The sequence below is a fragment of the Pleurodeles waltl genome, chromosome 10 (genome assembly GCF_031143425.1).
Source record: "Pleurodeles waltl isolate 20211129_DDA chromosome 10, aPleWal1.hap1.20221129, whole genome shotgun sequence".
NCBI lineage: Eukaryota > Metazoa > Chordata > Amphibia > Caudata > Salamandridae > Pleurodeles > Pleurodeles waltl.
The window spans coordinates 1,052,745,039-1,052,817,127 of record NC_090449.1 but is presented as its reverse complement, the minus strand read 5'-3'; positions in this window follow the sequence as shown (position 1 = coordinate 1,052,817,127).

The window sequence follows — 72,089 nt, the reverse complement described above, 5'->3', positions numbered from 1 at the left end:
TCGACAGGTCCACCAGCGGTCTGTACACGGGAAGATTCCTCCATCACCTCGCAAGTCCCAGCGGACGGTGCCTAGGAAGGACAACATGGAGCACAGAGTCAATCAACCCACAGGTACGTTCCCACAGCTTGCACAGTACACGATTCTCAATGCATTTAATGGCTTGTATGAGTGTTGATGCAAGGCCTAGGTATGTGTGACGCAGTAGAATTTAAGCCATGTGGGCCCTTGAAATGGCGGCTGCCTGACCTGTGAAGTGCGACAGTGGGATGTGAGGTCAATGCACTGACGTGGCAAACCGTGGCGGTCGAAGACCGCGGCGCAAAGCCGCATGGGTTAACATTGCACCCTATGGTTCTCAGGAGCCAATGACGATGTGCGTCGGCGGTCGCGGTACGCACCGCCGCGGTACGCACCGCCGCGGGCGTGACCGCCATTTTCTATCTGCTTAATCACTCGAGACCTGATCATCCACAGGAGAGGACCTATACTGCAAGTGCTGCTGTGACCTCGGTCTGGAAGAGACAATGGCTGCTGCGAGTGGGGAAAGGGCCCCTGCCTTCACTTCTGAAGAATTGGAGAAACTCGTGGATGGGGTCCTCCCCCAGTATGCGCTACTCTACGGTCCTCCAGACCAACAGGTAAGTACACTGGGACCATGCTTTGTGGCCAATGCCTGGGTTGAGTGGGGTGAATGAACGATGGTGGGGAGGGGAGCGAATGAGGCATGCATCAAACGACAGATGAGAGCATGTGCCACATGGCAAGGGTGGGGATGGGGGGCCACTCACATCGAGCATGCAGAAAATGATGATATTTTATTTTCTCCCCCTGTACATGTCACATAGGTCAGCGCCCATCAGAAAATCGACATTTGGCGTGCCATCGCCAAGGACGTCCGGACCCTGGGGGTCCACAACAGACGGGGCACCCACTGCCGCAAGAGGTGGGAGGACATCCGCCGCGGGAGCAGGAAGACCGCGGAGGCTCTGCTGGGGATGGCCTCCCAACGTAGGAGGGGTGGCACTCGTCAATTGACCCCCCTGATGTCCCGGATTTGGATGGGCGCGTGAGGACATCACAGCAGACACAAGGGGGTGAGTACAAGCACATTCTGCTGATTTTGCGCACATTGGAGGTGTCTGGGTGGGGGAGGAGGGCTGTGGGTATCCCTAGGCCAGGGCGATTTCCGTAGGCTAGGCCCCTCCGTTAGGCATGGCCCTGTGCCCCCGCCCCCCACCTCTGTAGGTTGCCTAGTACAGCTAATCATGGCCCTGTGTCACCTATGTGTGGATTTGTCGTCCATAGGCTTGTAGGCCATGTCCCACGGATTGAGTAGTGTACCCCAAGTGCGCGGCGTAGTGCAGGGGGCTTCTGTGTCTGTCCTCTCCGCCAACTGTGTCGCCAATGCATGCACTCAACATGTCTTTATTTCTCCCCCCCCCTCTTTTTTGGTGGTCTTTCTGTTCATGTGTGCATTAGCATCATCAGGTGGAGGAGAAGTGGCATCGGAGCACGAGGGAGCTGCATCTCACATGGCCATGGAGGGCCATGCAACCTACTCGGAGTACACCAGTGAGACGGAGGGCGAGGGGAGCTCCACAGCGGGGACACGTGGTGACACCAGCGACACAGACACGTCCTCGGAAGGGAGCTCCCTTGTGATGGCGGCAACATCCGTGCCCACCGCAACAACAGGTACAGCCGCCACCCAGCGCACCAGCTCCGCCCTCCCAGCCTTCGCCCCGTGCCCGCTCACCCAGGAAGGTGGGCATCTCCTTCGCCCCAGGCACCTCAGGTCCTGCCCCAGTTACCCCTGCTGCCCTCAGTGAGGAGGTCATTGACCTCCTGAGGACGCTCATTGTTGGGCAGTCTACCCTTTTGAATGCCATCCAGGTTGTAGAGAGGGAGGTGCACCGGAGTAATGCATACCTGGAGGGCATTCATTCGGGTCAGGCTGCCCATCAGCAATCGTTCAACGCTCTGGCCTCAGCACTGACGGCAGCCATTGTCCCTATCTCCTGCCTCCCACCTCCAACTTCCTCAACCCAGTCCCACTCCCCTGTACCTCTGCTTATGCCAGACACACCTACAGACCAGCCTGCACACACCTCAACACCCAAGGCAAGCTCATCCAGACATAAGCACCACACATCACACAAGCATTCACCCAAGTAACATCCACATGCAGACATGCCAACAGCCACTGCCTCCTCTGTGTCCCCCTCCTCCTTGTCTCCCTCCTCCCTCCCTGTGACGTCTCCACTCACACTTGCATGCACAACATCATCAGCCACTACGTCCATCACCTGCACACCCACCAGAACACTCTGCACACGTGCAGTCACCACCCCCACTACCATTTACACGTCCCCTGTGTCCTCTCCCAGTGTGTCTGTCACCCCCTCTTCCAAACTACACAAACGCAGGCAGCCACCCACCCAACAGCCATCCACCTCACGACAGCCTCCAGCACAAGCACCTGCACCCAAAGACACCAGACTTTCCTCTCCTACAACCACATCCTCTTCCTCCACTCCCATACCCACTACACCTACCCTTCCCACTGCTCCTAAAAAGCTTTTCCTGTCCAAACTTAACCTCTTTCCATCACCTGACCCACCCCCTCCATCTCATAAGTCGCCAATCAGCACCTCAGCCACCACAAACCCTGGACCTACAAGGACAATAGTCCAAGGATTTTGGAGTCCACCACCTTCAAGGCCATCTACTTCGGCTAGCAGTAAAGAGACAGCCAGCCCCCCCCTGGAAAAAAAGCCAAGAAACCAAGTGGCCGGCGCGAGAGGCCAGAGACAGCAGGCTCCAAAGGCACTACCCTGGCACCGTCAGGAAGTGGGGTGCCACCTGGCACACCGAAAAAGGGAGGAAAGGGCCACAGAGGAGCAGGGAAGGGTGGCAAGGGCAGCACGCCCGACAAGTCCGGCAGCAGGCGAGCTGCCCAGGAAGGCCCCACAAGCCCCATTCCAGGTGTGAAGGAGGACACCCACGTGGCCGGGACGGCAGCACAGGAGGGCCCCGCAAGCGAGAAGACAGATGTGCACGAAGGGCCCGGCAGCCACATGTCAGGTGGCGAGTGAGATACATTTCATGGCCGGATCTGGTGCCCTGGAGACACATGTCAAGCACCGCTGGACAGGGCACCGCCGTCTCAAGAACAGCTAAACAGGGTCCTTCAAGTCAAGCACCGCTGAACAGGGCACCGCCGTCTCAAGAACCGCTGAACAGGGCCCTTCAAGTCAAGCACCGCTGAACAGGGTACCGCCGTCTCAAGAACCGCTGAACAGGGCCCTTCAAGTCAAGCACCGCTGAACAGGGCACCGCCGTCTCACGAACCGCTGAACAGGGCCCTTCAAGTCAAGCACCGCTGAACAGGGCACCGCCGTCTCAAGAACCGCTGAACAGGGCCCTTCAAGTCAAGCACCGCTGAACAGGGCACCGCCGTCTCAAGAACCGCTGAACAGGGCCCTTCAAGCCAAGCACCGCTGAACAGGGCACCGCCGTCTCAAGAACCGCTGAACAGGGCCCTTCAAGTCAAGCACCGCTGAACAGGGCACCGCCGTCTCAAGAACCGCTGAACAGGGCCCTTCAAGTCAAGCACCGCTGCACAGGGCACCGCCGTCTCAAGAACTGCTGAACAGGGACCTTCAAGTCACGCACCGCTGAACAGGGCACCGCTGGACAGGGCACCGCCGTCTCAAGAACAGCTGAACAGGGTCCTTCAAGTCAAGCACCGCTGAACAGGGCACCGCCGTCTCAAGAACCGCTGAACAGGGCCCTTCAAGTCAAGCACCGCTGAACAGGGCACCGCCGTCTCACGAACCGCTGAACAGGGCCCTTCATGTCAAGCACCGCTCCGCTGGGCCCTTCATGTCAAGCACCGCTCCGCTGGGCACCGCCGTCTCTGCACCGCTCCGCTGGGCCCTTCATGTCAAGCACCGCTCCGCTGGGCCCTTCATGTCAAGCACCGCTCCGCTGGGCACCGCCGTCTCTGCACCGCTCCGCTGGGCCCTTCATGTCAAGCACTGCTCCGCTGGGCCCTTCATGTCAAGCACCACTCCACTGTGCACCGCCGTCTCTGCACCGCTCCGCTGGGCCCTTCATCTCAAGCACCGCTCCGCTGGGCCCTTCATGTCAAGCACCGCTCCGCTGGGCACCGCCATTCCCGGCACCGCTGGCCCATTGGCAGAAGGGGCAGGCCAGGATATGTGTCGGGTAGGGCTGCACGAAGCACTCTGGGCACCATGCCTCCTCCAGAACCAGTGGAGTCTGTAATCCACTTGATAGACTGTGGCTTTGCACTCCCCAGAATGGAACAGTGGGCAATCCACCCACTGTAGAGACTTGAGAGACTGTGGCTTTGCACTCCCCAGAATGGAACAGTGGGCAATCCACCCACTGTAGAGACTTGAGAGACTGTGGCTTTGCACTCCCCAGAATGGAACAGTGGGCAACTCACCCACTGTAGAGACTTGTGAGACTGTGGCTTTGCACTCCCCAGGATTGAACAGTGGCCATGGAGGCCCCTCGTGGATCTGGCGTCGTGGACTCATCTGGCTGAGGTGCCCCCCCTTCCCTTCCCCCTGAGGGGCCTGTAGTTTTGCTATCTGATGCCCCTGCAGTGTTCTCTCCAATGGATTCGGGTCTCCTGTGTGGGCTTTGCCCATGTGTTTAGGCCCATTAGCCCACGAACAATGGCTGATACCCAATTTGGACCGGACAATTTACATATGTATATAGAGTTATAGATGTTTGATATATTTTTTTACTTAGCCGTACAATATAATTCTAATTTCATGATCATTTTATTTTGTCTTTGCATTCTTCCGGGGGGTTTGGGGGGGGTAACTGTGATGTGTTGCTATGCATTGATGTTTGTGTTGTAGTGGGTGAGGGTGGGGGTGGGTGTGTCGCGAATGTGTGTCCCCGTAATTTTTTCCCTCTCCCCTCCCCTGTGTCGTAGGTGCAGTACTCACCGGTGTCTTCTGCGCCGGCGTTCGTGCTCCTGGTAGAGGAGCAGGAAGACAATAGCTGGTAGGATGTGTAGTTCGGGTTCCATGCTGTCCAGATTCCTCGTGGAGTGTGTAGAGGTGAGCGTTTTCCGTTCGTAATGTCTGTTTCTGCCGTGTTTTTATCGGCGGGGCTACCGCCCCGGAAAAGGTGGCGGATTGGTGGGTTGTGATAGGGTGGGCGGTACATTGTCTCCCGCCTGTCTGTTGGCGGTGACCGCTGCGCTATTTGTTTGTCCCGCCGTAGCGGTCGGAGTGTTAAAGTGGCGGTCTCTGTTGGCGGTTTCCGCCAGGGTCAGAATTCCATTTTTTTTACCGCCAGCCTGTTGGCGGGTTTGCCGCCGCTTTAACACCGACCGCCAGGGTTGGCATGACCCCCTATGTTGTTAAGATCTGTAAGAGAAGATATAGATGAGAGTGGAGTCTATTTCTTCTGGACCTGCTCCTCATGAACCACTGATGCAAATGTGGAGCAGAAATCGTGCTCAGTAGGCTAGGCTGGTATGGGGTCTCGGGGTTTGGCCATAAGTTTCTAGAATTTTAAAGAAAGTGCTCCTATAAATCCATATGAGTTATCTCTGTTATTTAACATTCATTAGACACAAAGCACAGTTCCAGTGCTCTGGAAGGCTTAGAACCAGAACATGTTCCTAATGCAGTGATGCTGAATACTGTGATACTGAAGATACAGCTAACACATAGGGCCTGATTCAGACCTTGGCGGACGGCGGAGGCCGTCCGCCAAGGTTCTGCCGCCGAATGACCGCACCGCGGTCAAAAGACCGCGGCGGCCATTCAGACATTTCCGCTGGGCCGGCGGGCGCTCTCCAAAAGAGCGCCCGCCGGCCCAGCAGAAATGCCCCTGCAACGAGGACGCCGACTCAGAATTGAGCCGGCGTAGTTGCAGGGGTGCGACGGGTGCAGTTGCACCCGTCGCGTATTTCAGTGTCTGCAAAGCAGACACTGAAATACTTTGCGGGGCCCTCTTACGGGGGCCCCTGCAGTGCCCATGCCATTGGCATGGGCACTGCAGGGGCCCCCAGGGGCCCCGCGGCACCCCCTACCGCCATCCTGTTCATGGCGGGTTTCCCGCCATGAACAGGATGGCGGTAGGGGGTGTCTGAATACCCATGGCGGCGGAGCGCGCTCCGCCGCCATGGAGGATTCATTGGGGCAGCGGTAAACCGGCGGGAGACCGCCGGTTTACCCTTTCTGACCGCGGCTGAACCGCCGCGGTCAGAATGCCCTCGGGAGCACCGCCAGCCTGTTGGCGGTGCTCCCGTGGTCGGTGACCCTGGCGGTCACCGGCCGCCAGGGTCAGAATGACCCCCATAGTGCCTTTTCTGTAAGCTAGCAGAAGACCTAAATATACAAATGGCCCTTTCACCCTTACAGATTTGGATGTAATGCAGAATCAAAAACTACTGCTATCTATTATGGTGTTAGCCTGTGTTCCTCAGAACGTGGGCTCTTAATACCGTATCACATGGAGTGGGTCTGTTGGATTCACTTAATATGTATGAAAAGGTATTTTTTAAAAAGAAGCCACTAGACACCACGTTTTGTTTTTGTTCTTATTAATAAGGGCAGCATTTATTAGGCCATTTCTGTCCCCCTGAGCGCAAATCAGCCTATATTAATTAGGCCGATCTGCCCCCGAGGGGGCAGAATCCACTAGACACCACGGATTTTTTTTTTTTGTTTATATTGATAAGGGGAGCGATCCCTTAGGCAAGGGTCGCTCTCCAGGGGCCAATTTGTTTAATAGGCCTTTTCTGCCCCCCAGGGACAGATCAGCCAATATTAATTAGGCTGAGCTTCCCCGGGGGGCAGAAAGCACTAGACACCAGGGATTTTTTTTTGTTTGTTTACATTGATAAGGGGAGCGACTCCTTAGGCAAGGGTCACTCCCCAGGGGGCAATTTTTTTATTAGGCCTTTTCTGCCCCCCCGGGAGCAAATCAGCCTATATTAATTAGGCTGATCTGCTGACAAGATGGGGCAGAATCCACCAGGCACCAGGAATTTTGTTTTTGTGTTTTACAGATGGGGAGCGACCCCCTAGGCAAGGAAAAGTGTTTTTTTGCGAAATTTTGAGATTTGCAAATGAATCTGGGTAGCAGAACCTGGTGAGAGCCCTACAAGTCACCCCTTTCTAAATTTGCCTAGGTGTGTAGTTTTAAAAAATGCATAGGTTTGGTAGGTTTCCCTAGGTGCTGGCTGAGCTAGAGGCCAAAATCCACAGCTAGGCACTTTTAAAAAAACACGTCAGATTTCAATGTAAAAATGTGATGTGTCCATGTTGCGTGTCCTGTTGCCGGCATTAGGCTTACCCACGCAAGTGAGGTACCATTTTTATCGGGAACACAGAATAGAAGAACAGGTGTTATTGCCCCTTGTATTTCTCTACATTTTTTTTTTTCAAAATGTACGACAGTGTTTAAAAAAGACGTCTATTTGAGAAGTGCCCTGTAATTCACATGCTAGTAAGGGGAGCCCGGAATTCAGAGATGTGCAAATAACCACTGCTTCTCAACACCTTATTTTGTGGCCATTTTGGAAATACAAAGGTTTGCTTGATACCTATTTTTCATTCTTTATATTTCAGAAAATTAATTGCTGTGTTCCCAGCATGCAATGAAAACCCATTGCAAGGTGCAGCTCCTTTAATGGCTCTGAGCACGTAGGGGTCTTGATGAAACCACGAGCCCAGTATATCCCCCCAACCAGAAGAGTCCAGCAGATGGAATGGTATATTGCTTTTGAAAATCTGACATCGCAGGAAAAAGTTACAGAGTAAAACGTGGAGAGAAATTGCTGTTTTTGTCACCTCAATTTCAATATTTTTTTTATTTCACCTGTTAATTTCTGTAGGAAAACCTTGTAGGATCTACACAAATGACCCGTTGCTGAATTCAGAATTGAGTCTAATTTTCAGAAATGTTTAGCTGTCTGGGATCTAGCATTGGTGTTACACCTATTTCTGTCACTAACTGAAGGGAGGCTAAAAGAACAAAAAATAGTGAAAAGGGGGTATGTCCCAGTAAAATGCCAAAATTGTGTTGAAAAATTTAGTTTTTTGATTCAAGTCTGCCTGTTCCGGAAAGCTGGGCAGATGGTGATTTTAGCACTGCAAACCCTTTGTTGTTGCCATTTTCAGGAAGACAAAAACACAAACCTTCTTCTGTAGCCCTTTTAGCCCATTTTCTTTTTAAAAACAAAATGTTCCCTGTATTTTGGTTAATTTCTTGGTCTCCTCCAGGGGAACCCACAAACTCTGGGTACCTTTGGAAACCCTAGGATGTTGGGAAAAAAGGACGCATATTTGGCTTGAATAGTTTATGTGAACAAAAATTTATGAGGGCCTAAGCGCAAACTGCCCCGAATAGCCAAAAAAAGGCCTGGCACTTGGGGAGGGGTAAAAGGCCTGGCAGCGAAGGGGTTAAAAGATCAGGTGACGCTGGCACTGTCAGACCAGATTTAAACATCCATGTAGGTAAATGACTGCTCTCCATCTATGCTGCTACCAGAGAAAAACACCACAAGTTATCTAGTTACATAAAACACTTTAATAGCATTACAATGTCATAGATCTACCCCTGAAAGTTCAAACTCAGGCAGCTGGATAAATAAAATTATCACAGCTGCGTGGAGGACAAGCACTCTTTTGTAGAAGCACACAGCTTCTGACCAACCAAAACATGTACTCCTGCTCCCAAAATGTGGGCGGAGATAAATCCCCTCTCTAGGTATACTCACATAATTGTCCGGCAACCGCTGCACGCCCGAGCCAGACCCTAAAACTGTAGGTGAACCCTTCACCTTCCCACAGAGGAAACAGACCTAATACTCCTATTTGCTGGGGGGCATTTTGTTTATTAGAAAACGACCTGCAGCAAGTTGTTAGCGGGTCACGAACAATGAAATCTGAGGTTTCCACAAACTCTTGCAGTCTCACCTTCCCAGAAATGTATCTCTTCCACCCCAGGTGGCAGTGTACAATACCACGTGGTAAATCCAGCCAGGGGAGGGATGCAGAATATGCATAAGGGTCAGGAAAACTATGCCTGCAAACCTTTTTTCTGCATGTGTTAGTTTCATTTATGTGTGCAAAGCTACTGTGAATCGGGTCTTGCATTGTCTGGACAGCATGTGCATAGCGCTTCTTGCCATCAGTTTGGCATCGCTGCGCTTTCCTAATCTAGGTGCCCTCTTCATTTCTGTGATGGTCTCCGCTGTGTTTCGGACATCTGCTCATTCTTGCCCTGCACTCTGATGCCCCCAGTGGCCTGTTGTGCACAAAACAAAACTACATCAAAAAATCAAACCAAAGTATATCAGCAAATATGGTCCCTTCCTCCAACCAGGCACGTTATAGAGGAAAGATACTGCTATGGAAGTGCTTGCTCAGCTTTCCTTCAATTGCTCCGAGGCATAAAAGGAGAAACACAACACAATATGTCCCACTTTGTTTAGAGTCTGCAGAAATGAAATATAAATGAGGTCTTTGAATTTAAATTGATATCAATTTGAAGCAATATAGGGGAGCCATCAGAAGTGAATTTGCCCCAGGAAAATGTTTCATTATTCTGATTGCCATTAAGCTTGGCAAATAAACTCCTTGGGTGCAATTTTAGGAATGTGGTTTACATTGGAATTACAGTTTAAGTGGTAAAAGGGGCCCAAGGTTGTGCATCCTGTTCAGGTTTAAAACAGCACCCTAAGGTTAGAAGGGATGACAGAGTCTTCTAGAAAGCTGTTGTCAGTGGTGTAAAGATGTCTAAATGGAGGCACTCCTTATACATTCCATGCACATACATATATATATATATCACTGTTCTTTAACGTTTATCTCTTTTATGCTCCTGCTGTCATTTCCTCTTGGTTTTACCCTTGTCTCTCCAGTTCCAGTACTTCACTTATCAGTGCTGATGGTCTGGAGTATGACGTCAAATGTTGGAATATTTTGTGTAGATGCACACTGCGTTCTTGTCTTGTTTGTGTTTTAGTTAATCCCTTTCACCCCTCTCTTTACCTGCTATTATTTTAAAAAAATTGTATAGCGCGCAGTTACCTCAAAAAGATTCCCGGCGCAACTGCATAACAGGAGTAGAAGGAGTTTGCAGCTGAAAAAGTCTTCAGGCCTTTACGGAAATCAGGCAGTGACCTGCAGGCTCTCAGGTCGAGAAATCCATAGTCACGGACCCAGATGTGAGAAAGAGCGCCCTTCACGCGCGAGCGGAGGAAACTGGGTACCACGAACAGGGATTGAGAACAGGAACACAAGGGCCAAGAGGGGTGCTAAGAAGTCACCTGTTTTTGAAAGTAGTGGGGGCCAAGGCCAGCTTTAGCTTTAAACATGAAGCACAGGGCTTTAAAGGAGATGCGTTTAGAGACTGGAAGCAAGTGGGAAACAGAAGGGGACTTTGGCAAACAAAAAGGTAGTTTGGTGGCCACGTTCTGTACCAATTGCAAAGGGCGCATAGATGTCTTATCAATGCCCAGGTTCAGAATGTTGCCTAGTCCAAACAGGACAGTACCAGTGCTGAAATCACTGTTCTTAGGGCAGAAAAAAGGAAGCATCCAGCTTATTTTCCTGAGCCATTTAGGCACCAAAAAGAAGGTAGAAGTTACTTTGACTACTTGGGTCCACATGGATAATGCATCATCCAATAAGAATCCTAGATTTTAAATTTGCGAGAAAGGAGTAGAAAGAGGCCAGAGATGAGTCGGCCAATGTTGTGGGCCCCAAAACGAAAGGTGCTCGCCCAGGAGCACCACCTCGTCTTATTCCCATTAAGCTTAAGCATATTCATATTCATCCAGTGAGCAGTATCACTTAGGTCTAGGCAAAGCTCAGAGGGGACCTGTGGCTGTGTTGAGGGCAGTGAGAAATGATCTGAGTGTCATTGGCATAACTGAGCAGCATCAGTCCGCAGCTCTCTCACATCTTCCACTAAAGGACAGACGTAGAAATTAAACAGACATGGGCTTAAAATTGAGCCTTACGGGACACCCGATGTTAGCGCTTCAAGGCCGGATTTGGCATCTGCAGAAACAAAACTGGAATGAGCATCCTTGTCAAAAGGAGTCAAACTATGCAGAGTCTTTAAGCCCTAGGGACGTCAATCTGTCCAGCAGAATAGTGTGAGAGACGGTGTCAAATGCCCCGCTCAGATCAAGCAGCACCAGAGCAGCGGACTCACCATCATCCAAATGCTGCTCAGATCTTCTGTCACTCCCAAGAGGGTGGACCCTGTGCTGTAACCAGTATGAAAACCAAACTGAGAGGCATGCAGCATGTTCTGGGCTTCTATGAAAGCAGCAAGCTGCGCATGAATGTGTTTCTTCAAGATTTTGGAGAAAGTGGAAAGCAGGGAAATAGGGCGATAGAACAAACAGAGGGATCCAAATGGACGTATTTTTAGCAGTGGATGTACCTTAGCATGCTTCCACTTAGATGGTAAATATCCCTCACGCAGGGAGGCATTTAGGACATCCAAAATAATATTTAACAAACTAGGCTCCAGTAATCCCAACTTGCCAGGAGGAAGGAGTCTCCCGGGGAACCTGATTTGATGGTTTTCAGAAAGGACATAAAAGTGTCCATATCTAATGGAGCCCAAGCTTCAATAGAAGACACTGGAGAAGAACAAGAGGAAGTAGCACTAATGTCCCCAGGAGGAGGGTTGGAATCACCAACCACCACTACTGGAGTGGCCATGTGCTCTCCACACACCCCCTTATTTTCCAGTTGAGCATAGTTATTGTTAACTTTGGAGCTAAAAAAGCAAGGCAATTCCTCACATTGAGCTTGAGACAAAGCATGCAGATGAGAAAGCTTGTTAGGGTCCGATAGATCCTGTACCACCTTGGAAAGTGTTTTGGGGCAATTTCAAGCATTATAAATTTTGCTGGAGTAAAATGCAGAGTGTGCTACTTCGCACAGTCCATGATATTTCTTAAGCTCAGCTTTATAAGTGGCTTTGTCCACATCTACATATTGCTTTCTCCAACCTCGCTCTACCACCTTGCACTGTTTTTTCAATACTCTCAAAGGTTCATTAAACCAAGGTGCAGGTGTATGACGAGTGACACGTTTTTCAGCAAGCAGAAGGACATCATCCACTGCCTTTGTAAGCCAGACATGAACACCCTTCCAGGCTTCTAAGTTTGAGGGATTTGGCATAGAGCGAATGTTCTTTAATCTTTCTTTAGGGGAGGAAACATCCAGTTTAGACCAATTTTTTAACGGCAGAAGAGAAGATTTAGGGCAAACAGGAGGAAGCCCTAAGGCAAGTCTAACCCTAAATGGAACTGCAAAGTGATCAGTCATAGGAAGAGGGATGTGGGGTTCAGGAAACAAATCCATCATACTTGAAAAGATTGGATCCAAAAGATGGCCATCTGAATGAGAAGCGCCGAAACTACGCAGAGCTAGGCCTAGAACATTCAGGTCCTGAATTAGACGTGCACCCTGATTACAGTTCTCATCTTCAAGATGGAGACTGATATCCCTGATCACAGCCACATTTGAGGATTTAAGAATGAGGGGCGCAATAACGTCTCAGATAGAAGTCATCCAACTCCCTGCAGGGCCAGGAGGGAGGTAAATTAAAATCCCAGTGAAAGTAAATTTTTGTGTGAAAGCAAGAGAGAACATCAGACTCTCGCATTCTGGAATAGCTATATGATCAATCTTACAACACAATAGCAATCCCTCCCCCACTCCGGCCCTCTCCGTCTTTACCCATAATAGAATATCCGGGTAAGAAACACAGCATCAGGGTAATGGTCCCATAAAGACTGAAGAACTGCTGTTGATGTTTAGGGAGTGACCAACAAATTAGGCTTATAAGATGAAGCTCTTTGTACTTTTGTCTTCCCTGACACTGCTTAAATAAGAGTACCTTCTAACCAGTAGTGGTGAGTCATTAGCATCCTGAGCGGGTGCTGGAGGATGATCAGACAGAATTGCAAGCAAAATCACAAGTGTCACATTTAGGGGAACAACGTCCATTGACAGAGCCCGACAATCAAATGAGTGGAGAGGGCATAGTGCCTTCAACTGCTCAGACGAATAAGCCATTCTCTTTTGAAAATGAAGACCAGGGTTCCTGGCCTCTAGCCCCAGTCATACGATGATGGACACAGACGGGCTTGCCTTACACGCGCCTTCGGCGGGTCATCAGTGCACCCGCTGCGCAGATGCTCCATGGCCATTATTAAATAGTGAAAGGCTGGCTGCTGGAGCGGCAATCTTCAGGAGAGTGGCATTTTCAAAATGTCCACATAAAGGGGAGATTACACAAACAATACATGATCGCCTGGAGTGTCAGCAATAAAAATGATTCCTAGTCGCCACCACCAATTCCCTAAAGCACCTTTTTTTACAAACAGATTAAAAAAGATAAAAATCATCAGGGAAATTCCTAACAATTTAAAAGAACTGTACTGGCATCAAAAGATGTGCAGGAGCGCTAACAGACTCCTGCCTAGCCTACCTAACTATATTTTCTGATATTACGGCACGCCTTTCCTCTGCAACTTTTTTCCAGTTCTTGCAACACATTTGTGTGTGTGTATGTGATCCAAGAACATCTTCTCAGATGTGATACCTGGTGTTGGAGCGGGAACACACCAGGGAAGCATCTCATTGGATGAGAGATGTTTCAATACAGTGTCCCATTGGCCAGCCTAACATACAGAGTCACAGGGAAGATATTAAGGAAGGAACCTTGCTATGATCCAATGATACATCAGTATAAGGCAGTCAAGAAGGCTGTTGATTAGTCTTAGTTTCACATCAGTCTCTTGAAGCATTAGAACTGAGCCAAAATAGTCCTCTGAGAAATCACAAGCACTGGTGCACATTACAGGTGCAATGATAATAAGTTAGGAATTATATCCTTGTTGCAGTCTCATCATACCCTCAGTAGAGCAGTTCCACCACTAACTAAATTTAGTCTCCTTTAATTCGAGAGGTCCATCTAAGCAAATTATCAATTCCGTGTATTCAGCACATTTTATAAAGAAGTAAACAAAAGGTCAAATCAATCTAGTTGGTGTGACATAGATGTGGAAGAGCATAGGGCTGAGGGAAGAGCCTTGCTGGCCTCCTTACTTCACCCATTTAACATCAGAGATGGAAGAAGCTAATTTCCCCAGTGGGGTCTCCTGTTGTTTCAATAGGAAGGACCAGATTATCAAAGGTGTCACACAATGTAGTGCAGCAACTTGAGTTGTGTGACAAAAACAGGGCTGGTAAAAGCCATATCTAGAGATATTGCATTCTTTTCCTCTCCCCCTAGCACCGCTGCACAATCAGGCTGCTGAGCACCATGCAGACACCTTAGTGCAACCGTGTGTGTGTGTAGGAAGCTGGTTCTCTATATAGTGCACAAAAATGATGTGCACTGTGCAGAGAGTCAGCAATCCCACCTTGGTTTACTGAGGTAAAAACTAGACCACCTAATGCTCTAATTTTTGTGGTAGCTTAGTTAAGCAGTTAGGCCAATCTTGGAGAAGTGCTAAGCATTTGTTGTACTCACAGTATCAAAGAATGGGGACACACAAGCAAAAGAACAACTCAAGACCAATTTACAAAAATACTTCAGATTTTTATAAAATTTTAAGAGCAAGATCATCAAAATCAGCTAAGTACTTTTTAAGTTACGATTTTTCAAAATTTAGCAAAAATAGTCTTTCTGTATGTAATTATGCACCATAGGAATCAATGGGAGAAAATTTAAAAAACGCATATGAAATCAGGCACTGCGTTTACCAATGACTCCTTCTGTTTTTAAGTCGAGGTCATCGAGGGGTCCTGTGGGCCAGCCAGAGAAGTTTAGGCGGTTCCCGGTTCGAGAGGGAGCAGCTGCTGAAAGTCTTGGAGCTGATGCAGGGCAGGTGAGGGGGACCCCTTGGAAATGCACTACACAGGTGGACTTCAAGGTGAGTCTGGTGGGTCCCTTTTTAATGTAGAGGTCGCAAGAGGTGAGGGACCCTTAGACCACAGCTGGTTGTCTGATCCAGGGGCCAGGGAGGCCGGGTGCAGAGCAGATAGGTCAGCCAAGAGCTGTGCACAAAGGAGCCTTTGGAAACAGTGGGCAGGTCACTTGGAGGGTGGATTGCAGGTCAGCAGGGCCACCCTGGGGGGTGGTTCTTATGTGCCCTGAAGTCCCTTGACTGGTGCTTGCTTCTGGTCCTCAGAGAGTCTGGAGTGGACTTTTCTTCTGGGTGTCCGACAATGGGGTTCTAGTACTTCTGGCTATTCCACAGTTAAGCCACTGAAGGTTGCAGTACCACCAAACATGGCACACTTGCAGGGTTTGTCTTCTGGGTTTGTTGGGTGAAATATGGTCTGGCTGCTGTGTCCGGTTTCTTGGTCAGTGGCCGGTCAGTGAACTGGACTTCACTGTTTTCTGCTTCTTGGTTGCAGAGAGTGATGCCTTCACTCTGGAGGGAGGTGTGTGATGATTTTCAGAAGGTTGGAGGTCCTTTGGGATTTTGTAGAGTCTGTCTGATGTCCAGTCAGCCCCTCAGCAATGATTGTCGAGTCCTGGGTGCAGCAGGCAGGGTTTGGCACCTTTTCCTTGTGCAGTAGGACTTTGGTTCTCTGTTGCTGGCCTTCTTGTGTCCACTGAATCTGATCTGCAGTTCTAGGGATGGCCACTAAATACTGCATTTAGGGGGTGTTTAGGGGAGTACCTAGTAGTGGCCAATGGGCCATGTAACCTAGGGTGGCTACACCCACTATGTGATCACGTCCTGTGGGCAGAGGTCACATTCCTATCCCTGATTGGCTATTTTCATACCATGCAAGATGGAGAAAAATGAAATGGAGAGGTCACCTCGCATGCAACACCTTGGGGATGGCGAGGGCTCGGGTGGCCACACCTCCTGGTCTTTGTGCATTTTCCCACCACCCGCCAAAAGTGGGGGTTTGCAATGGGGGAGTTCATCTGCTGCTAGCAGCAGGGTTGGGGTTGAATTTCAAGGGCCGCAAACCCTTCGAAGCTCACTGGCAGGGTTGTGCACATTCCTGGGGGAGGAGGTGTAACACCTTTGCCCAGGAAGGGCTTTGTTTTCTGGTTCCAGAGAGTAAAGGCCCTCATCCCAGGGATCCAGAATCTAGTCTGGTGGTGGCAGGCTGGTTAGGACCGGCCAACAACCAAGCCAGGGTTAGTTAGCTTTTGCAGGGGCCACCTCCAAGGTGGCCCCTGTGTACATTTTGTAATACATCAAAAACTGGTACCAGTTTGGATTTATTGTTCGAGTTGTTTGATACCAAACAACCCAGGGTTCAGAGTGGCCATTATGTAGCTGTGAAACTTGTACTGACCAGTGTCCAGCACATGTATTTAAAATGGCTGCTCTGTACACTTACTATGCCCCAGGTTTGGCAATTACACAGTAGGGGCATATTGCTCATGCACCTATACCCACACATGCACTATAGTGCACTCTGCTTTTGGGCTGGAAGGCCTGACAGAGGGGTGGGTTACCTATATTGCATGCAGTGTGTAGTGGGTAGGTCACACAGATTGTGTGCCATGTCATGTTTGCATTTTAGGATTGCACCAGGGCACTCAGCCTGAAATGGCAGTGCTGGGTGCACTTGGAAGCATGGTTCCTGAGGGCAGCGCAATCTTTGCTGCTGTCCTCAGGGGCCTACCCTTAGTATCCCATGCCCTGGGTAACTAAGTACCATCTACTATGGACTTATAGGGGCAGCTAAAGGTGTTGGCAATTGTGCCAATGCACCACAACAGTTTTGAGAAAGACATCTGGCCCAGTGATCCTATTTAGCTTGGACCCTGGGCACTACAGCTTTGAAACCACCTCAAATACCTGGAAAAAATTGGAGGGCTAACCATGTCAAAAGAGTCACTTTCTCACAGTGTGAGTCTAGCATAAGTTGTGTACTGGAAGGGTACCATTCTAGTACAAAATACTACGCTTGGGCTAACTTTAAAACTTTTCCAGCTTCAAATGTGTGCTGTACAGTGCAGCAGACTTGCGAAGTGTAAAAAGTTAGGAGAAATAAAAACATTTCTCCTTTTTAACACCTGCTTCAAAGTATTGTTATTTGTTGGTGCAAAACCCTGTCTACTATTAGTTAGGGTTTTGCATCAAAAACCATGGGTGGAAGCATGTGAATGCCCATGTACCACCCATGGTAGAAGGGCACCTGCTACACCCCTGATACCATGGCAAATGCCATGTGTCACCACTGAATTTTGAGTGAATGTATAATAATGTACTTCCTGAGGTAATACGTGTATTGCAGTCCTACATGCAAGTGCTTCACTGTGATATTAAGAATACTTCATTCCTGCAGCGAGGTTTCTGTCCGGTTACATATGAAGCGTGATAATGCCTGCTATTCTAATCACTTCTGTGGTTGTAAAGCCTGCTATTTGCACAATCACAGGCGTTTCGACCTCAAAAGAGAGAGTCGCAAAGTACTAAGGGGGTCATTCTGACTCCCGCCGGCTGCGGTAACCGCAGGGCCTGCGGGAGCCGCCGAATGACCGCACCGCGGTCAAATGACTGCGGCGGCCATTCTGGCTTTCCCGCTGGGCTGGCGGGCGACCGCCAGAAGGCCGCCCGCCAGCCCAGCGGGAAAGCGCCTCCAACGAGGAAGCCGGCTCCGAATGGAGCCGGCGGAGTTGAAGGCGTGCGACGGGTGCAGTGGCACCCGTCGCGATTTTCAGTGTCTGCTTGGCAGACACTGAAAATCTTAGTGGGGCCCTGTTAGGGGGCCCCTGCAGTGCCCATGCCATTGGCATGGGCACTGCAGGGGTCCCCAGGGGCCCCACGACACCCGTTACCGCCATCCTGTTCCTGGCGGTGAAAACCGCCAGGAACAGGATGGCGGTAAGGGGGTCGGAATCCCCATGGCGGCGCTGCAATCAGCGCCGCCGTGGAGGATTCCCTAGGGCAGCGGGAAACCGGCGGGACACCGCCGGTTTCCCATTTCTGACCGCGGCTGTACCGCCGCGATCAGAATGCCCATGGATGCACCGCCAGCCTGTTGGCGGTGCATCCGCGGCACTCTGCCCTGGCGGTAGTCAACCGCCAGGGTCAGAATCAGGCCCTAAGTCTACTTTGCAAAATGGAAATGTTTTTCTGATTCACAAGCAACATTGTGTTACTCATTATGAATTACAAAAGAGGAGGGGCTTTGAAAGGAGGGACCATCTCATTCCATGCCACAATGATGTGTATCAATGCTTTGCTGGTACAATGTTCTGAGCATGTGGCGGGGACCAGTATGAGTCGAGAGATGTTGGCCAGGAGGTGGGAATATGATGAGAGTGTGGGGATGCTCTGGCCTCTCCAGAGTAAGCATTGTCTTCTCTCCCCATTGGGCTGTGCCTCTGCCCACAGACCTGCTCCTCTGCACTCATGGTTTTACAGAGTGTGGATTAGCACCGTCTAAAACTGGGCCTGATGCTTTCACCCCTGGTAGTTCCGGTTGTGGAAACACAGGACCACTCATAGTTGCACACTTGGCAACTCATAAAGCAGGCCTAAGTGGGAATCACTCACACAGGTATTCATTACTTTGACCACCTAGGGCAGATTTACAAAGAGTTTGTGCAACACTACACAGCAAGTAAAGTTGCAGGGCTGTGTTGCACGAATTGAAGAGAGCAGAACTGTGTTATATCTGTGAAAACGAAAAGATGGGAGAATCTCTCTCTCTCTCTCTCTCTCTCTCTCTCTCTCTCTCTCTCTCTCTGGAGAATGGAGCAGGCTCAGTTCGCACTGTTCCACACACAAGCAGCAAAATACATGTTCTCAATTGTTTGCTCAAGTGCAAACTTTCTGTGTTCTGGGCCCAGGATTGAGCAGCCAAGCAGCAGGTGGTGTCCTATGCAAAGCATCTCTCTCTCTCTCTCTCTCTCTCTCTCTCTGTGTCTCTCACTCTCACTCTCTCTCTCTCTCTCCACTTTTTGTCAGCCATGTTGAATGTTATTTCATCTATATTTGTGATTTCCATTAAAATACAAGTGTATTCAAAATACAGAACACTAGCCATGAAACAACACCACTCCGTGTTTGCCCAAGTATGAGTCTCACAATGTGTGATGGTGCACAGCATGACGGTCAAGAAGCCACATGGAATACATTGCTTGACATTCAGATATGTGTTCAATGAGCAAACAACACATGGAATCAGCACTACATTTGCACATATTCTGGCATATATTCATTTGAATGAGTAACATATGTAAACAATGCATATGCATAGTGATCTAGGAACTCAAAGGATAATATTGCATAGCCATCTTTACAGAAAGCATGACACATACCACTATTGAATGATGTCAACTCAAATTTACAGAGAGCATGAACACAGTGCCCACTATCACTTCTATCATGTACAGTCATAACTACAGACACTTGACACATATTACACCAGTAGGCCGTAGACAGGCTTAGAGAAAGCATGACATTCGTTTACATAGGCTCTTCTTGGTTAGAACAGCTGTTGATCACTGATGCGGTGATGGTGCTTTACATGCTGGATCTTTTGTGCATCATTGAATGGCAATGGTTATTATTTCAATTCTGGAATTGTTGAGATTCACTTGCATTACAATGGTTCTTCTTTATGTTCTTTGACTTTAGAGCTATGAGCTTCACTTGCATGGCAATGGTTCTTCTTTAGGTACTGTGACGATTGAGCTTTACTTGCATGCAATGGTTCTTCTTTACATTATGTGAGTTTTGAGCTTCATTTGCATGGCAATGGTTCTTCTTTAAATTCTGTGAGTATTGAGCTTCACTTGCATGGCAATTGTTCTTCTTTACGTTCTGGGAGTTTTGAGCTTCACTTGCATTGCAATGGTTCCTCCTAAGGTTCTGAGAGCTTTGAGCTTCACTTGCATGGCAATGGTTCTTCTTTAGGTTGTGTGAACTTTGAGCTTCACTTGCATGGCAATGGTTCTTTTTTACGTTCTGAGAGCTTTCAGCGTCACTTGAATGGCAATGGTTGTTCTTTAGGTTGTGTGAACTTTGAGCTTCACTTGCATGGCAACGGTTCTTTAGGTTCTGTGCGTTTTGAGGTTCAGTTTCATGGCAAGGGTTCTTCTTTACGTTCTGCGACTTTTGAACTTCACTTGCATGGCAATAGCTTTTTTTTACATTCTGTGAGTTCTGAGCTTCATTTGCATGGCAATGGTTCTTCTTTACCTTCTGTGAGTTTTGAGCTTCACTTGCATGGCAACGGTTCTTTAGGTTCTGTGTGTTTTGAGCTTCACTTGCATGGCAATGGTCCTTCTTTACGTTCTATGAGTTTTGAACTTCACTTGCATGGCAATGGTTCTTCTTTACGTTCTATGAGTTTTGAGCTTCACTTGCATGGCAATGGTTCTTCTTTAGGTTCTGTGAGTTTTAAGCTTTACTTGCATGGCAATGGTTCTTCTTTGGAATCTGTGAACTTTGAGCTTCACTTGCATAGCAATGGTTCTTTAGGTTCTGTGTGTTTTGAGTTTCAGTTGCATGGCAATGGCTCTTCTTTACATTCTGTGAGTTTTGAGCTTCACTTGCATGGCAAGGGTTCTTCTTTACGTTCTGTGAGCTTTGAGCTTCATTTGCATGGCAATGGTTCTTTACATCCTGTGACTTTTGCGCTTCACTTGCATGGCAATGGTTCTTCTTTGCGTTCTGTGAGCTTTGAGCTTCACTTGCATGGCAATGGTTCTTTACGTTCTGTGACTTTTGCCGCTGCACTTGCATGGCAATGTTTCTTCTTTACGTCCTGTAACATTTGACCTTTACTTGCATGGCAATGGTTGTTCTTTATGTTCTGTGCGTTTTGAGCTTCACTTGCATGGTAATGGTTGTTTAGGTTCAGTGCGTTTTGAGCTTCACTTGCATGGCAATGGTTCTTCAGGTTGTGTTTGTTTTGAGCTTCAATTGCATGGCATTGGTTCTTTAGGTTCTATGCGTTTTGAGCTTCACTTGCATGGTAATGGTTTTTCTTTGCGTACTGTGACTTTTGAGCTTCACTTAAATGGCAATTGTTCCTCAGATGTTGGACTTTTCTACATCACTTGCATAGCCATGGTTTATGACGTTCTGAGACTTTTGTACTTTGCTTGTATGACCCTGGTTCTTTACGTTCTGGGACTTTGAGCTTCATTTGCATGGCTATGGTTTTTTGGTTGCTGGGGCTTTTGTGCATTGCATACTTGACAATGGTGCTTTTACACGCCAGGGATTATTGGTTTCCTGATCTGAGAATATGGATTCCAGGAATGACAATGCTGACTTACCTCCTGGGACTAACTGCCCATACTGGAGTGGCAATTGTAGTTTACATCCTTGTGGCTATGTGGGTTAAGTACAGGACAATAATGATTGAAGTTCTTGAGTTTGGAGATGGTGTCTTTGACCAAAGCTATAACTCACCTGAGGCTTCAGCCTCTATGACAGTCATCTCAGAGTTGGGATGAACCTGCCCTAGGTGGGCCCTACCAGTTTGAACCACCGAACTAACTTGGCAGACCATCACATTGAGCAGAACTGTGAGTGAGCAGCACCTTGGCAGGATGGCACATTGTCTTGGGCAATACATTTTCAGGCACATCCACCACAAATTGAACAGCATTTGCGTATAATTTGGAGCACATTTTAATATTATACAAAAATGAGGGCCTTGCTTAGTTTTGCAGGGTGGGGCATGCACCGAAAGTGGCAGATGTTGCCACTTTTTGTGGACTTTGCACAACCACCCAACTCTCAATCAAGGCCTTAGACATATGGAGGGAGCACCCTGGCTCATGGTGGCAGCAGCCTATAACCCCATCAACCCTGATGGCATGTTTTGGACATAGAATCTTTCCTGGACTATTGTTTGGCAAAGTCATGGCATTATGTGCTGAACAGGATTGTCGAGGGATATTGTTTTCAGTGGTGCACACTCACACTGTGGAATACATCTATTTGTGTGTTGATTTAGGGTTTAGTGCTTTGTGTTGACCACAGAATGTCCTTAGGTGCAATTCCATGAATTGCTACCATGGTAACATATTGCTCGGTGGGCGACCCTGGGCTACTGAAGTAATCCACTAGGTCCCTTTCAGAAGTGGCTGTCTGCAGTATGCCCCTCTTTCTAAAGGGGTCGCTACATGTGGAAGTGTCTGGAAACGTATTACAGGTTCTGCCGGAACGAGGCGGATTGATGATGCTTCAGCCAATATATTTGTAAATGTTTGCTGTAATGCTATAAAATGCTATAAAATACTCTTCTTGGACCCATATTTTCCCAACATATTTAAACATATTCAGACTCGACCTCCCCTCGTCAGTGGGAGTAACTTGCTCGCATCATTCGCTCAGTGTCATGTAGGGCTGGGATGAGAATGTTTTCTTTAGCCTGCCTTTGGTTCTCAGTCCAGCTCTTGCTGAAGCTTGGACTCTGTTTCGGTTTCATATCGTCTGTGCTTATTTTTTTTAGCTCTGGTTGCATATGATTGATGGTCACAATCCCAACACACCGTCTGGACTCCACCAAGGACTCTTCTTTCTGTGACAAGTACAAGTGTAATCTAAGAAGTGAGTGGTTGCATTTGACTTCAGATAAGAAGATGTATATACTTTGGAAACTGTGAAACGCAGTAGATCTGAAATGTGTGTTTTTCTAATGTGTTCTGTGTTTGTTTACTTTCCATTTAAATGAAATATTTTTGCTGTAGGAATACTAATTTATATTTGATATTGCCAACCTTTAATTTTGCTGTATAATGTTTCTAGTAAATTGACTGTCTTTATAAAACACATAATCGGATGTTTACACAGTTGTCACATTGAGTTTGGTGACGTGGACTTAAATGAGCCGTGCAGTCACTCACCCTGAAGGCGGGTAGTAGTGCTTGTTTTGTGAATGGTTTTTCTGTCTATTTCACCTTTGTTCAGTTTGTGTTAAGAAGTGCATGGTGTGTCTATGTTCTGGCTCTAAGTATGCATTGCTAGTTTATGCATGTGTCTGCGTCCGTTTTTGCTGGCTCTTTATAGGCCGAGGTATGCTTGCTCTTTGGTGGTGTAATGCAGCGGTGCATCATCATCGCACCCCAACTACAGAAGATCATCAACAGCTCCTTTGAGTCCGCCACCTTCCCAAAGGGCTGGAAACACGCCGAGAACAACGCCCTCCTCAAAAAACCCAAGGCGGACCAAAAGGACCTCAAGAACTTCCGGCCTATCTCCCTGCTCCCCTTCCCGGAAAAAGTAATCGAGAAGGCTGTCAACAGACAACTAACCTGCTTCCTCGAGGAGAACTGCAACCTGGACCCTTCCCAATACGGATTCCGCAGCAATCATAGTACCGAAAGTGCCCTCATCGCCGCCACCAACGAAGAAAAGAATGGAAACAGGCGAACAGGGGGCAGCTTGAATGGTTACAGCACAGGCCCAGTCTCAGAACCCTGCCAAACTGCGGGTGCATGTGCACCTTACAGAAACTGGGAGGCATATTCATAAGGGGCACATGCGTGACCCAAACAACGAAGTCATATTTTTGAAGCCACGCAAAGCCACTTTGCATGGCCTTGAATGGCTTCAAAAATATGCAGTGAGGCAACACAGCGCAAATTGTTGCAGTGCCTTACTCTGCACTAGAGAGGCGTTCCATAGGCATTGCATAGGTGTTCCCACGCAACCCCTATGGCTTTTGGGCATTCCCAGAGTTACCAACCCTGGAAAACCTAGGAATGCACCAAAATCTACAACTCTCCAGGTGAGGCACAATGAGGAGAAATATCTCTATTTCTTAATTTCTCCTCGTTTTTTCCTCTTTCTATGTTTGTTGAGTTCTGCAGCACACATAGAAAGAAGAAAAAGCCTCTTAGGACCGTTTTTGTGGAAGGTGTCCCTTCCTGCACCAAAACAAGCCTACATGCAACGCAGGCACCCTTGCAGCAGTCAACCTTGCATCATTTTGCAAGGGTGCCTGCGTTGGTCTTAGGCAGCCAAAATGGCAGCAGCACAGGGGGGAAGGACAGGAATGCGCTGTATTGGATAAATATGGCACATTCCTGCCCATTCAGCACTGGGCAGTGCTCCATGCTTTCTGCGCTAGACCTTTGTTTGTTGTAACAAAACCGACAGTCCACTATTACCAAGAATTGATGATAGGAAGTTAGATGTGCTTATTCTAGTAATATTTCTTGTGTTTATAACCATTCGTTGTGGATGTGTGGTCTTTAACAATGCATCATCTCCCTTATGAGCTGGTAATAGAGCAACTCAGTCCTTCCTGCATTTTGCTGTTCTCAGACAGAATGAGGCTCGGATAGCAATACCCTCCAGGAAAGACTATCCCATACAATGCTGAATACGAAATATCGACTGGTCACAATATTATGACCACAGCATCGAAGGACAAAATATAGAACAGGTAAGTGCGCAGAGCGAGGTAAGGATTTACTATTCTTAACTTCACATCGATGTATCTTGAAGATATATAAATATGTATATCAACAAGGTATCTATGTGTGGAGTTCGATCTATAAAATGTGTACAAACCTACATTTTGACATTTTGTCCCTCGATATTGGGTTCACGATTGTGACTCGTCAATATTTTGGATTAAATATTCCCAGTTTATACCCCACAAAATGAGTCCAAGTCCTAGAATCCATTCCAGATCTTGGAAGAGGCATATCACCCCACTGGGGTCTAAGTTTATGTATTCCCTTCATGTAAGAACTCTCAGCGTTTGTGGAGCAAGAGATGAAGGCCTGGGCCATGAACATTCGCAAGGCAGAGGTGAGTGTTGAAGAGCTTCCAATACTTCCTGAAGTCTTCCTCAGGTCAAAGGCAACATTCCCAAAGGGCCGAACCTTGAGAAGGCAATGACCCCCCTTCCTCAAAAGGAGGAAAGAAGAACCTGCAAGCCTGACTCTAGGCAACTTTACAAACATTTTTGATCTTGTTAAACAAGTGCATTACGTCAACAGAAAAGTCTTCCAGGAACACTACCATAAGTTACTTTTTTATTACATTGCATGCATGTATACATTATACAGAAATGGACAGCTAACAAAACCAAACAGCCCTTAAAAGGAAACTAAATCCAAGTTACTTAATTTATCTATCAATATTCATTCAAATCTGATGCATTACAGGGTGACTGGAGATTACTGAGCTGCCAAATCAGTACTCAGATGAACCACATTATTTAAGCAGTGATGGAATTACCACAATGTGTCGCCAACACAATATTTACCCAATACCTGAGACCACACTCTAAAGGAGTTTGCTTTCAGTCTTCACTGGCAACTTCAGCATTAAGACATTCCATTAAGATAAGTTCACTACCTTGCCTTGTTTGTAATTGACATGTCTCAGCGCAGCATCATCTGCCTGGGTCCATTTTTACAACCCATTTCACCAAGATGAGACTGATGGAGGATGAGGAAACTTTCATTGGATCTCAATGGCTCTCTAGCAGTTACCAGCACCAAGTCTATAAAATGACTGATGTCCTTGCCTGCCTTGATTATCAGCATAAGACCCAGCAAATTAGCCCATGACTCACACAGGCGCTGCCTCCCCATCCTTTGAGTTATCAATTCTACCACTCCTTCTCGAAATGCCCCTATCTGAGAGAAAGCTCATACCATGTGGTAGAAGGTTGGTCCAGAAGCACCCAACCTAGCACAGTCACTGCTTGCAGTGGCAAACATTTTAGGGATTTTGTGCGATCCAAAGTATGCTTGATGTACGCAATGTGATTGGGTGAGTTGTCGGTAGGCTTTGCCAGATAACTCGTGCACGTACTTTATTAAACATGTCTACTCTGAGTCAGGGAGTACTTCACCTCAATCCATCCACCATTTGCCTCTAAAAACGGCAAAAGCAATGCATGATTTATATGAATTATCAATCATTCACTTCCCTCCACCACAGGTAAAAACTGTAATGTATTTTCAGGATCAATAGACACCTGTCCCCATGTGGTCATTTCTTCTCTACACAGGGCTGCATGTACCCCGAACTGCCCTGAAGTTATCCCTTATCCTTCTCTGAGCTCAGAGAAAGACGTAAGCGCCCCTGAACTAAAAAGGTGGCCCACCTGCATACTCTCAACCCTGGTCCACACCGAACAAGCTGTCATGGCCTTAACATTGGCAATCAGTGGCAATGTCCAAAGAGGAAGCCCTGGAGCAGACAGGCTGGCATGCCTATTCTATTGTGTGTAGTGACACCAACAGTGCACGGCAGCATCTTTTAGCTGTGGGGTTTAGCCAACCCCAATGCTTGAAGCCTAGAGAGTGTGCGCTATAGGTGCACCGTCTGTTGCAGCCTGTGCATATTTGACTTCTAGTCAATCTGATGGAGTTGAGCAGCACAACACCCATTGTAGCGGTGCTGCTATGCAATATAATTCAAACTAAAGAACCCAACACCCCCTTGGGCATGAAGAATACAATTTGAGAAGTGCCAACCTGCCTCTCCCAGCACCTGATAGCAGTTCTATTGGCAGGAAGTTTATTTCCAGTTAAAAACTACCAGGCATCACATTTGGAATGGTAGAGAAGAAAAAGAGCATACGGCGCAACAGTACCATCTTAAGTAAGGCCACATTCCCCAGGAGGAGAGTGGCAATTTGAACCAAAACTAATCAAGTACTCAGGCCACCATGAAGGGCCTCTGTATGTTTCCTCCTCTACATCTACTTTGTAGATGTAGAGGAGAAGGAGGTCTGTAGACCCTGACCCCTAGATATTTAAAAGTCTGAAATCTTAGCTTCAGATCACAAGTGTGGTGGGAGTCAAGGATGCAGGAGCCAAACTGCATCAAAGGGAAGATGCAATATTTTGTGGCACTCAGCTTGAGTCCCAAAATAGAATCAAGATCCTGCATTTCTGCAGTGCCATAGACCAGCTGAATTGCACTTCCTTCAGATACAGCAATATATTTACTGAATTTAGGGAGATGATGTGTGCTTGTCCGTGTATAATCAGTCTACACTGACCAACTTCTGTTTGCTTGCATCAGACTATGGGCTGCAGCACTAAGAGGAATAAAAGGGTTAAGAGAAGCCACCCTTGTCTCATGCCCCAAGATAAGGGCACCTGTGCAGAGATCACTTTACTAGTTTTAATTCTTACAGTGGGGCTCACTTACAAAATGTGTATCTATGCCAAAAATGGGTGACCAAATCCTGTATGCCCAAGGACATCAAATAGATATTGCTAAGTCAAAGAATTGAATGCCTTTTCCATCTTACTAGCTACTACACCCACATAAGCTTCTTTGACACATCAGCTATTGATCACATGAAAAAGCTGTGGAAGCTGTGCTTCTCCTGGAACAAACTCATTCTGGTCAGGATGGAGCATCTGTGGAAGGATTTCACCTAGCCTATTGGCCAGTGCCTTTGCAAGTATTTTGTCAACTAGGTTCAGATATACAAGGGTCTGGATGAACATGTATTCAGGCACTCATGATTCAACTTGGGAAGCAGGTCTAACCTTAGCCAACATGGGTGGCGATGTAGGCAAAGCAATTTTGGTAGGTGCTCAGCTCTCTTGCTGTACAAGATAGAAAGTTTTGAACTGGATCCTTTGCCTACCCGATAGCTAGTGAATAGACATCACTAGAGGACTTAACATAATGCTTAGCTCAGTTCTTTTTTTCACCTGGGCATTCTTCAATACCCAATCCACAGCCTTTTAATATTTGCTAGACCTGTCAGCCTTAAGGTGGTCTTCCCCCAAGATTTTTGCCTCCTTCTTCATTTTTTGCTGATATAGTTTTTGCTGTCCTTAGGACTTGGCCACTTTACCACTGCTAACTAGTACTAAAATGCACATGCTCATTACTCAAAACATAGGAACATTGGCCTATCCCCTATTAGCATATTTAATTTACCTGTAAGCTCCTAGTAAAGTGGCACTACCTGTGCCCAGGGCCTGTAAATTAAAGCGTCTCTCTGTGGCTCACCTCACCTTTGCGGGCTAACCTTCCTGATTTCTATGTGTAGTGTTTGATTGTTTGAAAAAATAAATGCTACCAGTGGGCCTACAGCACTGATTGTGCCACCCCTGATGTAGCTTTTTAAACATGTCGCAGGCCTGCCACTGTAGCCTTTGTGTTCAGTTTTTAACTGCCATTTCAATATGGCAAAATAAACCTTTTGCCAGGCCTAAACCTTCTCTTTTATACATATAAGTCACCCCTATGGTAAGCCCTAGACAGCCCAAAGGGCAGGGTGAAGTGTATATAACATGTAGAAGATGTACTTTTATGTTTTATGTACTTTTACATGTTGTGGTAATGAAAAACCCTTACATTTGTTTTTTACTACTACAAGGCCTACCTTTCCCATGGACTAACATTGAAGTATTACAATTAATAAGCTGTAATTTCTAAATGAGAACAGGTAATCAGTTCATGTTTGGTGTCTTTAGAATTGCAAAAGTCAGATTTAAAATTATACTTTTCAAAATGCCACTTTTAGAAACTTGGCATTTTTTCTGCCATAGTCATGTAGTGACTGTAGCCTGTATCTGGGTAACATGACTGGGTGTCACTGACAGTTGACCTTTGTGTACTCCTTCTAGACAGCCGCACACAATAGGGGGCTTAGGTGTGCCTGGATGGGCCATCACTGGCAGTATTGGAGGGAGGAGCTGCCCACAGCCCCACTTACACTTAAAGAGGCTGTGTCCTACCTCCATACAGAGGGCTAAATACCCTCTGTAGTTAGTCTGTAGCCAGGACAGGGAAGCAGGGTGCCTGGGGACCTCAAGGGAAACCCCTAGGAGCTTTATACCCACCCCAAAGGCACATCTGGGGGATAAGTAGTAGACCTCAGACACCATCACTTCAGTACACTTCTGGACCTGGGGATACTCTGCCAGGAAGAAGGACTGCTGTGCTGTTGAGAAGGACTGCCACTCTACTGGATTGCTGTCCTGCTCGATTACTGCCTTTCTGGACTGCTGCCTTGATGTGCTGACCTGCTGCGTGCTGCCCTCTTACCTGAGTGAGAAGGACTGGACCTGCATCTCTTTAACCCAGAACCCCAGAGTGACTCCAAGGACTAGATGGCTGGCCCACTGACTTGAACCTCAGTCACAGAAGACTTTAACAACCTTGATCCTGTACCTGGACTCTGCCACCAGTGAGTGTACCCTGCCAAGTGGTGCCACCCCAGTCCTGGACCTTTGGAAGTGGGCCTGTGGTGCTCTGCCAGCCTTTTGTGGATCCAGCTGAACTGACACATCTCCTCAGCTGCGTCGAGCATCCCAGAACAGAACCAACACATTGCTGCACCTGCGTGAATAGGAACTGCCGCCATATTGGATCTGCCGCTGTGCAACGCATCCTTGGCACAGATGCTTGAATCCCATGTCAATGGCAGCCTGAAAGATGATGATGACTCCACATTGCAGCCTCGCAGCTCCTCGGATCTGACACATTTCTCCGACTGTGCGACACATCCTTGACTCCAGAATCATTGCAAGCACTTGTTAATGGGATCTTCAACCATGGCATAGCATGGCCGTGCAACACAGTCTAGCAATATCTCAGAACCAACCTCTTCAACAGTGCGATGCATTTTCGACACCAATCCTCGCAAAGTTGCGCAAACAAGGACTTAAGGTTATTTGTGCAGCGGGCCTAACTGGGTCCCTGTAGCTGGCCTGTGCTCCATTGCCGTCTGCCTGAACTTGTGACTTTGTCCCAGCCTGGTGCAAAAAGATATTTGCAGCTGGCACTTTACACCTTTTGGCGCTATTTTTAATTTAATCTTTAAAACTGAATGTCTCCGATTCCACTGATTTTGACGTTCTGGACTTGTTTGTTTTATTAATTAAAAATGACGCTACTTTTCTAACTTTGTTATGGGTCCTTTTGTGCAGTGTTTTCTTTGTGTTATTGTTTGAAGTGTTGCACAAAAAGTTTACACATTGTCTCCGAGTTAAGCCTGACATGTTCTGTGCCACGCTACCTGAGGGTTGATCACAAGTTAATTTAGGGTTTTCTTGTGACTTCACCCTGTGAAAGATTGTGGTTGCTGCTTGAGAAGGGCTTGAACCCTCTCAATCAGTAACCCAATTTCTTACACTATTCATGCACCAGAACTTCTCATTAGATAAGTTTATTTCCCCCTCTGACTGTTCTTAGAGGATTTATTCTGATGACAACCAAATCTTCCCCACCTGCCCTTAGTTGACACCTCAACTTCACACCCAAATCTTCAGCTGTCTTGCTGCTTTCAAGTACAGTATGGCTTACGGTTTCTTCTATTCAATTAATTGCAAACCAAAATAATTTATTTTCAGGCTTTCAACAAAACCCTCCCTTTAATGTGCTAAGCTGTTTTTGCCTGGCCTCTTTACCTTTGACCACTAAACAGCTTAGGCTATGTCTCAACACAGGTATTGAAGCACAACATTTTATCTCCATTACAGCTTCTACAACCAGATATCACCAACTGCATATTACTAAGGGAGTCATTTAGAGTGTACCTGTAGCAAGTAATTTGCCATATTCTGATAGATGTTCCAACTGAAATGCTAGCACCTATTTCTGTGCCTTATTCCCCATTATACAGCATGATATAGGGGATCAACTTGTGAATCCTAAGTAATGGAACCCAGTATTACAACACCCCCTGTATCAGTTATACCAATTGAGGTATTCCCGCACGATAATATGGGGCCACTCAGAAAGAGGGACAATGTATATATTGTGTAAAGTATTGAGTGTGGAACCTTGCAGCCACTTTGTTCACCAAGGCTTCAATGTGTAACAGAGGAGGTCTAATTTTTCACGTAACATAAACGACTTTTAAAGCAATCGGCAGCATGGGATTAAAACTACATGACCCCATGATGGATTCATTGGGTCATGTCTCTCAGTAGAAAGGGAGAGAACCTTGAATTCTGGCCTATAGTCAAGGTGCTGCTTGAAACTGTCAGTGTTAGGGTCATCTTGACATCCTGAAGACTAAGCCGGGCCCTAAGTGAAAGAGGAGAAGCTTTAAGAGGGGCTTGCCTGGAGACATCTTTCCCTCCATTCCTTTCTGCCCAAACTTCCTTCAGAAAGTCAACGTGATGCTACTAAACCTGTGATCTGCCATGGCCATAACAGGAAACCCATTCTTTGTAAGAAATCAGGACCATTAGTCTTGCGCAAATTGTGTACATAATTTTTGATTGAGTGAGCATAAATTTCAATTTGATTCTCTGTTCCAAGGGGAACCAGTAAATAGCCTTTTTGACCGATGAGGCCTGGTCCATTTTATTCTGGTTGAGCTTGGTGTCTATCCTAAGCTGAGATAACTGGTGGGGCTGCACTGGGCGCTGATCTGGAGAGGTGGGTACTGACCTCAAGGGGGAGGGGGAGCACTGTGATTTTTTTTTAATGATTTATAAGCACCTGCTCCAGAGTTCCTTGAGGCAGCAATAGAAATTCCAAGATAACTCTTGTGATTAATATTGCCGCTCCAGAGGGAGATGGAGCTTTATCTAGTGGCAGTTCTGACTCACCATAAAGTAGTGCAGAGGGTTAATATGCCTACTGCAAAGAACAGATTTGTATTTTATGTGGATAGCTGAGTGGTATAGTAAAGCCTGCCTTTACCAAATCTAAACTACATGAAATGTATGCGGGAGAGGGGCTATGGAGATTTGAGGGGCACTTTGGGCGGGTGATAGTGAGGAAATCCATGGAGGAGGGCATGGGAGCGCCAACATTTCTTTTTCACTGGGCGCCTGTTTATAGCTGGGTTCCCAGAAGGACCCCTCTGGGCACCATTAATTGAAATATGGTGTTGTTGAGAATGGCTCCAATTTCTGGGCCACCCTAGAGGTCCAGACCACTATGGTGGCGATCAACACTTGCAGCAGCTGAGTAGGCTCGTGCGCAAGGCTCAGGACCTCAGGTACTCCAAAATGATCTCATACGGACATGCATACAGTTCAAGGCTCAGGACCTCAGCTACTCCATGATTATCTCATAAGGACATGCATACAGTGCAATGCTCAGGACCTCAGGTACTCCAAGATTATCTCATAAGGACATGCATACAGTGCAAGGCTCAGGACCTCAGGTACTCCAAGGTGATCTCACAAGGACATGCATACAGTGCATCCAAGACTGGCACCATCAATCTTTTTACTTCAAACAATCTTTTGGAAACTCGAATGCATGTTATTCTAATAGTTATATCTGACATTATTTCTTCACTAAAAAACATTTCAAAGCTACTGTGGCTCTTGTTTCATGACTACATTGTGAGCACTGAGTGTAAACAGAAGAGTGTTCATTAATTTATGACCTTGTAATTGCCTAACAAGAATGCAGAAATAAAACAGTTTTCAATTATTGTGCCATGAATATTCATGTTTCTCTAGTTTCCGGTTTATTGACAACAACCTTGGTCCAGGCTGGAAGCGAGAGGATTACCCAGGTGCTCTTTGTTGAAGCCATCACGAGCCACTCAATGCAGTGAATGGCTTCACTGTCCATCGCAAAGCATGAAAGGCATTGTCTTTTACGTTTTCAAATCTATAGAACTCTTTACACTATGGACAGTATTGAATGAAGAGAGTACTATAAGGTGTTGTGTAGATGTAGCATCCAAGTGAGATAAAATTCTGGCATTAATCCACCTTGAAGAGATTTCACTGTTTTGATACTTGCAAAAATTGAAATTGTTTACAATCTGACACTGAGAGGTGTAAATTCACCACTCCACGCCAGTCGCGGCTCGTGGTGTGCGGAAGAGGCGGGGCAGTGCACGGGGGATGAATAAATATATTTTTTTAAATAAACACTTACCTTGCTCGCCACCGCACCGCTCCAGCCACTTCTACTCAGCAGGCAAAGGCTCCCAGCCTACCCTGCGGCCAATCCTGATGCTGCTCAGAGCTGCGTCAGGATTGGCTGGGAGAGCCCAGCCTGAGCACTCTCTCCAGCCTGGCAACACAGTGCTACGCTTGAGAGAGCCTACTGCACATGTGTGTTTGGCCGGCCCGAGACTGCTGGCCAAACATACATGCGCAGTGAGGTGGGAGTGTTGTGCACTCCCCCTCAGTGCACATCACAGCCTGTGGCCCCGCCCCTTATACCAAAAATCGATAATAAACATAATCTATTCACATTTTTTGGTAAAAGGGTTTCAGCTGCCGCTGCTGGCAGAAGGGCAATGCACCTCCGCCCTATTGGAAGAGCCGCCCCTGCTCCACACCCACAACAAACTACAACTTGAGAGAGTGTGGCAGAAAGAGGATGGCGTCGTGCAGGGTGAAGTCAGTGACAGTCAGCCTATGGTCTATCTGTGCTTGAGCATTATTTTTACAAACACATTAGCAACAAGGAGAACATCTCTGGTAAAGCTGTACGAAACTACTTTATTGGTCACAAGCAGACCATAGTTTAATGCACCTCAGGGTGTAATGACACCCGGAGCAGAGACATATGTGCATCTAGCAAGTTTCAAGATATAATATTGATAAGATAACTTAGCCGGTTAATGCACTTGTTGCACAGATCTATGTGTAATTTTCTATTCACAGGTTTGAATGTTCAGAACCTAGCTAAGTGGATTAACATGCATAATCCAGACAACCATGGGTAACCTGCAAGTCATAAAATTGTAAGTCAGGATGATAGCTCAGTAGGTTAGTTTGTTGCATGCAGAGATCCTGATATAACAGGCCTGAAGTCCCAATGATGAAAAACTGAACATCTGGGGCCTAAAGTTCAAAAAGTGTATTTAACAGTTCTTAAATTGCAACTCATGCAGATTTGCAAAACAGGGATCACTAAATGTGATTTACAGACCTTTTCTATTGGCAATGGGCAATGCTCAAGCATTTGGTATGTTTAAATACCAAATCAGAATTTGTAAATTGGTATGAGTCACAAATTGTGACTGTCGCAAGGACAGTGAGTGATGACCTCACCCATTTCAGAAAGTGCAGATACTTTCAGCTGCAGAACGGAAACAAAACTTTTCTCTAACTCATAACAGCATGACCGGCCTGCTTCAGAGGAGGAGGTCGGGAGGCAAAGAAACTGCTCATTCATGGACACAGAGCTGGAGATAAAAGGCATCAGTGAGTCTCGGAAGATGTACAAACTCTTTGGCAAAGCATTAATTGATCACACAGCGCACAGATGCAGTGGGGGTTACAAGGAGGTCGGTGGAAGGGACGTGTGTGTCACCAGAGGAAAGAAGACATCAATCCGAGGAAAGGAAGCGGCTGCTACAGGTGGAGGACCACACACAGAGCAGCCTCCCAGCCCAATGGAAGCCTGACTCATCTCTGCTCTCAAGTATTGACATCTCAGCCCCTGGAACTGATGCTCCAGTTTAGTTGTTTACAATTTACTTATGTCCAGAATAACAAATAATTCTAAAACTTTACAAAACAAACTAGCTGTAGATGTTTTGTCAAAAAGTTGTTTTTCATTTTCAAAATACTCAAAGCAGATTTCTTTTTAAAAAAAAGATGCAATAACCATTGAGAAAATATTTCATTTCAGATTTTCAAAATGTTCAAAACAATGCATTGTGGGTAATGTAAGCCATATGCATACGATCAATACTTACATACTTATATACAACAATTTTCTCTTTAATCTTCTACCTTAATGGCCTATATAATATATCTTATTAATGAAACATATGCTTTAAATAAATGTGAAATGCAAAACGAAATATTAAAGCTATCCGCTGCCTTTTTATTAGGTCGAGCATATCTGCGCGCAAGCACTGCTTTTCCGACGTGTTGGTATGTATCGGGGCTTTTAACCATGCCCACCTCAAGCCCATCACTATCACTCATTCATAGGCTTGCCTTTTAAAAATCCTTGGTGTTTGTTGTAACTGCTTTACGTTTGTCCCTCCTTAGGGCGTAACTTTGGCCATCGATCCTGTTACATGGATAAATGCAGGATCGCCGATAACTTTGACTGTGAGCGAACTTCTTTTTCCTTTTGTCTCTATCCTTTGTGCTCGCTACGGCGTTTTGAATCGGCTCGCTTATGTCAACTGTTTTACTTTTTATTTTCAGTTTGTGTGGCAAGAAATTTCCAGTTAGAAATTTACAACCCTAATATCTCTAACTCGAGCAAACGCGAGACCCATTGCATTGCAAATGCTTGTTACCTATTATAGCTGAACCTACTCGCACAACACCTTCAGGATCAGAAGATGTCGGTGAAACACCCGTCACACAGCAGCTGAAACTACTCAGAATGTGATGACCAGTCTTACAGAGACTGAAAATGCATGATTGTAGTAGGGACTATCGAGTCTTGAATCTGGACGGGCCGAATATCTTTACAACGATACAAGAAACACAATAACAAACTGTAAGGGTGCAGTAGGGGGTTAGGATTTACTATTCTTATATTTACTATGAGCTCCACATCTAAATGCTTGGAAGATATATACATCACCAAGGTACATGTATGTTGTGTAAGATATAGAAAACCTAATCAAACTTATATTTCAATATTTTGCCCTCAATATTTGTGTAGTAACATTCTGTCCTGTCGATATTCAGGGCTCGATATTCCCAGCCTGCACCAAAGTGCACCAAACAGCTAAAATGACACCCCTATATTAGTGGCCCCACATATAACTATTGCATCCACTGTCAAAACTCAACAACGAGCATTACCTTGCATTCTTATTCTAGAAGCAGAAAGAAGAGATTTAAGGCTTTTTGTAAAGTCCAGAAGGTGGGAAGTCCAGGAAGGTTCCCTTACTCCTGCTCCATTCCATGCACTGGAGCAATCCTTGTTGAAAAATCATAGAATGCAGCCCAGAGACACCTCTGAATTGAGTAGGCGGGTAGAAACATTAAATAGAACCATTTCTGATGGTAATGAAGGCATTAGATCAGGCTTGGAAGAGTGAACTATGGCTATTAAGGAAATAGGCACATAAATGGCTGAAGACTCAGCAACACACAGGCGTCAACAGAGACACATGAACACCGGCCTCCAAACATGTGGACATTCTATTTAAAGGTTGGCTACAGCCACCTAAACTATGTGTCGGAGAACTGCTAACATGCAGGTGGAGTCAGTACACCACAGTGGTGCTGCAAGGAGGAGCCTAGCCCAAATATCAAACACCTTCCAGGAAATGCAAACTTCTAATGTAGGAATTAGGGCTCAAAGGTCGGTTGGGGAACTGAAGAGGAATCAGGTGTGAGCAGTATTTCTGTTGGTGAACTAACTGGATCACAGTGCATTAGAAGTCAGAATGGGGCGGGGTAAGGACGGGCCACACAGTGTACAACTACTGAATGTCAAGGGTGTAAACAGTAAAACATTCGATGACACTTATGCACATGTCACTGTAATTGAAAAACTTTATGTGACATGGATATGTCTGCAGAGGTCCAGAGCTCATGTGCATTCCGCCCCCCCAACATCCACAGCCAATGCAGGTTCCCTACCTTTGTGTCCAGTGATGGGGAGGGGGTTGTGTTTTTTCTGTGGTCCGGTGGCAGCAGTGACAGAGGGTGCTGTTCAGTCATGTCCAGTCAGAAATGGAAGTGGAATCAGGAAAAAAAAGGTGAGTTTTCACCCTTTTTCCCCCAATCTGCCAAGTCAGAATTAGAGGTCGGACCACCACAAATTGCTCGGCGGTAAGGTACATCCAAATCTGCACAGTGGTAAGTGTGGTTAGAGTCCCGCCACCAGCCACTCTTTCCTATAGTGCCATAGTGGCAGATGGGAATTCTTAGTGTAGTCAGCTGGGATGGGGCAGGTTATTTTCTGTGGGACCATCAACATCTAAATCAGCCCGCGCACAGGGTATCTGTCGGGAAAGTGGTGGCAGACCCGTTGTGAGAAAACAGGGCTGATTGCAGAGGCCCCCTAACTTTTTGCCCCCATTTTTCACTTTTTGATGGTGTTTTCCTGACTCTGATGGTGCCCTGGGTACTGCTTACCAGTCCCAGGGCCAGTGCTCTGTGTAAAATGGATATGCAAATTAGGTTAATTATAATTGGCTAAGTTAACCTACCTATAAGTCCCTAGTATATGGTAGGGCATGTAGGTTTAGGGACCACAGCATTGGTAGTGCACCCATAGGTGCACTGCTGAGGTGCCCAGTGTCATTTTAAAGGCAGGCCTGCCTTGCTGGCTGCTTTTAAATTAAAGTTATATGCAAATTCGACTTTGGAATTAAAAGTGGTTCCAAAGTCTTAAACTACCTTATTTTTACATATAAGTCACCCCTAAGGTGTGCCCTATGTGCCCCTAGGGCTGGGTGCCATGTAACTATAAGCAGGAACCTTATAAAAATAGTTTTATAAGCCCTGGTGAGGTAAAAACAGCCAAATTCGTTTTTCCCTCATTGTAGTAAATTACCTTCATAGGCTAGAATGGGGAGACTTTTAATTTTTAAAGTCTCCTTAAATGATGCATAATAAGAATTTGGTATCAAATTAATTGTTGTAATAAATCCCACAACTTCCAGTTGTGGGATTTAATATAACTTGTTCAGGTAAAGAGTTTTAAACTTTACCTGAAAAGTTGCCAATTTCAGCCCTGCATTGTTTTTGCTGCTGTGCTCTGATTGGCCAGCCTCTAGCAGCTTGGCCAAGCTGCCTTGATGAGGTGTGAAGTGGCCTGGCTTCACACAAAGGAATGTGCCTGTGGGAAGGAATCTCCCCTCAGCAGATGGTGAGGCAGGAAGGGGGAGGGCTGCCAAACTGGTCTTCAAAGGCAGAGAAGGACATTTGGAGCAACCAGCAACACCCCCACATCCTGCAACCCCAGACAACTAGGTGCCCCCTTGATTAGATTAGGAGAGGGCAGGAGAGGGGTGTGTTTATGATTATTAGCCACACCAGTGGGTAGGCTCAGCCAGATGTAACCTCCAAAAATCAGATTCAGCCATGATGGATTTTTAGAGAATATTGCCTCCTGGGATTGATTTTTGCCACATTTCCCAGGAAGTGGTCATCACAGGGGGAAGGACCCTGCACCTGATTGGAGAACCAGGACCCCCCTGCTTTTCACCCAGGAGCAAGGATAAAACTGGCAGACCTGCACCCACACCTCAGTTCCCTACCACATCCAACAAGGAAGAACAACAGAAGAAGAAGGACTGCCCTGCTGGACCCCAGGCCTGCACCTGGAACCTGCACTCAGAAGGACTGCACCAGCTGCACACTTGGGCTTCACCACAAGAAGGACTTTGCCTGGCTTCAACTGGTTCAAGGAGGGACTCCCTGTTTGCTACAGGTGACAAATTGCTATCCAGAGTCCCCTGCACCAACTCCTGAAGAAAACGACCAGCTGACCACTGTCCAGTGGCCAAAAAGGAGTTTGAGCCAGGTGCATTCTGGGAGTTGTAGTCCGCACCCCCCAAGGACCATCTCAGAACTTCTGGACCCTTGGGGTGATCTGTGGACCCCAAAAGAACCTTAAAAGGACATCTGGGAGAAGCCCCAGAAGTTTGGAGAAGTTTGGAGAACTTTTGAAAAAAAGCTCCATAGAGGGACTGACCCGCCGCGGCAACTCTAGCCGGCTTGCCTCAACCGCGACCCGGCCTGATTTTCTGGTTCGTCCCGGTAAAGAAAATCTCCGAAAAAGAGACTAAGTCCGAAGGTAAAAAGTTGACCGGGACCTTCCAGCCAGCGTATCCGAGGAGGGCTCCAGGGACGTCGGATCAAGATCCAGGTTTACCCCGGTCGAAGGATTTTCACCTCGAAAAAGAGACTAAGGTGGTCATTTCAACCTCAGCGGTCTTTTCACAAGACCGCCGAGGTACCGCTGTGCTGAAGACCGCCAGTGGTGGCGGTTTTCCGCTCGGCGCAATATGACTGCTGGCAGCCCTTCGTCCTTTTCCGGACGGAGAGCCGCCAGCAGCCATACTGGAAGTCGGCGGGGAAGTGGAGGTTGCTCCACCTCCACCGCCACGTCAACAGAACACCGCCCACCGAATCACGTTCTGTGATTCGGTGTGGCGGTGTTCTGTTGACGGGGTGCTGGCGGCGGAGCAGCCCCCATGGATCCCGTCCCCTCCCGGAGGATCAACGGACCAGGTAAGTTGATCGTCCGTTAGGGGAGGGGGGTAGGTGGTTGTTGTGTGTTGTGTGCTTGCATGGGGGTGTGCGTGTGAGTGTGTTGAGGGGGTGTGTGAGTGCGTGTATGAATGCGGGGGTGTTGTGTGGCTGAATATGTGCGCATGTCTGCCTGTTTGTATGTCTGTGAGTATGTGTGCGTGTATGACTGTGTGTGTGTATGTTGGTATGTATGTTGGCATGTGTGCGGGTATGAGTATCGGGTGTGTCTGTATGCGTGTAGGGTGGTGTTGAAATGTTGGGGGGGTGCGTTTTGGGGTGCGTGTGTGAATGTTGGGGGGGGTGCGTTTTGGGGTGCGTGTGTGAATGTTGGGGGGGTGTGCGTGTTGGGGTGCATGTATGTATGTTGGGGGTGGGGAGGGGTGCGTGTATGTATGTTGGGGGTGGAGGTGGGGAGGGGGGTCCTGCCACCTTTGGGGGATGGCAGGGGTGGTGGGGGGTGTAGGGGAGGGAGTCAGGTGGCGGTGGGGGGTGGGGGAGACCCCTATCAGTGCCAGAGAAGGAATTCCCTGGCACTGATAGTGCTTACCGCCATGGTTTTCATGGCGGTTCAGACCGCTGGAAAACCGCGGTGGTAAGCCGGGTCCAAATACCGCCGGCGGTATAGTGACGGACGCCGGGCTGGAGACCCATGTCTCCAGCCCGGCGGGCGGAACAGAGAACCGGCGGATGACCATGGCGGTAACCGCCATGGTCATAATACGGAAAAAAAGAACGCCAGCCTGTTGGCGGTCTTACCGCCGGTTCTCCACCTTCCGCCAGGGTCGTAATGACCCCCTAAGTGTGAAGGTAAACTTTTAACCGAGGCCTCCCGCGGCCTGTAGCCGAGCAGGGCTCCATCGCGGTTGGCCTTAAACTTTGACTTTGCCCCGGTCGAGGTGCAACCAGATGACCCGATTGGCGCTTTTTAGTTCTAGGTGCTAAAAAATAATAATTCTTTTAAAATTCATATCTCCGGTTCCCCTTATCCGATTTTATTCGTTTTGGTGTCATTTTAAAGATAAAAATATAATCTATATTTATAAATTGGTTTTGGATTTTTAAACTGTTTCCTGTGTTTTATTTAATTACTGTTTTGTGATATTTGAATGCTTTACACTCTGTCTCCTAAGTTAGGCCTTGACGCTCGTTGCCAAGCTACCAAGGGTTGAGCTGGGGTTAACTTACTGAGACCTAACTGGACCTTAGTGGAGGTTAGTGGCCTATTGCTAAGTGTAGGTACCTACCTGCCCTTACCAATAACCCATTTTCCAACACCCGTTACCTCCAACATCTAAATCAGGCCCAGCATCTAATGCTAAACAGTCCTGCATAATTATTTTCGTAAATTCAGTTTCGGCTTTAGCCCATATAGAACGTCACATCAAAATTGGTCTTGTTGTCAAAATACTGTACAAATAGCTCAAATCTACTTCTCTATGTAAAATGAAGGATGTGGCCAAGGGGGCGGGATGCATAGCAAACGCTGTAGTAAAGTGTTTACCTCGACCTGTAATGAACTACTAGGCACATAGCCCCACACACAACCTCCACGGGTTGCAGCAGATACTGCCCTTGCTATATAAATGGAAAGTATCTCATTAATGGGTCCACAACCTTGGTTACTACAGAATCTGAACTCTCCCTCACAAGCTCTTTTCATCTTCAAAGGAGTATTCTGGCTGTGATCAACCCAAAAACCCTTACCAGAAAAGGGGATGCCAGGTAGCAAAGGGATTTAAACCTTGCTATCGCGATGCCCTCTAAATATAATGATCTTACATTCTTGGGGGTGTTCCCACAGGTCATTATGAATGTCTTTGATTTGTTGATCTTTAATTCTTCTTACAATCCATGAAGTGTGCAAACAAATCCATTAATCTCTGCAGCCCGACCGCAATCCTTGACAATAGGACTGTGTCATCTTCATAAAGGAGAACAGGTACCGAGAGACCGGCCAAAACTGGAGCATTGGCCTACAGGGCTTGAAGAGCATTGTCAACCCTGTTAATAAATAAGAGAACAAAAGGGGGCAAAACTCAGGCCTGCCTTACACCCCGCCTATTTCAAAATAAGAAGACAACTCACCATTAGGTTTGTATTGGAGAGATTCTCATAAAGACATGCAAGAAGGCAAACATTATCCACAGGGACCCCATAAGAGAGCAAGGCATGCCACAAACTAGAATGGTTTATTTAATCAAAAGCACTTGTAAGGTCTGCGAAGCACAGATACAATCAGCCTGGCTTGTCTCTTGTGTATTTTCCTGATTATAAGCTCAAGATTTAGGCATTGTCCCAAGTCCCTTTCTGAACCCATACTGGGCCTGCGATAGAATGGAATTGTCGGTTGCCCAATTCCCCAGTCTCCTTAAGAAGACCTTGCCCAATAGTTTCACGGATGAGTCAAGAAGGGAGATGGGGCGGTAACACTTCGAGTCTGTTCTGTCGCCTTTCTTTTATATAGGGACAATAATGGACTTGGCCCAAGAGGAGGGTTTAAAACCCCATGCACCTGCATCAAAAACTTATGTAAGTAAATCACTAACTCAACACCTCATACATGCTGAGACCGGTTATATTTTAATTTGTGATCACACACCTGTTATTTCATATTTTGATCTTGTACCTTTACAACCTCATCCACACAGATTGCGCTTCAATAATTCTCTCTCTTAGATTTTATTTACTATCAATGATACACAAGGAACTATTTTTGAACTATGTGGGATGCCTTTAAAGCCTCAGCTCAAGCTTTTCTTTAGAGTATATGAAAAATAAGAAGAAGCAATCCCATACCAAAGCTACGGCATTACTACAAGACATTTTAAAAATTGGAATATAAATATTATAATACAAAATCAGAAGTCTTTCTTACTGGCCTTCTTTTTCTTTTAATAACATTTTCTTGGAACATGCGTCTTCTACCTGACTCCACCATAATGTCAGATATTTTGGCGGGCAAAATTATACTGGTAAACATTGAGCAACCTACTTAAAAAAATAGGAAAGAAATGAAGAAAATAGACTGCTTAATGACCTCGAATAATCAATTGGTTTCTAAAGATGACAGCATTTTGAAAGAACTTCAAAAATTCTATAAATCTCTCTATCCACCCAAGCAATCCCCTTCTGTTCTTCATTCTACTACTTTCTTAAGCACTATTCATCAACCTGAAATAGAAGGAGTGGATTTTTCATATTTAAAAAAGATTGAGACTGCAGCATCTAAATTAAACCCTGACAAAGCACCAGGACCTGAACAGTTTACTTAGGAATTGTAATCCTATTTTTCAACTCTTTTAATTACATGGCTTTTTAATTTTTTTCACCATTTTACCACTTCTCATAGTGCTTCTGGGACATTTCAAGAAGCAACAATTTGTCTCATTCCTAAAGAATACCGTGACTTACAACAATGTAGTCATTATAGACCCAAATCATTGGCCAATGTTGACTATAAAATCTTTGCAAAAATCCTAGCCCTATGCATAGAAACCTTTCTACCTAAATGAATTGGCCTTGAACAAGTTGATTTCATTAAGGGATGGTTCTCCTCTGATACCACTAGATGTTTGTTTCGTATAATAAGTAAAACCTCTTGCAATCATTGCCTTAGATGTTGAAAATGTATTCAATCATGTTGATTGGCACTTTATTCTAGAAACTCCGAAGTGGTTCATTTTTGGCCCAAAACTTTTTAGTCTCATATCACTTTTATATCCTTCCCCAAAAGAAACTATAAAGACGTTTTGTCAGACTATTTTATACAGAAATGAGGTGTGCGCTAGGGTTTCCCTTTATCTCCTTTATTATTTATTCTCACCTTATCAGTTCATCTATTATGATAAATAATACTAATTAATCTATATAACACAGTAAATATTTAAAATGTTCACATGTCCACTTAAATTTCCTGTTGATTTCCTTCGAGCTGAGAGGGGGACAACCAGTCCTGGGGTACCACAAGACACTTACCTTTATTACCTACTCGGCTATTAGATGGGGATTGGGTCGTGAAATTAGCAGCATTTTCGTAGTTTCAGCCCATATCTTTAGGAATTAGAGCTTGTTTTATTTTCTACTGGAGATACCAGAGCGAGCACAGGGCGCTGCAGGTGCAATGCTTGGTGTAAATAACTTACTACCTGTCATGAAAGCAGACTTTTGAAGGTGGTTATGTATGCTGAAAATGTTTGTGCATACTTGTGTTGCATTTTGTTGTGGTGGTGATGTGTTGTGTTGGTTTTCGCGATATGGATTTGTAAAACATTTTGTTATTGTGTTGATTTTGTGTTCCACTGTGGTTATTGTTTATGTTTTGACTGATTTGTTGCGGTGTGCCCTGCTATGTTTTTGTTGTTATTTGCTCTTTGGTTTGGAATTGGGCTCTTTTGTGTTCTGCTTTTTATTGCTGTAGAGATGTCATCAAATGCTGATACATTTTTCAAAGTTCAAACAGAAACAACAATTTAGCGCACTTTACGTGAGTGACTTACCTCTGCACCAGCTCTTCAAATGTCTGAAACATTAGTTGTTCTAGTGCTCACTTTATTTGGCATGATCCAGCATGGGCAGAACAGGCAGCTGCAGGATAAGAGGTACTTGTGTGGGAGTGCTGTCAAGTGGGGACACTGCAAAAGTAGTACAACCCTGGCAGACCTGATTGCACTTTAGCTACTGTTTGCAAACCTTTGCAGGTCATTTCACACTCTGAAAACAGTGTGCAAAGTTTTCCTGTCCGGAAGAGCAGTGTATTAATGTTCATGGTGGGAAAGTGGAGTAAATACACTAAAATCAGTGAATTGACGGAGAAAGGGTTTCATTTTCAAAGGCAGAAATATAGACATGCTTGGTTTCCATTTATACAAGTTAGGACTCCTGGGTGCTGCAAGTGTCATAACTTTCCAGGAGCATGATTGCACCCTTCCGATTATTTTAGAATTTCTGAAATTATTTAAATTCTGGAAAACTGTAAAAGTAAACTTCTGAATGTAACTTTGCGACTTTCCTTTTGAACATTTGTGAATGTGGACTTAGGTACTGTTTCTAACAGCTAAGGATATTTCCAATGTACAGATGTGAAACATTTGGAAAGTTAAAAAGTACTTATATATTTTGGGGACACTTTGGTGTTTTTCAAATGTTTTCAGTATTTATGTATTACTGGGAAGGCAATTCAAATTTCTCCTGATAGATGATCCATCTTCTATGGGTGTGGGGCTAGGAAGCTTGGCACTGCTGACACGTCATGTACCTATTCTCTGTGAGAGAAGCTTGCACTGCTGCTTGAACTCCGTGCAAATAGCTTTGTGAATTGGGTTCTTACGCAGAGGAGGAAACGTGAAATTATAAATTTGATAGACACTTTAATTCATACATAAAATACGCACAGCTCAGAATTAGGAGTGTGTGAACTTTACATCATTTGCTATTACCACCTTTCTTGATTTTTTTTAAAACTTTTGGTTTAACTTTATTTATATTTTTTGTTAAGTACAAGCCCAGCAGCCGCAAACATTAGTGTGCATATTCTGAAAGTATAAGATAACGCCCAAGTACCAACATGAGAAACTAGAGACATTCCTAGTCCACCTCAGTACTGGTGAGTTTTTAAAAAACGTTTGCAACTTCATGACGTTGGTTGTGTTTAACACAAATAGTGGGAGAAGCATTTTGCACAGTAAGGGGCATATATGTAAGAGCCCCTAGCACCGACACTAAGGTGGTGCTGTGGCTTTTCCGTCACGCCAGATTTACAAAGTGGTGCAATGCATGCGTTGTGTCACTTTGTAACCCCTTGCACCACATTATGCCTGTGCCAGGCATAATGTATGCAAGGGGGGGGGGCGTTCCGGCGCTAGGAGGCCAGTAAAAATGGCACTGTGAAATTTTAAAAATTTCACTGCGCCATTTTTGGCTTCATTTTCAACACCTGCTCAGAGCAGGTGTTAAAATGACGCACCCATAGTAACCTATGGGCCTCCTTGCACTTTGCTGCACCAGTGTTAACATTTTTGATGCTGGTTTAGCAAAGTGCCAAATAGCATGAAATATGTTGACACTATTGTGCTATCGACCGCCATGGTGCGCCGTATTATAAAATTAACGCAACCATGGTGTCGTCAGGTGCTAGAATGTTGACGCAAGAAAAGTGGTGCATCAGAGCTGATGCGCCACTTTTTCATAAATACTGGCCTATGTTTCGCAAGAAAAATAGCTTTCTACACCTACTGTTTTACAAGCAATTTCTATCCTAAAAGGTTTTTCTGGATGAAATCTGCAGCAAATTTATTTTTTCCAGAATTGTCCAGACGTAATCAAGTTTGTCATCTTTGGCAATCTTTGTAAAGAGACTTAGGATTTTGTCCCGTAATACAAAAAGAATCTCAAAAACCCAAAAGGAAGATTTTTCAGAAGAGGACTCTAATAACCAACGGTCCTGATCTGAGACAGGGCGGGGGAGGATCAAGAGTTACAATTTAAAATATTGTGAATGGAAACAGCAATGACTTATAGTAGTGCCAACATGCCAGCAGAGGGGGGGATGATGAAAGAGAGTAAATGAATTAAAAATAGCACAGTAGTCATGAGTAACAAAGGGTAAAGATGGATTACACAGGGGCTGCGTATCAAGAGCGAACAGGAAAACTAGAAGACTGAACGGGCTGCAGGGGGTGCTAGAGAGCAGCCAGGTACCCTGCTAAACTCCTAAGCATTCTGAATGGTTCTTCAGATCTAGAAGAAGACAGCTCTCTTATGATACTCCTCATAGCAGGATTAGCCAGGGCATCTGCCAGAGGTCCTTTCCATGTGGGCCTTAGGGCTTGCCCCCATTTTGCACCCAACAGATAAAGGCGGCACTTGTAAATTCTCTTTTCTGGACCCTGGGCCTGCTGTTTGAGATGCTTGATTTTTTCTTTTCGAATGACTTTCACCCTGTTGATGAAACCAACCTGCTGAATGCCATTCTTGATGAAACTTTCATTTCTTCATGACTGATTTTTGCCTTGAGGCTATTAAACCACAACCTTAAACTTTGTCTTTTTTACAAGACCCAATTTCATCCCTTCAAAGACCTTTGTAATACTTCCCCTCTCATTTTGCTCTGTTTTTTTCTAACTCCTTCTTCCCTTCATCAGCAGTTTTATTTTTACAAACCCTTTACTCCTCCTTCCAAAATATTCTCATTTTACTGACCCCTTACTCCGTTTCCTGCTTTGCTCCCTTTTTCTTACAAACCCTTACTCACACACCTGCTGCACTTTCTTCTGTTTATCCCCTTACTCTCTCTAGCTTTACTCTCATTTCTTTTACAAACACCTAACTCCTAGTCCTGCTTTGCTCCCTTTTATCAAACCTATTACTTCTTATTCTGCTTTACATCCAATTTTTTACACAATGCTTACTCCTCCTTCAGCTTTACTCCCTTTTGCAAACCTCTTACCCCCGTGTTAATCCCATTATTTTTTTACAAACTACTTAAAGCCCTTACTCTCCTCCCACTTTACTCCCTTTCCCACATTATTCTCATTGGATTTCAAAGCTCTTATTTCCCTTCTGGCTTTACTCACTTTTATTAGAAAACCATTTACTTTCCCCTAACCCTTTTTTCCATTTTGTTACAAACCTGTCACACCCACTCCAGATTTACGGCCTCATTACGAGGCTGGCAGTCCTATGATCGCCAGCGCCACAGTGGTGATCGGACCGCCGAGGCTGTGGCGGTCTGACCCCCACATTACAAGATTAGTGGGAAGATCTGCCTAAAGATCACCGTCCCGCCAGGACCAAAGATCAGTGCACATTCCGAGGGGGCTGGAGTGTTAGGTTATTGGCCTTGGCTCCCAAGGAACCAAGAATAATATCCTAACACTGTTGCTGCTGGTCAGCTCAGCGGGAACATTATAATAGGCTTGGGGGGAACGTCATCCCTATGGCGGTGGTGTCCTCCCTATGAGTTTGGCGGTCCCAGGGTGGGACCACCAAACTCATAATGAGGCCCTTACTCTCTTTTATGAGTTTTTAAAACACCTTACTCCCCCTCCTGCTTTGCCTACTTCTATCATCAGTCACTCTCTTCCCCATTCCTTGCTCGCATTTATTTTACAAACCCCTTACCCCCTCCCCTGTATCTCTTTTTAAAGAGAAAACACTTACACCCCCTCTTGCTTTACTGCCATTTGTTGTTGCAATCACCTTCCTCCCACTTCAGATTTATTCCCTTTTCTTTTTTAACAAACCCATTATTCCCCCTCTATGCCCCTCCTGTCCAGTATACCCGTGCATTTTTAATTCTCACCACTTTGGCGCACTGCCCTCTTCTTCCTCTACCTTTACATTTTCCACGAAAGCTTGTCTTTTTTAAAGATATCTTTATTGCAGTTTTTGTTGTTAAACATTTATTTTCAATTTCAGATAGTTTTGACCGTATTTCTCAGTTCGCTGGTAACACAAGATAAGTAATCAGCAACATTCTTTTGCTATTGATCAAATTGTGTCATGTATGCCTCCTTCTGTGTTCTCTTCATGATGATCCCAGGTGTGGGGAGAGACATATGTTTGTTTATGGCTGCATAATAGCTTGCAATACAACTTAAACCAAAACTTAACCTAAACATCTCTGGGTACCTCCTCCTATTAGGTATGTGTGTATGTGATTAAGGTCATGTTATTACATTTTATGGCACATTTGGTCATGATCTGATTCCTGAAGGGTCATTGGCCTTTTGTCCTCAACATTCTGTGATAGCCATTCCCAGTTTAATATATTATTTATTTATCTGCGGTGTGTGAGGGTGTAATGTCTGTTCGCTACTGTGGGGCCTTGATCTATTTCCCCCTTTGTGTTTCTTGGTCCGCAATTAACCCATCTATGTTCCACCCTGGTCTGACTCATCCGCCGCACTTTCTAAACTAGTATTATCCCATTCCCCTCTCAGTCCCGGTGTTGATGGTATTTTCAAACCGTTCAACACCTCCTGCCGTAGCTCGGCTATAAGTTGGCATCTGGTGCCCTGCACATCCTCTTGGCGCAGGATCCGTTCCTCCACTCTGGCCCAATCAGTGACCTCCTTTGCCCATGTTTCTACCTTGATCCCAGTACTGGATTTCCATGTCATTGTGATTTTACGCTTAACCAGGGCCAGAGCCAAGTCCAGGAACCTTGTACCCACTTTGCTCTTGTCTGGTCTAGGGAAGTCCCCCAGCAAGCATGCCACCATGGTCCGCGGGGTGTCCACCCAATCCGATCCCCCAGGCGTTAGAGCTGCCGCCCAGAATTCTTCGACAAGTGGACACTACCACACCATGAGGGTCATTCTGACCCTGGCGGCCGGTGGCCGCCAGGGCCACCGACCACGGGAGCACCGCCGACAGGCTGGCGGTGCTCCAACGAGCATTCTGACAGCGGCGGTTCAGCAGCGGTCAGAAGCGGAAAGTCAGCGGTCTCCCGCCGACTTTCCGCTGCTCGTGTGAATCCTCCATGGCTGCGGACCCCCCCTACCGCCATCCTGTTCATGGCGGGAAAGCCGCCCGCCAACATTGGAATGACCCCCCATGTGTTTGAAATCAGCATCTGGTGTGTGACATTTCGGGCAGTTTCTAGTATCCCCTCCGTAAATCACCTGGAGTCTGTGTGGGGTGAGAAATGTCATGTTGAACAATATATGTTGAGGGCATGCAAGGAGTTTGTCCCAGCTCTAGTCTGGAATATCATGTCTCAGCATTTCTTCCCATCTGATTTTGAGTGCGGTCATAGGCAATTATTTCATCTCAGTTAGTGCCTTATATATCCATGTCACTTGTCTCGTGGAAGTGCCTAAGGTTATCAGTGTGTGCAGAACCAGGTGTTGCAGAGGTTCCTCTCGCCCTGTTCCCCTTAGTTCTCGGAAAGCATTCACTAGTGCTTCATAGAGCAAAAATTGGCCAGGTGGGAGTTGGAATTTACCAGTCAGGTTGGCCCATTTCAAAGCAGTCTCCTATCGTTGTCACGCCTGCTTCCGTCCATACCTTTAGTTGGTTTTCAGTAAAGTAACACACAGGTTTCCACTGGGGTAGCCCCACCAGTGGCAATGCACGAGTATACCTCGGGGATCCCCTCGTTCGTCTCGTACCCCCACGCCATCCATGTATGGCCGCTTACATCAACACTCCAGGCCGATGCAGCCGGGTGTTATGTTGTAGTAATTTATCAATTAGTTTGTTCTGGTTAGGTGCTAACCCCAACCGATTCGGTCTCAGCTATCCATCTAGTCACCCATTGTAGCTGAGCCGCTGGTCTTTATAAGTTATTTAGTGAGGCTCTTTGACTATACCCCTTCCAGATCAGATCTCTGAGCAGGCTATTTAGCTGTTTAAACCATGCTCCAGGTAGTTTCACCAGGGTACTGGTGAAATAATATAGCAGTCAGGAAGCATCACCATCTTGGAGAGGGCCACCCTAGCCATCAATGGCAAGGTCAAGGTTCTCCAGAATGTCACGCTGGCTCGTAGCGAGCGTAGCGCCCTGTCTAGGTTCCCTTCTTTCATGTCGTCCATTTGATAGTATATGTGAATACCTAAATATTTGAAGGTCACTGGCTGCCACTGTAGCTCCACCAGGTTGTCACATGGGGCAGGCAGGTCCTGTTGACATGTAAACAGATAGGTCTTGATTTTGTTAACCTTAAGGCCTGATATTGCGCTGAAATATTCCAGGTGTTGCACCATTCGCCCTGCCCCACCATTGGACAGATACAGTTAAATATCATCCACATATAGGGATATGATGTGTTCTATGACCCCTTTTTGAATGCCCTCTCCCTTCCCGTGCTGACAAAAATGTTCTTCCAGTGGTTCTATTGCTAAGGCAAATAGAAGTGGTGATAACGGGCAACCATGTCTTGTGCCTCTGTAGATGTTATACTCATCTGAGATGGTAATGCCCATCAACCCTCGCCGTCGGTTTTTCGTACAGTAGGGCAACCCACCTTATCCAGTCCTCCCCCATTTCCATCTTACTCATCACCCCCATCAGGTAGTCCCACCGTATGAGTCGAAAGCCTTCTCTAAATCTATCAACAAAAGGTGTGCTGCTGGTTGGGAGATGACCTCTGGGTGATAAAGTATATGATAAAGTCTCCTGAGATTGACTGATGTGCTCCGCTGAGGGATTAAACCATTTTAATCTTTGTGTATGAGTGCTTGCATGTGTGGAAGCACTCTGGTTGCAAGGATCTCACTTAAGATTTTAAAGTCCATATTGAGCATGGAGAAGGGACGGAATGCTGTAACTGGTGCCCAAACGTCTTGGGCAGAGGTACCACTGTAGCGCCACGAGTCAAGGCAGGCAGAGACCTGAGTCATAGCGACTCTGCATAGAGGAGTTCCCGCTTCGGTGCCAGCAGAGTGGCATAAGTGGTGTAAAACTCCACTGGGAGTCCAACACTGCCCGGTGTCTTACCTTTCACCATGTCCTTTATTGCCTGTTTATCTCATGCAATGTAATCGGTCCTGCTATTTCATCCTTCGCATCTGGGGCTTGAGTCCAGAGAGGGAGCCCACTCAAAAAGTTCTGCATTTCAGGGCCCAGGGGGTTTAGGAGCACTATACAACTTCTCATAATATTGTCTGAATTCCCTATTGATGTCCTGTTGTAGGTAGACCTGTGTTCCTGTCGCTGTCTTTAGTTCTGTAATTGGGGAGCCCCTAGATTCAGGCGTGATCAGCCATGCCAGCAATCTTCCTGATTTACTTTCCTCTGCATGGATTCTGCTCATATATGTTTTATAATCATGACATGTAGGTTTTTCTATCAGCTCCCCATGTTGTTTCCTAGTATCTAATAACTGTTGACAAGTTGTAGGGTTTGTGGTCGTTGAGGTTTCCAATGTGTGTATCATTGTTTCCAATGTGTGGAGTTCTGCATTGAGTTCCCTAGTGATGCCCACTGATTGTCCCAAACAGTGGCCCGTATCAACGCCTTGAATGCTTCCCACTCCACTAAGAGAGATGTAGCTGTGCCCTGATTAGTGTTGAAATAGTCAGCTATCGTAGCACATAGCATCTCCCTATACGCAGGGTCATCTAGCACGTCTGGCTGCAGTCACCACATGGGGATCACTGGTCTGTCGTCAATACATGTAGCCCCTGTAGTATGCGGCTGTGATCAGACAACGTGTGCCCGAGGTATTCCATGAAGGATATGCTTCTGCTGAGTTAATCTGAGCAGAGGAAAGCATCTAGTCTTGCATGTAGTGAATGCAGTGGTGAATAAAAGGAGTAGTCCAGATCCTCTCCATGTTGGACCCTCCAGATGCCAACTAAGCCCCAGCTACCTTGCCATTCTACAAAGCAGGCAGCTAATTTATGTGCGGAAGCACATGGTAAGGGAAGGGTAGAGTGGTCTAGCAGGACATCCGTCACATAGTTGTAGTCTTCCCCCAACAACAAAATGCTGCTCGCCAGTCTTTCCATTGGTGCGGACAAGGTTTGCAAGAAGGCCAGTTGGTCATGGTTAGGGGCATCTATACTTCCTAGTATGATTTCCTTGCCCATAAGCCTACCCATTACTAAGACATATCTACCTTCGTTGTCTATCAGAGAGTGAGAGGGTTCAAAGGCAATACCCGCCTTTATTCATAGAAGGGTCCCTCGTGCATATGACGAGTAGGATGTGGCAAATGGTTGTCCCCGCCACCTTCGACAGAGTCGGTCTATTTCTCTGCTTGCCAGGTGGGTTTCTTGTAGCATGGCTGTTTGTACCCCTCTGCGCTTCAGATAGTGGTGGATGGCGTATCACTTAGACATTGAATCCATTCCCGGCACATTCCAAAGATGCACGGCAGTGTGTGACCCACCCTTGCCATATATGGATTATGTATGACATGTGTCTATAACCCCTCTGTTGTCTATGCTGGTGCCCTACTGACCATATATGTAAGCTGTTTATCCCAGAGATGTCTAAACAAAACCATTCCCAACACAAAACTCCCCCCAGGACCGCACAGCAACGGTCGGCCGGCCAAACTTGTGAACTTCAAAAATTAAACACATCTGGTCCAGTTCACCCAGCTTGGCTGGTGGGTAGATGAAGGGGGCTGTCTAGGGTACCATTATGGACTGCTCCAGCCTACCCATTGCTCCATCCTGGGGGCTCGGCCCAGGCCATAGGTTCAGAGACACTCTGTTTTCTAAAGTTATCTCATACGTCAGGGGATATCGAGTGTTCCTGGATGTCTTCGTTCCTGGGAGGTATCTTGCCTACCCTCAGCTACCTCATTCCTGTTTGTTTGGTCTTTCCTCTTGTCCCCCCATTCGTGACCTGAGACGCTGACTTCTCTGGTTCCAGTGAGTAGCGTCTTCCGGCTGCCCATCCTGTCAGATCAAATCTTCCACGGACTGAGGTGTCACCCCAGGTAGCACATCATGTGTTGGTGTGTATCCCCCTGACTCCGAGTCTATTGACTGCATATCCAATTGTAGCTCCTGTTCAGAATCCGTACCTGATTTATGCTATAGATCCGCTGCTGCCTGTAGAGCTGCTGCCCTGTCGCCGCTTTACTTGGTTTCCTCGGCATTAGTCAGCTTTGTGTTCTCCTCTGTCTTTTCCTCGATTTCTGTGGGTCACCATTCCGTTGCTCTCTAGTGGCAGCAGTGGTCCCCCCTGTTTTGTATGAGTCGAGCCAGTCCCACGCCGCCGCTGGGTCCTCATAGAAATGGGTCTTATCGTTCAGTATGATCCTCAATTTGGCAGGGAACATCAGTGAGTACTGGATCCCTTCCTCCCTTAGTGCTTTCTTAATTGACATGAAGGAGGCTCATTTGGATTGAACTGCCAACGTGTAATCTGGGAATAATGTTACTCTCCCATTGTCAATTGTGTAGGGGCCGTTTTCCCTTGCACTTTGCAAAAGAGTGCCCCGGTCTTTAAAATGTAAAAGTCTTGCCACTATTGGACGTGGGGGTCTGCCTGGTTATGGGGGCTTGCCTGAGACCCTGTGTTCTCGATCAATAGCGAAAAAGGATGTCAGTCAGCCCGGTGCTACTTCTGAAGAAAACCAGTTCTCTAGGTATGTCACCATGTCACTTTGTTCTGTGCCCTCTGGCAGGCCCACCGCTCTTACATTGTTCTTCCAGTTACGTCCTTCTGCGTCTTCGGCCCTCCATTCCAGTCTCTGTACTCTTTCGTCTAGTTCTCCCATTAATTTCTTGAGGTCTCGCTGGGTTGGTTGCAAGTCCTCGACCCCTTTCTCCACTTCAGTCATCCTTTCCGCCAGTTTCCTATGTTCAGCCCGCAGCAGCCCCAGGCCCGCAGACGCCACTCTGATGTCTTGCTGCAACGCTGTTTTAGTGTCTGCTATTCCTGGTAGGATTTGGTCAAATTGTGCTTGTATTGTGGGGGTCATAGATTCCTTCTCCCCATCTATGGCCTGCATAGAGTGGGTCGTGCCCGGAGTCTCCACCTGTGCCCTGCCGGGCCTTCAGGGTCTCTCGACTTTCTTCCCCCGGTCCGCCCCCCTCCATTAACCTCTTGCCTTAAGGGTCTGCTTGGGGTACCACCGGGTCCCAGGCCACCCACCGTCCGGGCCGTAACTCTGGGCCCCTGAGCAGCCCGTGTCCACGACGGCTCTGCTGCGATGTTCCTCCTCGCTATTCGCCCTTCAAGTTGCCAGGCTACCCTCTTTTACCCTCCCGGTAGAGGCTCGCTTTTCGCCTGCACCTCTGGTACTACTCGCAGGCCTCCCTGGCTCACCTAACGTCTCTCTGGGGCACCGCCGTGGCCCGATTCTGCTGTGCCCCCGGTGCTGCTCACCCAGGTTGTTTTGCAGCCGTCCTTTCTTTTTCTCAGGCCGCACCCGGATCTCGCTCCTGTGCAGCCCTTGTCCACATCGGTGCCGCTGCTCCTCCTCACTGCTTTTCCTTCTAGTTGCTGGTCTCCTCTCTTCTGTCCTCTCGGTAGGGACCCACGTGTTGCCCACACCTCCAATATTCCTCGTGGGCCCTCCTGGTTCACCTCACATCTCTCTGGGGAACAGCTTCAGTCCAATTCTGCCACACTTCTGGTGCCCCACCCTGGTTGTGCCACGACCTTCCTTCTTTTTTCTCTGACGTCATCACTCAGGGCACCGCCATCCAGGCCACTTTAGTTTCTCAGTCCTCTTCCGCGTTCGCTCCCTTGGGATTGCCCTCGAATCTCGGCCATCCGACTTCTCTGGCACAGAGGTGTGTTATCTGGCCGGTAGGGATGCTGTTCGGTCCCCGGGGCAAGTTTTTAACAGGATTTTTACTAGGCCGGAGTGGAACACTGTGATTATGTGGCCGCCATCTTTGGCACTCAGGCCACGCCCCGCCCCACAAAAGCTTATCTTGGTGGAAAAGTTTTTTCATCATTTTAACAAAGTTTAATCATTCTGTTTTTATCAGGCTGGCTTTCTTCAGTGTAGGAATTTTTCAAAATGATGGCTTCCCCTCATTGACCTCATTAACCCTCCTATGGCTCTGCACAACTGTGCCAAGTAAAACCTCTTCAGCAATTGACTGTCAGTGGTAGCAATGGCAAGCAGTCAAAGTCTTCTCAGGGAGAGCGTGTGGGGATGCTCAAGCTCAGCTCAACAATCATTCAGCAGCACAAAAGCAGATTATTAGTGGTTACTTTGATATAATCATACTTTACTACAGACAGAAAACCTAACACTTCACAGAACAGACTACAGGTTCCAATGCTTCCATTCGTACTGCACTGCACCTGGTATCCTAGGCCACCACTCTCTCCCTGCCTCCTGGGCAGCCCTCCTGTGTGGACTAACTAGGTTCTTGCCAGGTGCAGATTACTCTTCTTTACTAGTTGCTGTGCTCAGTTGACTCAACAGTTTCTCACCACAGTGGAGCCGCTCAGTCCTTCTTGGGAAGCCGGTGAGGACCCACAGCACACATCTGGCTTGCTCCCTCTTTCTGGAGGAGATGGGTAGACTGGAGGTTCTCCTACACTCACGAAAGCCAGCAAGGTCTGCAAATACATGTAGGGCTCTACCTTTAATGCAGTTCTCCGGCTGATGGCAAGCATACATCTGGGTTTCAGAAGAGCTGGAGTTTGGGCCAGGGGGTCAAAGGCACAGTATATTGATGTAATGGCACAGTCTGCTCAAGCACAATTCGTTGATGTAGTGGCAAAGTTTGTTGTTTTAGTGACTAAGGGCCAGATGTAGGAACCGGTTTGCATGTCGCAAACTGCGAAAAACGCAGTTTGCGACATGCAAAACGGCCATCACGATGCTGATTCACATTTTGCGAGTCGGTACCGACTTGCAAAATGTGAATCCGACTCGCAAATAGGAAGGGGTGTTCCCTTCCTATTTGCGACTCGCACCGCGATGTAGAATTGCTTTGGGACCGCGAAAGAGGTCGCAAAGCAATTCGCAGTTAACACCCACTTGAAGTGGGTGGTAACTCATTCGCAAACGGGAAGGGGTCCCCATGGGACCCCTTCCCCTTTGTGAATGTCGCTGAAAATATTTTTTCAGAGCAGGCAATGGTCCAATGGACAACTGCCTACTCTGAAAAAATGAAACCAAATGGTTTCATTATTTTTTTGAATTGCAACTCGTTTTCCTTTAAGGAAAACGGGCTGCAATTAAAAAAAAAAAACTGCATTATTAAAAAAGCAGTCACAGACATGGAGGTCTGCTGTCTTCAGCAGGCCACCATCCCTGTGAATGCATGGACTCGCTATGGGGTCGCAAAATGTGACCCACCTCATTAATATTCATGAGGTGGGTCTTTGCGACCCCATAGCGAGTTGCAGAAGGTGTCTGAGACACCTTTCTGCATACAATTTTGCGAGTTTCAAATTGCGAGTCGGTCTGACTCGCAATTTGCAACTCACAAAATTGTAGATTGCTACATCTGGCCCTCAGTCTACCCGGCACACTTAGTTAGCGTGGTGATACAGTCTGCTTGGGCAGACTTGGTGATGCATCTTCACAGTCCATTGGTTCTGTGGTTCCCGAAAGGAACCCCTCCTCTGGGGAGACTACACTCATTTTTCCTTGATCACACACATTGCTCTTCTCACCCTTTCTCATCAGACTCTCATACCATGTTGAGCTGCTTCTGGCTCTTCCTGCACAGTCACATCTCTTGAAGGGTTCCGTTTATAGCAGGCAGATTGGCTTCCAGGTGCTTTAGGTCAGGGGAACAGCTTCTTCCTTCCAGGCAAGACCAGAGGGAATGTCCCCTCAGTGGTGGGAAGCTGACGTTCAGTCAAACACCAGGTTTGCTTGCATAGCAGTCTCTGAATACTCTACAAAATACTTTTTTGTTTGGTCAAAGAGAACTTAGAACTGGACAAACAAATGGGTCTGTGGCTTCCATTTTTACACAGTGAAACCAGACAGGGTATGTGGATTATCTGTCTGCACTTTCAGAACTAGTTTGGGTGGGCCTTCTTTCAAGTGTCCTCTCCAGGCTCTTCTCCAGACAGCCTTTGTGTAGAGTGATGCAGACAAAAGGATAGCCACATCTAAAGGATCCTTCTCACCCTCAACAACAGGGACTGCAGTCCCACTCTTTGCCTCCTCTACAGGAAATGGCATTGCAGGAAGACTAATTGGGAAGTTCTTTTGAGCAAAATAAAATATTCGAACTAATTTGCTAATGAAACATTGTCTGTTCTTTCCCCATTTCAGTATGTAGGTCTCTTCCCTCCAGCTTTCTGAATGTCAGGAATACTCTTCCACTGTCTGGGAAAACCACCTCACCTCCATCTTGTGCACATGAGTAGGCCATGGCCTTTCAAAATGGAGTCTGCAGGCCTGAATTAGCCTGGTTTACTGATACACTCGCTCATACTCATAAACAAATGTATGTACCACATGGAATGTTAGCACTAGGCTATGAGTTAGAGTATAGAAGCAGAACTTTATATGAGTTGGCAAGTAGGCCTCCGCTCCAACGACACAGATAAAAATGTTTTGTCACAACTACTAATTCACAATACACTACATGCTGCCACCATCACTGCATATGCTAAGGGGTGAGCAGCCCACTTCCAAACAAATGAGGGCACACTTGGTGCACCCTTCCAGGTCATAGTACATGTCCAGGACCTCACCCATGTCAAAGGACAGGCCTAGGTCTTAATGCACGCAATAGAGTAGCGTGGGGCTGAGGCTAGATCAAAAACCAGGACACCAGACACTCACAGACATGTGCTTAGGGCATGGGACCATCACTGTGCACCATTCAGGGACTATTCCCATTCCAACAGAGACACTGCCTTCGTTTCAAAGGTTAGGTCATCTTCATACTCTGTCATCTCACATCCCAGGTGCTGCTAGTGACATAGCAGGCAGGGATTTAGAGGAGACCCTGGACTGGGTGGTGTGATGGCCAAAACATGTGGGGAAAACGCTGAAAGTTTGATTTTTCTCCATTGTGTGGAAAGGTAAAGTTATGAATGCTAAGGTATGTTTTGAATTTTAAACATTTTCCTGAATGGAAACAGTCATGCTTGTATATAATTGAGAAGCCCTGCTATTAATTAATTTAATTTTTTTTTTCCATATTCTCAGCTACGGAAAACTTCTTATAACATGCACTAGGTGATGGAAAACATAATATGGACATAATCACAGCAGATTACAAGTGCACAAGCTAATGGCAAAGCATATAAATCACAAAAACATAACAGTATGTGTAAATGTGAGCAAGCTTGTCTTTGCAGTGTAGTGCAATACTCATGGTAGGCCCCTGATCCGCCAGTATAATGTTCTTGAACTATGGAAAATGAAAGAGAATAATGTAGGACTACAGGAGAGAAAGGAAACTAACAGAACCAGGCATCTGTGTCAGTGATTAGGCCTGGACGGCTTTTTAATCACGCCAGAGTAATCCCAGTAATTTTGATAACTTTGTATTACTCTTTTGATGCAAAAAAACTGAAAATTATGCAATTACTCTTGTTCGCATAATTATGTGTAATTTGGCACATCAATCTCACCTCTGAAGCACAGGAACGGAAAACTTTGGGGCATATTTATACTTTGTTTGCGCCGCATTTGCGTCATTTTTTTACGCAAATGCAGTGCAAACTTAACTCTATATTTATATTTTGACACTAGACACGTCTAGCATCAAAATATTGGAGTTAGCGCCATTTTTTGGATGCGTGAACCCACCTAGTGTCTATGAGATGCAAGGTAGGCGTTCCCGTCCAAAAAATGACTCTAAGCCCTTATTGCCATATTTATCCCCCGTGCTAAAATGACACACAGGTGGGAGGCGGACCTAAATAATGGCGATAAGCTTGCTTGGGTCAGACTAGGTGTTAGGGGACCTGTGGACCCATTTCCATGGCTGCGTGCCATGGAATGGGCCCACAGGTGCCCACCCAAGCCCCAGGAACACCCCCACCCACACCAGAGGGACACCAAAGGATGGGGGACCCTTTCACAGGTACATAGGGTATTTTTTTAATTTTTTTGTAAAGTGCCATTGGGGGCCCTTATATTGGGGTCTTATGGCCATGCCCAGGGAACACTGGTCCCCTGTGCTGACCATTGGGGTGGGGGGCATGACTCCTGTCTATACTTAGACAGGAGTCAATTTTGGTTGCTTGTGCATAAAAAAAAATGACGCTAGGCTGATTAGCGGCAGAACTTTTGCTGCTAAACAGCCTACCGTCATTTTCTGGCGCACAACCTCCATTTCCCATACCGCCACCCCTACCCAGCTAGCGTCATTTTTTTGTGACGCCAGCCTATTCTAAGTGCCAGCTTGCGTCATTCCTCAAATATGGTGCCCGGCTGGCGCTGTAGAATGAAACCATAAATATGGTCCTTAATGAGCATGAATGACTGCTGTCTGCTGCTGTTCATGTTCTTTTACATTTAGCACTATTTTCTTAGTGCAAAATGGATCCTCAGGTCCATTTTCAGTGATTTTGCTGTTTTTTGCATAATTACGCTACAGAAAATTACGCAAATTGTTTACACCCTTATCAGTGATAAGAGCACCATTTGCATCTTCTCATGCTCTGGAGCGTATGTCTTCTAAGAAATCTTGAAGTTTGAATGCAGTGAGATGATCTGAGTCGTTCTCCTCCTCACTTCGCAACAAATCACAATTTGTGGTGCAGGAATACGCTTGGAAGCCGAAGGTTATCTTCATCTGATGGGTCTTGTAGTTGACTGGGAGGCAAGGGAGTTAACAATAGATCTAGAACTTAAAATTTCTTGAAGCCCATTTGGCCACACAATGAGGACCAGGAACCAATAAGGAAAGTTCAGTGGGTTTCTTACAAATTAGTAATCAATCCAATGTAAGTGCATATCCGAAACAAATTATACAAGTACAAAGTAAGAACCAGCAAGCTAAAACGCAGGAATAAATTCAGACTCACCAGCATAAGGCATACAAAGACTATAGTCACAGCAATACAGAAACTAAGAAACCACAATTGACATTCTTTAAAAGAATAAAGATTGCTACTCCTAAACAAAGCTAGGGTCATCTATTTAAGGTTCCGAGCTAAATTGGAAAAGCACAGAATAAAGTTTCAAATAGTTCGGGAATTAAGCAAGGTAGTTGGCAGCATCATGGAGACTCCAGTAGAATTCTCCTGAAAAGGGAAATCAGTGTTAGCATAAAGCGACAGACTCAAAGGGCAAGGGAAAGTGGAGAGGTCTGTACCTCTTAATGTCCAAAGGAATCTTCTGTACTTCTGACAATGTGAACACTAACTTAAAGTGGAAAGTTTCAGGAGCATTCATATCTCTAGGCATGTCATCCAGAACTTCCAATTATTTCTCTTTCCTACCAGGAGCCTCTGCAACATGTGTTGATTTCCCGTCCCACAGAACTCGAACAACCAAATTAACCTTGAACACCTTCGCTTCTTGATATGGGATGAATAGGAGGCTTCTTCTGCTCATTAAATTGTCCCGTTCTTGCCAAGATAGCTCTTCTCAGGCCTCTCTATCTCTAATACACCATACTCCTTTCTGTAGCTAATAAATCATGAACGGGTACCTGCAAAAGAAGAAACATACAGAGCACAGAAAAATGCAACTCATTTTAAAACAAAGGCCTAGTTGAGCTAAATTTAATGTATCATTGTTAATGTGGATTTCTAATACACAATTACAGGTGCAAGCATAATATCAGAATAAATGCAAAGACACGAATAAACAAATGTATGATTACGTATGCAATGTGCTTCTCAATAAATGCAATATATCGAAATTCAAGTGTAAAGGTGATTGAGAACTACATATCTTCATGTTAAAGCTAAGCTTTAGAATACACACATACATGAAACCCAATAAGGAATACACCTTAAATAATACATTGTGGTGCTTCACTTGACATTAATATTGTTAAGGCACACCTAGTATATGATGTTGGTTACATATTTAGATTGTTTCTGTGATGTACAGGGGTGAAGCCAAAATGTATGCTGCTACAGTGGAGCTTTGCTACATCAAGGTCTTCTCCATTACTTCATGAGTACTCCAAGGATCCATCCTATGTGCCATGCTTGTTGGAGTGTACAGATGACACCCTGCTTTACATGAACATCTCTCAGCCACTTGATAACAAATTTGCTCCTCTGTGTCTGGCACCATCGCTCTCTGTACATTATGAGCTTGACTCTATCGAGCATATCGGAATCTCAAGGAGAATGGTCTTGTCCATCAAATCCCTCAGAATCACTTTGGAGTTCCGCCTCTTCCTTCAATGTCACATCATGAGACTCTTGCAGTCTGTGCAGAATGCACCTGCCAGAGCATGTCAAAACACTCATCCTTTCAGAACTGAGATTCAATAACTAGTCTTTTTAACTATGAACAGGGATAATACCCTTCAGGATGGTCTCCTGAAACATCACTTGTCGTTCTCATATCATTTCCCATGCAGCAGTTCAGATGGTCACCCAGGCAAACAGAACAATACAATCCTAAAAATTCCCACTCAACCAATATATATTGTCTTCAAAACTTCTGTATCATGACATGGTCTATGGCAAAAATATATCTTAACAGTCCATATGTGCACTGACATTATTTTTTTCATAATTTATCATTTAAATAAATTCTCTAGTATCAAACTTGATCCAAAAAGTATACAGTTATTAGCAATGATTTTTGTTATGGCATATTATCAAAAAGCACATTGTCAAAAACCAACATCAAAGAAAATAATCAAGAATTATTTCAAGAAAAGAAATACCCTTCATCCCTCAATTCACTCCTTTTCGTAATGATATTTATTCATAACACTAATTGAAACCAATGTGTTCCGGACATCGTAAACAATCACTTACCACCATGTTTGTCAAATGGATCAACTCTTTACACTGTTGGTTCGTATCCTATGAGCCTAAAAACAGTTGGCACACGTTTTGGTGACTACTTCATTTGTTATGCCACCTTATCTAGAACCAAACTCTAAGGTGGTCATGGCAACATTTGCGGTATTGACCGTCTACCGCCACGGCAACAGCAGCCAACATACCGTTGCAGTGGCTTCCAGCCGCCCACCCCCTTTATGACAGAATTCTGCCAGAAGGCTGGCGGAATACCATCGACGGTCATGGCGGCAGACGGCGGTAAGGTGGCGCTGCTGTCAGCAGTAGCACCACGCTGGCAAAACACCGTCGACCGTATCATGAGGAATGATACGGCCTGGCGGTGTTCCGATGGCGGACGCTGCTGCTGACAGCAGCACTGGGTCCCGTCTCCTGCCGAAGGACCCCCTGCAAGCAGGTAAGTCAGGTTCTCCAACAGGGGAGGGTGGTGGGGGTGTTGTGTGTGTGTGTGGAGGGGGGTGTCTGTTTATGTATGTGTGCATGCGTGGGTGGATGTGGGTATGCATGTGTGTATATGAGCATGTATGTGTGCGCGTGTGGGTGTGTAAATGTGTGGGGGGCAGGAGAGGGAGGGGGACGGTTGGGGAGGACTCTGGGGAGGGGTAGGGGGGCGGGGGAGACCCCTATCATTGCCAGGGAAGGAACTCCTTGGCACTGATAGTGCCTACAGCCATGGTTTTCATGGTGGTACGCTTGCCACAAAAATCATGGCACTAGGCGGGGGTCATAATCCCGAGGGTGGGATTGTGACGGCCGCCTGGCTGGAGACCGTAGTCTCCAGCCCAGCGGTGGTTATCACCCTGGCGGACGGAGTGGTACATTGCCGGTTTGGCTTGAACCAAACCACCAATGTCATAATAGTGGAGGTAGGTACCGCCAGCCTGTTGGCGGAAATACCTCCACTATTCCACCAACCGCCGGGGTTGTAATGAGGGCCTAATATTCTTAAATAGCATACATGTGGGGTTTGAGGGATTTTTAACCCACGAATCAACAGTAAATAAAAAAAGTTTGTGCCACAGACCAATTACTCATATTCTGCAACAATTTAGTCTACTAGATTGGGTTCTAACACAAACTTAGTGCTGTTGCAAGAGTTTTTAACAATCACAAGAATGTCAAAGAATGGAAATACATTTACCACAAAGGGAAATAGTGCCAAGATGAAATCAGGGTAAGCATCCATGAAAATATACTTATGCTTCAATCACACCTCTTCACGAGTGTGCAAACTGGTCGGCATCACAGAATTTCACATAGGACTTAATTTCCCCTGGCCAGAGGATAAAGTATTCTGGTCCCCGGTTTTTCCATAACTGTAAGTGAACGTAGACACATTCCCGAGTGGAATTTTCAGATGTAATGAGATTCGCAATCATGTAAACAAGGTGATGGTAGAGTGAGTGATGCTATTAGTGAATGTGCATGCCCTAGCTCATTCCTGAAGAGGCCTAGAACAAACAGGCCAAAACATGTAGACCACACCAAAAGGAGCCCGCTGGACAAGACCTTCAAGAGATACAATTTGATTGGAGATCACTGCTGTAAATAATCAGAGACATTGAATATGTATCTCTTTGAGTTGGTCCTTTCTCTTAGGCGGCGTACCTACAGATAGTACAAAGCCCTGAATAAAGTGATTGACCATGGCCAATGTATTGTATTGCCTTGGCAAGGATTGTGCATTACTCAAGATATATGCAATTACTGTTTGTATAATTGTTTGCACAAATGTTTTTTTGTTTCAAGATAAATGTGAACATTCTCATGCATCAATACATGTGGTGTCTTGTGTGATAAACAAAGCACAGTAATGATATCCAGTTTATAAGAAATGTGTTGGAAAGTATTTAAATAGGATCATAATAATCCTTGCCGATAACATTAGAAAGGTCTGTCCTGCTAGAGATAATTGCATTATATATGGTGTTTTACTTGTAACCTAGGATCCAGAGGGGTAAAGGGACTTAACCATACCATATTCCAGTACAATCACACTACTGCCACCAGACTTGTTGAATGATTTAATTGTAAGTTGTTCACATCTATCAGTTACTAATCCCTGTGATACCATTAATTACGTAAGCATAACCTTGCATGTCCTCTCTCTACTTACTTACTATTCAGATCTTTTGTGATTCGCCCCATTGGACTTTTTAATCTACCCATCGCTTGGGGATATTTCTCAGGGACTAATGTGGCTTCAGTCTGAAATAAGTCATAAATATGTGAGTCAAGAAAACACCTCTCAAGTCTCCACTGACTGAGCCCCGATCCCTTGTTCGATACCTTTCCTAAATTATATTTGTATTTACTTTTACTGAAATCTTCATTGTAACTTCTAGATGGTCACCCAGATCTTTCATTCTCTGTGATAATACTATGACGAATGGGACACTCCTGATTCCAGGACAGTTATGCATCAAAATATTTTTTTTAATCTAAAATAGACAATCAATGTATACTTATTAATCATCTTTCCATCTTAGTACCCTGCTTCTAAGCGCATCAGCTTTGTATGGAGATAAGTTGTCATTGACTTCGACATGCTCATGTGTCTTACTATCAGAGAAAACCCCTATTCCAGCAAATTCAACACAGATCAATCTCTTCCAATTCAAACATTTAGCTGACTAGTTAACAGCCAACAAAAGGCCGTATCTGCAGGCGCCATCTTTAAAGATCCCGTTGTCTGCAGAGGGCTCACAAAACAAGGCAGTACATCTACGCATCTTACACCTCCCTCACGCTCTTTGCCAACGTTTTATAGCTAAAAATGTTTAATTATTATACAATCAACTAAGGGGCATTTTGCAAAACATCTTTGTACGAGAATCCACTGTAGGTGAAGGGTAATGGTGAGTCCGCCTTTGCGCTTTACACATTAACAAAGTTGTTTGTCAACCATTTTATACTGATGGTTGTTTGGCTAATCTGCAATTAATGAAAAAGTATCTTTTATCGGTGCCAACTTTTCCCAAATTTCTTTTTCAAAAACACTCTTTGTGTAGATAGTACATTCATAGTGCGGGCTATTAATACAGTTTACTTATATAAGGTTCTGAGGTACATGTATTCTATAAGTGTACAATGTACTCTAGTCAATCACAAAAAGGAGGTTTTTATCTGCTTACGCCCTTCTAAAAAATCAGACGATCTTCGGCTTGACTCACCAACAAATTCAGCTTTACTCATGGTAGTGTTTCTCTTGTTATATATGGAGTTATTGTACCATTCACCCGCTTTATGCCTACTGCAAATAGGCCAGATCGCTTCAATTGGATTCCCTTAGATCTTCATTGACTGCATCTTCGCGAAGGATCACCTCTCACATTGGACGCTGATCTGGATATCACCAAGACAAACCTGAGGATGCTGGCGACCACCAGCACATGTGGGGCAAACTAGACATGTCAGGAACATCCTTTGCAGCAACAGCACTAACAAGTCCTCTGATCCAGGCATTCTGTCATCTGGCACACATAATCTGGAATTTATCGACTGAAATTATCAAAATAACCCAGAGCTTCCGCACATTTAGGAAGTGTCTGAAGAGCCACAACCAGGGAACACCAGCATCTATCCTATTGCCTCGATGTAAAGTCTAGGTCCATGCCACATCAATGCCTGAAATAAATTCTTGTGCCTTCTTCCCTGGGACACTAGGCCCACCTGGCCCACACTACAAGACCCTCTGCGTAAGGCATGGCCCAGGACCCACAGGATTGCACCAATTTGTAGCACGCATTCTCCTGTAGATCAGCTACATGATGCAGTTTTGATATAGTCATTTTCCCCTAACTTTGTAATTCCTCATTCACAGAAACTGTTGCAATGTCCACTTGGTTCTTTCTCAGGCTAAACTGGCAAATTTCCCCGACAATGTGCAACCTGGACGCACTTCCCACCCTCCCCACTGAGGTCCAGGAAACTCCATTTTGTTCGTTTTGGGGGGGGGGGGGGGGGGGGGGGGGTCTGACGACTTTACTGCTCAAGTACCCCCGTATGATGGACCCCTGCTTGTACCACTCTTCTGCTTACATCCCTCCCTCACCACCACACCCCTCCCTGAGTGCTGCCCCCACTTTGGGAAAACACTCGACTACTCTGTAGCAAGATTCGATAGACACAAATCCTACATTCATTGCCTCATGTTACACTTGTTTTTCTCCTGCTTCCCAGATAAATTCATGTACAGCGCTTTGAAGCCTCTCTGGCACTGGTCGATGCCATAAAAACATAGAGAAAAAGAATTCAGTAACTCATGGGGTTGATGGTCCATTACTGCTGTGGCCAGCTCAGCCTCTCATCCTTCCAGCTTTAATGAAATGTGCATTGAATCGACAGCTCAGCCTGTGCTCTGCACAGCACATCAGAACTCGGTGTTACGTATATATGTACTGCTGTGTGTTTGTGTGTTGGGGGCGGGGGGGAGCGGGGCTTGGTCTGGTTATAAGTCTGAGGATCTTGCAGAAATCCGGACAAAAACTCAGAATATGAACAAGGCTGTTTGTCAGTGTTTGTGTGGTTATTTTTCCTTTCTCTGTAGACATAGTTATTCTATGTTTTATGTTTTCCCCTCTTCCTTTCCTGGAACCCTCCTCTGACATTGGCATTTGAAGTCTGATAATTCCAGACAGAGACCCGTTTATTGGCCCTACAATGTTCTGATCGTATATTTAAGTTTATGTGGCCTCTTTGTAGTTGAGATTCCTCTCTTTGTGATTACCCAGCATTAGGGCCATTAGACATAAATCAGCGGAAAGTTCTGTATTCCACGCCTGGGCTTATTTTCCTTGGCGAGCAAAGAGGGGTTTCCATGCGAGGGGCCTTCAGAGAGAATGGCACATTGAAAGGGGCCCCACCCAGGACTCTGCAGGCCCCTGACATCAGTATCAAAATAGGACCCACACAGGTGCTCAACAAGTCCCTGCAGTGGCTTAACAAAACTTGAGCTCCCCCCCACCACAAAGTATATGGAGAGGGGCCCTGTCGATCTCACTCAGGAGTTCTCAAGCCAGGGTACTGTGCTGAGGGGGGCCTTGGAGCTCGAGGGGTGGCCGTGATCCGCAGGGGTTGTGGGGGCCTTTGTTACGCCACTGAGGCCCTGTCAGACAGCCAATAACCACTCTCCCTGGGTTTAGCACTGTCTTGTCAGGCTCGTGAAATCAAGCCCCCCAACCAGGGATCAGTAAGCCCCTGAAAGAAACAGGAAAACATGTCCCTTCCAGCGTTCAGCAGGTCCCTGGTAGAAGGAACGACACACGCCCGGTCCAGGGCTCAGTAGGAACCTGGCAAACACATATAAACAGACCCACCCAGGGCTCAACACACCCCTGGCAGACATATAAATATATCCCCCCTCACTCCCAGAGATCAGCAGGCCCCTGGCAGACAGCAAAACAGGTCTCTTCCAGCGCTCAGCAGGCCCTAGGCTTGGTAGACACAACAAGACAGGCCCAGCCCAGGGCTCATCAGGTACCTGGCATCTGAAGCACAACCAGACCCACCCACGGCTCAAAATGTCCCTGGCAGACAACAAGATAGGCCCAACCCAAGGCTCATTAGGTACCTGGCATCTGAAGCACAACCAGACCTACCCATGGCTCAAAAAGTCCTCGGCAGACACAGCAAAACAGGCTCCACCCAGTGCTCGGCAGGCACCTCGCAGATACAGCAAAAATAGGTGCCGTAGGCTCCTGGCTGACACAGGAAAACAGGCTCCACCCAGTGCTCGGCCGGCACCTCACAGATACTGCAAAAATAGGTGCTGCAGGCTCCTGGCTGCCACAGGAAAACAGGCTCCACCCAGTGCTCAGATGCACCTCGCAGATACAGCAAAAATAGGTGCCGCAGGCTCCTGGCTGACACAGGAAAACAGGCTCCACCCCCAGTGCTCGGATGCACCTCGCAGATACAGCAAAAATAGGTGCCGCAGGCTCCTGGCTGACACAGGAAAACAGGCTCCACCCCCAGTGCTCGGATGCACCTTGCAGATACAGCAAAAATAGGTGCCGCAGGCTCTTGGCTGACACAGGAAAACAGGCTCCACCCAGTGCTCGACCGGCACCTCGCAGATACAGCAAAAATAGGTGCCGCAGGCTCCTGGCTGACACAGGAAAACAGGCTCCACCCCCAGTGCTCGGATGCACCTCGCAGATACAGCAAAAATAGGTGCCGCAGGCTCCTGGCTGACACAGGAAAACAGGCTCAACCCAGTGCTCGCCGGCACCTCGCAGATACAGCAAAAATAGGTGCCGCAGGCTCTTGGCTGACACAGGAAAACAGGCTCCACCCAGTGCTCGACCGGCACCTCGCAGATACAGCAAAAATAGGTGCTGCAGGCTCCTGGCTGACACAGGAAAACAGGCTCCACCCAGTGCACTGCGGCACCTGGCAGATACAGCAAAAATAAGTGCTGCAGGCTCCTGGCTGACACAGGAAAACAGGCTCCTCCCAGTGCTCGGCCGGCACCGGGCAGATACAGCATAAATAGGTGCCGCAGGCTCCTGGCAGACACAGGAAAACAGGCTCCACCCAGTGCTCATCGGCACCTGGCAGCAGATACAGCAAAAACAGGTGCGGCCAAGTGCTCTACAGGCCCCAGGCTGACGCAGGAAAACAAGCCCCACCCAGTGCTCAGAAGGCTCCAGGCATAGGCATCAAAATGAGATCCATGCTTTTCTTAATAATTCCATGGCAGACACAGGAAAACAGGCCCCAGCCAGTGCTCAGAAGGCTCCATGCATGGGCATCAAAACAGGACCCACCTTTTCCTCAATATATTCATGGCAGACATAGCAAAATATGCTCCACCCAGTGCTCAGCACGCTCCTAGCAGATGCAGCAAAACAGGCCCCACTCAGTGCTCAGCATGCTCCTAGCAGATGCAGCAAAACAGGTCCCACTCAGTGCTCAGCAGACCCTGACAGATGCAGCAAAACAGGTCTCAGTCAGTGCTGAGCAGGGCCCTGGCAGACAAAGAACAAGCATTTGCAATGCAACGGGTCTTGCGTTTGCTCATGTTAGAGCTGATAGCGTTGTAAACTCCTAACCCGACTTTTCACCTATCGGCAAAAGTGCATTTATGTATGTAACCCGAAAAAGTGCAATTAACTATGTAAAGTGCTCGACTTCTGCCAAGCGAAATCGCGCTATTAAATTAGAAAAAAAGTAGTCCACGAGCCGGACAGAAAACAGTGAGCCTCGCATGTTTTCTGTACTTGGTCGATGCGCTCAAGGAGGGCTAGCCACCGGAAAAGGCATGACGTATGCATGCCTTCGACTAATGAAAGCAAGCAGATTTTATTAGGCCAGCCCACGAACCAATGAAAAACACTGATGTGACGTCGACAGGGCTCCGAGCCCTTTTCTAAACACTAAAGCGTCTCGCTTCTATACGCATGCGCGAGCGCATGCAACACAGGCTCGACCCTAAAAATAGGCCCCACACAGTGCTCCGCAGGACACAGGCAGACAAAGCAAAACAGACCCTGCTCAGTGCTCAACAGGCCCCTGCCAGACAGGGCAAATATGTCCCACTCTATGCTCAGCAGGGCCCTGAAAGACACAGCAAAACAGGACTGACTCTGTTCTCAGCATGGAACCTGACAAAGTAAAATAGGCCCCGTTTAGATCTCAGTAGAACCCACTCTGTGCTTAGCAGACCGCTGGCAGAAGCAGCAAAACAAACCCCACCCAGTACTCAGCAGATGCCTGGCAGTAGCAGCAGAACAGGCCTCACTCACTGCTCAGCAGGCCCCTCCGAGGGAGAACAAATAGGTCCTGCTCAGTGGTGAGCAGACCTGTGACAGATGCAGCAAAACAAGTCCCACTCAGCGCTCAGCAGACCCCTGGCAGATGCAGAAAAACAAGTCCCACTCAGCGCTCAGCAGACCCCTGGCAGATGTAGAAAAAGAAGTCCCACTCAGCGCTCAGCAGACCCCTGCAGATGCAGAAAAACAAGTCACACTCAGTGCTCAGCAGGCCCCTGGCAGATGCAGAAAAACAAGTCACACTCAGTGGTCAGCAGACCCCTGGCAGAAGCAGCAAAACATGTCGCACTCAGTGCTCGGCAGACCCCTGGGAGAAGCAGTAAAACAGGCCTCATTCAGTGAAAGCAGACCCTTGGCAGAAGTAGCAAAACAAGCCCCACTCAGTGCTCAGCAGACCTCTGGCAGAAGCAGCAAAATTTTGCGAAATGTCCCTCCTTTGTGTGCTGAGTTCCTTCCCAGGATATTTCACTAAGTGAGCATTTCTGTTGGCCATCACACTGTGTCACGCTTCCTCCTGTTACAGCGTGTGATGGCTCCTCCTCCTTTTTCGGTTTGCCTTTCATCTCAGCCACAATCCTTTCTAGACATTCATGCAGGGAGCTAATAACACTTGCGCTCACGGCGGCCGTGGCGCTTTGAATTGACTTGCTTATGTCAACTGTTTTACTTTTACTTTTCAATTTAGAAAACTCCACTTAGGAATTTATAATGCCAATAGCTCTAACTCAAGCAAACGCAAGACCCATTGAATTACAAATGCTTGTTCTTACTGTCTCCTGGTTAACTCTTGATTAAGCGGTCCAAGTGATAGTCTTCTCCCAACATTCAAGAGTAGGTGGAACAGAAACAAGACCTCTTTTAATGCAAGGCTAGAGGGCCCAAGGGATAGATGTGCACAATAATCTATCAAATATGAGTGCAGAAGAGCCATGGCTCATGTAACTCTTCACCCCTGCCACAAGCCTCAGAAGCAAAGGAAAGATCCGGTGTCCAGGTGCAACATCACAGAGATGAGACACTGAGGCCATGAGTGATTGCGGCCTACTTGAATTTGCACAGAAACACTGTTAGCAGCAACTTCCAGGGGCTGGCTGCCGCAGATCGATGCTCCATCTTTGAGGTGGAAGCTGAAGATTGTCAGAAGAATTTTGGGAGTGAGAAAGTACTAACCACCACTAGGGAGAAGAATGAAGAAGACAATGAAGAAGACGAGTCAGCATGAATGAAGGTCCTGAAAACAGCGTAGCACAGTGCGGTCTGTTGGAGTTGACGAAGGGCTGGTCTCAAGGAGATGGCTCTGTGCATGGTGTGGCAAGAAAGAATAGCAATGCCACCCCAGGGGAGCAGGGTACAGCAGCCCTGATGCCCATGAGCAGAAAAGGGTAGTAAGAGACCTGGGTATGAGCATCATTCCTCTCGAGGGTGGGGGAGCAGGGCAGAAAAAGCAAGACACTGCGGACCACATTGCTGGCAAATAATGCATCACTGCAGCTACTGACGACCCTGTGGATGTGCACACACCCATGAAGTACCATCCCTGACTCTACAATGCCTATGTTGGTTTATCACCTTTCCCCTGCCTTCTGTGAACACAGCCATAGGAAAATTACAAGTAATTACACAAAATTTAAAAATGTAATTTAGTGCTATATTTTAGCATAAAATGCGTCCCTGTTGCAATGTTGACGACAGATTTTTATTTAAAAAAAATAGCTCAGAAAACACAATTCCCATGAACAACAGCTGCTCCTATTCTAGTTGTTCACTTTGATCCTGCATTCCTGTGCTATAATGTTTCTGAAAATGATGGTGTAATTACACAATGAGGGGTAATCCACATAACTTTAGGAAACTTCAGTAACAAGCGTAATACGAAATTCTTCAAATTATGCCAGCATCATGTAAATTTTCCCCAGTCCTACTCAAGATGCACGCCATCGCTGATATATTTGACATTTAAACCTACGTTCTAAAATGCATTTCTTAAATAAATCTCTTAGGTCATTGTAAAGCCTGATATCCCCAATGACCTTGTTTGCAACTAGCCCAAGGGCCTAACACTCTGCTGTTTCTACCGTTTCAATAATCTGTTATCACATAAAGCATCCAGCTTTTTCTTTACAGCATCTTTGATTCTGACCTGAATTCTTCTATCTTCACAAGCAAAAAGAACTGCTCCTTCCTTTAGCAATACTCAATGGGCATATCTTTTAAGGCAGACTACCACATTACAAAACACACCAGGAAGTTTCCAATAAAATAATCAAAACCTTCCTCATTGCTATTTACTTGGACAGGAGGATTGACAATAGGGAATGAGTGTGTAGGCAGTTTACTGCACTATCCACTCCCAGAAGAACATACACTTTCCATTCTGCACACCTGCCTCAGAACTCAAGATTGGAGTCCAGGGGTCCCTACAATATGATGGGCTTGCCCCTATAAATACCAGGACTTCAGTCAGGTTTAATGTGAATCACTTTACTGCCAAACATTTTGGCCAAATCTCCATCAGATTCCATTGTCAGTCATTCACCAGAGTCCATCGTCATCTTGACTTCAACATTATTTACCTCAACTGCATCAACAGGCTTTTCCCAGCTTGAATTACTGTTCACGTTTGATACTTGTAAAATGATGACATCCTCACACCCATCTTTTACCTCATGCTTGCTCCCTTTGTTTTTCCCCTTTCTACAACATTGAGTAGCCCATTTCCCCCACAAAACTTGCCCACAACTTTAGTTACATGACCTTCCTTGCAATGTTCCCCACTTTCCTTATGCTTCACATCTACAGCTTGAGCATGTTACATAGCATTTTTCTATCCAAAACTCTTATCACACTCTCCAATAAAAATTCCA